Here is a 72,089-nt window from a genome sequence, read left to right as displayed (position 1 = left end):
GATCTACACACTATAACATTTTTCCTTTTTGACAACAACTGAAAAGTGTTGCTAAAATTGAGAAAAATATTGCTTAAAAGAATAGGGACGTTTTCTAGCCGTCCTCTAACTTCATCGTATTATTTTGTAAAACACAAATAATATAATGATGTGTGATTCCACTGGTCATGTGAATAGATATCATTTTAAATTAATAAAAGAAATTAGATATTTAAAATGGATCAATTATATTTTTAGTCTTGCATTTTTTTGTTTTGTTTTAATTTTATTAATTTTTTTTCCAATTTATCCTATTCAATTACAAACATATGTATTTTTCTGATTTGTCTTATATTTTTCATATTTTAAAAATTATACATGTAACTCTAAAATACTATCTTTAATTCTTTCGTAAATGTATTATGTAGACTTTATATTCATATAATTTTTTTCTAAGCTAGAAAACTACAACCAAATATAAAAGACAACATGCTAGATAGAAAAATATATCATCCAATTGACAAGAAAGAAAAAACACTCAAATGTTAAAGTTTGAATTTCAAAATTCTATAAATAATGTGAAAAAAGATTTTGCATCATTAGACATTCTTTATAACGTGACTTGTTAATTCGAGAAATAAAAATAAGATAATAGTCATTAATATAATAAAATTGATTATAAATAGTAAGTATTATATTAAGTTTATGAATTTAGCAGCAACAACAACTATCCCATAATTATTTTTCTTATAGATGGGAAAAATTACTATTTCACTATTTTTCTGACCAGGATCAAGAAAATGGTGCAGCGTTGTTGTCTAAATATTTTACGTGCATGAATTATTTTGTTTTGATTGTAAAGTCTTTTAATAACAAGTAAGAAAAATGTTATTACGTTGTTGTAAATGTTGTTACGAACCATAACAAGAAATTAAATAAAGATGTGAAGTTGACGAGGGAATTTCAATAGATCATCAAAACTCCTATATCTATAGTTGCAAAAGGGAAAAATGGGAAGAATCATTTACATGATTAGAATAAACATAGGAAACATAGGACAAATTCGATGTAGTCAAACTGAGCATCAACAAAAAGGAATAATATGTCTAATAGTTAAAATGAAATTAAAAAGAATATATTATTTTAACTTGATGGACCACGATGTATAATACTTCTAACTTAAGAGATGAAAATAGAATTAAAAAATATGAAGGGACTAAAGTGTCTAACATTTATATCTTAAGAGGTTATAATGCAAGAAAAATATATATAATTCATAATATTCTATAAGTGTATGTTAACTAACAACTCTCTTAAATATTTTTTAGCATGTACCCACACTTTATGTTAATGTTAATATTAGTGATTTTTTTTTTCATTTATGGGTTAGTATCATTAGATGTTTTTATTATTTTTGATATTATATTATATTATTTTAGTATTGAAAATTTAGCCGGTATTATTCTATTTCAAAAAATTTACGTTCTATAAGAATTTATTCCAAGCTTCTTCAAATATTGCACGTCCTCCTACAAAATCATATAAATTGAAACAAACAAAATGAATTTTAAAACTAATAAAATCCAAGGTGTATACTTTTCCTTATTACTCCTAAATTATCAAACTATTAGATCTAATATTCAATTAGTAATATGTAAGCTAAAAAATCCTTTCAGTAACAAGGTTTGGGTTGCTTCTAATCTATAATTTCTAGTAAATAGATTACAATAATGTTAATTTTATGGTTGGAGTCGAGTTAAAGGTGGAAGATGTATGAACCTTCATTCTCATTAAAATATTAACTATCTTAATTTGTGCAATAAAAAACTATATTATAAAATATGTATGTCACAAAAATAACCGCAAAATTAATAGTCGATAAATTCTTGTAATGATCAATTTTTAATGAAAATTTATAACATCTAAATATACATCTGCTTCTAAAGAAGAAGAAAAATGATTAGGATGAACACTAAAGTTTGGAAGTTATATTCAAAATAGATAGAAAAATCAAAGATACCATTATATATTCTAAGAAGAATTTAAAAAATTTGAATTAAAAACTAAAATTGAGATTATATAGCAAAATATTCATAAAATTTATTTATTTATTTATCACTACATGTATTAATATATAATTTTGAACCTTTATTTTGTATAACTATATCATCCCATATAGCAAGTCCTCTTCCTCCTTCATCACATCTTCCTTCGATCTAAATTTACCAAAATAAAATTAATAATAAATTAAGTCATACTTTTAAGCTATATATCTTTTTTTAGATAAAAGATATTATATATTGATGTTTACGACTTTTTGCCATGTAGATCCGCTACCAAACAAAAAAATCTTGTGAAAATGATGCACGATTAAGTTTGAAGATTTGAAAAGTTTGAAAAATATTTTAATATAGAGTCATATGGATTAGACTTCTACGATCTATATATATTATAAAATAATATGTTAATTAATTAATATTTAATTAAATGAATTAATTATAACTTAATTAATATTATTATGTACATGGATAAAATTAACTTCATAAGTACATGTGATGTAGATAAGTGATGTGAAATTGGCTTATGCTTAGAAAGAAGATCTGCAATATTAAAATAATACATTAAATTATAACATTGAAAAATATTGGTTAATTCATATTAGAAAATAAAGACAATCACAAGTTATATTAGTTACAATCATCAATTATTTTTTGAAATAGATCTGCATTGTTAACATAAATACTATTATTGAATAGTATTTTCTCTATCTTTAAATGATTATTTACAATTTTTTTTGCATATATTAAAAAAAGTTAATGTGTATGATTAGCATAATATTTTACTAATAAATTACCTTTTAGGTATGTATAATATTTATTTTTCATATTCCTAGAAAAAATAGTAGTATTAATAAGATATATATATTAGAAAAATTTATAACAAATTTATGTAGAAAATTGAAAAATATTTTATGTATTATGTACAATCTTTCAAATGATCAAAATATTATAAATAGAGAAAGAAGAAGTATACAATTATTTGGTTTGAAGAAGAAGAAACACATTTTAAATTTATAAAATAAAATTATTGTAAACAAAAAAAATAATACATACACTCTTGTGCTTGACTAGAAATGTTAGAAAATAAAACAAAGAAGATAATTAAACGAATAGTTTCAAAAAATTCTCAAAAATGATATATAGTCTCTATTTTCTGATTTGCGACAAAAAGAAAAATGAGAGAAAATGGCATGGTGGTTGCTAGTAAGAAGGCTCTTCATAGAAAAGATTAAGTTTCCCTCCAATTTGCACAAAATTCCAATTATGCCACCAATTCCAATTTACCATCATAATATCATACTTAACATTAATCTTTACCAATTAAGGACATTAAGCCTGGTAGAATAAAACGGGGAATTGCAATTTATGCGATCTATTTGTTTTCCATACCTAAAGTAATATCACTTTTGAAGATCACTTTGCAGCTATACGATTCAAACGAAAAGGTCTTGATTTAATGTTACTTTTTATGTCCATCTCAATTTATTCTATCATCCTAGTACTTCTCTCAAATTTATCAACTCATCTCTTCAATCTTCTATCATATTCCATTTGAAATAAACTCCAAGAGAGACACTTTGGTATAATGTTCATTTTCTCTAACCTCGGACATGCAATTGTTCAAGTTATCATTTGAATTTTCAACTTTTCTAATTCTTCTTCATTCAAGTCACTCAATAATATTGTTCACATGTTATTGCTATTGTTGATATATTTTTTTCAAGCTCAAGACCATTTAGAAATCAAATGATATCAAAGATGTATTTTCTCTTCAAAATATCTTTCACCATAACATTTATTATTTTTATTTCATATTTTTTGCTTTTCTTCAAAAGCATATTCTTCTTTTACATCACTTTATTACATCTTCCCTTCACTCCATTTTATTATACCTTTGGAAATTATGTTTACAATACCAAGACTTCTTCTTAAACCTCAATTAATACATCCAGATACATTAGATAATCAAGTATGAATTAGATTCAATTGAAAATTACACCAAGATTTCTTGTTCTTACATTACAATACAGTCACTTGCAAAAAGTAATCCTAATAACCTACTTAGGAAGTTACAACTCAAGTAAATAAGAACAGGGTCTTAAATCGTAAGCCTTCAAGTGTGTCTACCGTCGATCCATGCTTTTATGTAAATAAATAAACTACAAAAGATAAGATAATAATCTTTAGGAGTTTCTTAAGTAGGACCACATATTTTCTAACTATTAATTTATTGGGTATTACATCTTTAAAGAGTCTTATATTAGTCCTACAATAAGCAACATAAGTTATACATTTTTTTAACATCTTAAATAACTTGGTAATCATAACTCACTTAAAATGAATGTTAGAGTTTATTCAATTTTCCATGTAATGCCCAGGTATTTCGGACTCGTCTTTATACAAAATGTCATAAATTATGTTTACTTAAAATTCATATTTATTATTAATATAAATATATGACACACAACTTACCTCTTTCAAAAATCATTCTTATTCAATTCAACCACATCTTTCAAGAGTTCATTCATTTTTATTATATTGAAACTTTTTGTACAATTTTCAAATCATTCAAAAGTTTCATAGAAATTTCCAAACAGTTAAAATATATTAGTTTGGATTGTAATATACATAGAGAGAAAAACAATTTATATAATTTAGAATCTTATTCAAAATTATTTAAAGTGTGTGTTATGACTTAATCATCAAAATGTATGGTGATAAGTTGTTGTAAAAGTAAATAGGTATTATTTTTTTTGTGCATTAGAAGATTGTAAGGAGATCTTATTGAAGACTTGTACAAAGATCTAATCATAGTGGATAGATCTCTAAGAAGTATAAGAATTAGATGTACTATTTGTTGATAAGGGAAACTAGTTTAATTATTGTATGTCTTTTATTTTTATGCGTTTAATTTTTTATATTTTTCGAGATTTTTTTTAAATAATCTATTTTTTCAATTTAAATTTTTAAATAACTACCTTTCAAAATTTTCACCAAACTAACTATTTTTCAAACAAAAATAATTGCTGCAAAGAGGAAGCGTCACTGATAGTGGCACATACACTAAAAAAAAATACATAAAGTCATAGTCTCTAGAGCATACACTACCAATGCGCCAATAGAATTGACGCATACATTATTGACTTAAGGGGAGTCGCCACTCCCCCCTAGAGTCTACATACAACAAATCAATGCAATAAATCAAGTTGCATTAACTTTTTCCACTACCATATCCATCATTTATTTAACACTCACTTATAATGCACGATTTTTCTCACATACTACACTTAAATCAATTAATAAAATAAATATATATATTGTATATCATGATGACGATCAGTAAATTAAGTTCTAAGACTGTGCAAACTTAAACGCATAATATCAATGGAAAAAACATTGATTTATTGCAGCGTGCATATAAGTGGGTGTTAAATAGGTGGTGGATATGACTGTGAAAAAAGTTCATGCAACTTGATTTGTTGCATGTAGGCTAGGCGCCAGGGGGAGTGACGACTCCCCTTAAGTCAATAATGCATGCGCCAATCCTATTGGCGCATTGGTAGTGTATGTGTCAGAGATTATGACGCCTATATGTATTTTTTTAGTGCATGCGTCATTATTAGTTGCACCTTCTCTTTGTAGCAATTATTTTATTTGAAACATGATTATTTTGGTGAATAATTTGAAATGTTGGTTATTTAAGAATTTGAATTGAAAAAATTGGTTATTTGAAAAAAAAAATCACACTTTTCTTTAATATTAAAAGTGCAATCAGTTACTTGTTTTCTACAAAATTAAAAAATAAGAAACCTTGTATAAATAAATAAAAAATCCAATAAATATAATTCACCCTACTCGTATATTTCTTTTCATTCTTACACCAAAAAATGAACCATGAAGAGATAGAGATGTTAGGCTTGTATATCTTTCAGTAAATATTTTCATTCTCATAGCACATTTCTCCATCGTCCTCTTCCATTTTTGAGCATTCTGATGACCATCTAATGCTTGCATTGCAAGCTAAATAACTTCCTCCTGCAGTAATTACAAGAGAAAAGTTTTGGAGTATCGATGGTGAAGCATGACCTTCACCAGAAGCTCCCACGTCACTGCTAACATCATTTGAGCTGTTAAACTCATTGACACTTGAATTGACATTGAGTGTCAAATTAAAGGTGATAGAATCTAGACCATGTGGTGCTTCGGAACGATTTTCAGGTTTCAAGTTTAAAATTGGTGTCATTATTTATATGAATCTTCTAAGAACTATAACTTCTTCTACAAAAGAAAATTGAATAGATCGAATGACACTCTGACTATATTATCATGATGATAATGTCACCTATATTATAGTTGCTCAATGTTAACAACATATTCTACTAGTAGAATATTATTTAGGTAAAAAAGAACACAGATATGTAACACACACAAAAATAGAACTAAACTGTATAAGGAAGGCCTAAACTACATTAAGTTTGCCCAAAAAAGGACATGGCCATCAAACTATCTTGCCAAGGAAGGAATTATAAATCTTCTTAATTTGTAACAATTTAGATTCAGTCCTTAAAGAGATCCAAATATTAATATATTTAACTCTCAATTATATAAGGAGACAAAATACCTCGTACAATAAGGGTATGATTATTTCACATATATAAATATTATTATTTGGAATAAGTTTTTCAAAAATAAAATAATAAGAATTATGTTCCTGTTAGTTGGGATTTTCGACAAGAGAAAATACCTCAGCAAATAGGTCAAAGTTAGAGACATATTTATTTTTGATAACGTGTACGCAGTTTGGAGTCTTAGGCGAAAAGAAATTGGGACTTAGTATTTTTTGGGAATATTGTAGAAACTTTTCAATAGCAAAGTTCTCGACAACATCAAGTGCGTCGAAGAAGCGGTTATTTGGGCGCACATATATCAAGTTCAAATATGGATAACTACTTTTAAGTTACATTCTGAAAGACACGTGGAGAAAATACAAAGAGAATGGCATGTAGGCTTCTACGTGGTGAAAGCTGAAGATGTGAACGTTGAAAGCAGTTGTTTCTTACTAGTATATATAGGAATTTCATTTGTAGAATTCGGGATGTTCATTTTATTACAAAATCTCTCTTGCACTCAAAGTACCAGCGTTAAGAGAAAAGAGTTTTCATTGAGAGAATGTATGAACCATGAAACACCACATTTTTACTGTAATGCACAGGCTTTCAATTCAATTTACATTTCTTATCTAGTTACTTTCATCCATACATCACTAGCATTTTCTTTTTGCTTTTGATTTACTGCAATATTTTGCTTTATCTTTGTCGAGATTACATCTCTACGCTTTCTTTACAACTGTTTCAACCTAGTCGAAATCGTATCTCTTTCAAGGAAAACTACAAACAAAAACTATAGCACTGTGTCATAGGATTCACTAGTCGATCCTGCCTATAACCTTTAATTAAGAAACTAGCAGTTGTTTACGAAATTTCAGCATAAACAAATTGGCACGCCCAGTGGGACCATGTGCTAAATTTTTTAATTTGTGTTGATATTCACAGTTTTTCCTTTAAAACTTGTTTTGCATTCATGAATGTTTCTGGATTGTTTGCATTCGTTTAAGAAGTGGAAAGTCTTTACCGAAAATGACACGTCATTTTATAGACAATACTAATGCATTAAAAAATCCCTAGAATATGGTAGAACAACCATTCAGATCGACGGTTGAAGATGCGGTTGTGTCAACACCAGTTAGGACAACTACTCTGGTTGAGTCATCGACGCCAGTTGCATCGATACCATCATAAGGGGTAACTCCCCCACCACAGACAGGAAATACCTTGTTTAACCCTACGGTCCCCAGGCCTTTGTTTGGCTTTTCTATGCCAATGAACCATAGGGATTGCCCTTATGGTATGCCAACATCGATGATGGATGGCTTACATATTAACATGTCCACGTTTAGTGACAACACAGTGGCAACGAAACCATTTTATAACCCTCAAAATGCCTTTGCATCGACCATTAATAATATGGGTCGACCAGGAGGGATAAGTTATATCCCCCAGACAACGTTGTCGTTGAATAATAGTTCCATGATGGCTATGATGCAACAAATGGACAAGAGTAATCTGGAACTAGTAAACACTTTTACCCAACAAATAGGGATTATTTTCAACCCATTGATTACAAACACAAACCAAACATATACATTATTGGATAACCAAATTGGGTGAATAGATAATTTCTTTGGCACACCCCAGATCCTGCCTCGACCAACTCCTCAGATATCAAATGCGGTGTAGGTAGAAATGCTTGAAAATGGATTGGTCCAGGAGAATGTAGGCCAGAATCAAGGGCTTCAACATGACCCGGTCCCAAATAGGGAAGAAGTGGAATATGTGGCTCATGCGAATCCTAGACTCCTGATGGTTCAGAAGAACCACGATGCAGATCAAGTTCTTCGAAATGTTCAGCAAACCAATTTTGTTGGGCATAATAATATAGCAAGTGTGGTCGAACAGATCTTGACCCAGAATGGCCTCAACATGGGACTCCACCTGCCTAACTTTATTTCTCCTTTGTTAGAATATGTTCGATAAACAAAGTTACCCAAGGGTTGGAAAGTACCCAAGTTCACTGGTGACACGAGTGAGTCGACGATTGAACATGTCTCCAGGTGTCAGACTGAAGCAATCGACGTTGAAAACAATGAGAATTTGAAAATGAAGTATTTTCCAAATTCCTTTACGAAGAACGCCTTCAACTGGTTCACTACACTGCCTTCACACTCTGTCCAAACATGGAGTTAGTTGGAGAGGTTGTTCCATGAACAGTTTTACTTGGGTCAGTCAAAAATAAGTTTGAAAGAGTTGGCTAGTGTTAGGAGAAAAATCTCTAAGTACATCGATGATTATCTCAACAGGTTTATACTTATTATGGAAAGGTGCTTTACACCTGAGCACAAACTGCTTGAAATGGCTGCTGGGGTCCTAGACTATTCCATTAGGAAGAAGTTAGGCACTCAATACCTTAGGGACATGGTGCAATTGGCTAATAGGGTTCGCCAGGCCTAACGCTTAAAAACCGAAAAATCCTGAACAAATAAGTATCATAAATAGGATAAAGTCGCTTATGTTGAGGCAGACAATTATGTGTCTAACTTAGGCAACAATTGTGTCGAAGAGAGCGAGGTAAACATGGATGAACTTAAGCCAAGACCTCCCTATGTATTCAAGTTGTTGAAGCCGTCGAATGGGAAAAAATTTGTCAACCCCAACAAGAATGAAAAATTTGTCGCTAAAACTTATACTTTCGACAATAACAAAATACGATGAAATATGTGATTTGCTAGTTACGGATGGACAGATCATAGTTCCTCAAGCCTTAAAAACTCCTCCTATAGAACAAAGAAAAAAGACAGGTTTTTGTAAGTACCGTACATTTTTGAGTCATAAAACTTCTCAATGTGTTCTTTTCGGGGATTTAGTTGAGAAAGGTTTGAATGAAGACATATTCCAATTTGTCGAGAAGCCAAAGTCAATGATGAAGATGGACTCTGACCCTATGCATACCGAAAACACTTATTATGTTGAGCCCCTAAAGATACTGATGGTCGAAGCCATTGAGGGCTTCATTATGGAGGTTGACAAGGGTGAGCAGATCTCTGCTATTGATGATGCTGACATGCAGACGGTGTACCCCTAGGCTGAAGAGGGGTTGATCGACTTTCTAGAGCGCTACAAGTTCAACGACTCCAAGACAATGTTGTGCCCAAGGTGCAATGTTTTTTTCGATGAAGAAGCAACGAAGAAGCTGGAGGGTACTTGGAGGTACGGTCCTAGAAGAAGAAGAGAAGGAAGCCAAGCTTCATAGTTTTCCTGAAACAACAGAGGGGCCCCTCGTAAAAGCGAGAAATACAAGAGGCAGTTTAGACAGCCTCACCAGAGGATATTTTGCCCACCAACAAATGTGCCTACGAACAAGTAGGTGAAGCCCCTCAATCAGAAGGGGGCAAACCAGCCCAAATAGAAGGAGATCGACCCTAAGGTGCGGGTCCGAGATCAGAGTAACCAGAAAGTGAAAAAGGGAAAGTCTCACATTCCCCCAACTTATAAAGGTAACAACCCAATTATGCGTACTAAGTGAAGGCATCTTCAGAGGAAGAAGAAGACCAAAAGGGAGGCCTTTGCTAACAGAAAGCAAGCCCTTGAGGAAAAACACCCATCAGATATGTCGAAGGCTTAAGGGAAGCCTTACACAAAATAACCAGTCAAGAAGGATAGAAGGGCGAACAACCAAAGGTCGTCTATGAAGGTGGCACAACATGCCAAGGACGTCTACAAGGCTAGGGCGAATCTCCCGAGTACTCAACTTAATCAGAGGATGAAACCCCATATTACACTTCTCAGCCTAAGGAGGAAGCACCCTAGTATACACCTTAGCCGGGAGACTAAGAGCCGATGTACACACCACAGTCTGACGACGAAATAGTCGACGATAATTTCGACGATGAATCTGAAGATGATTTTCAAATCAATTGCAACATAGTCTCAATAATACCTATGGAATATGATAGGGTCTCAGAGGTGTTTGAGGCTGAGGAGAATTATATATAGGACGAGGTGGCTAATCAAAAGCCTATTTGCTATTACATCATGAACAATGGCACGTTAAAGAACAACATGCTATCTTCGAAAGGCCTAACCCTTGAATGATGTATCATTTAGAGCCATTATTCATCAGGGCCAAGGTAGATGACATGCCCGTAAATAAAGTGTGTATTGATGAGGCGCAACACTCAACCTGATGCCGCACTCGTTATTGAAAAAGATGGGGAAGACTGATGAAGATCTTCAACCACATCACATGGTATTGACAAACTATGAAGGTAAGACCAGACACATTCTAGGTGTGACTCAGGTGGACTTATCAGTTGGCCCTACTTCAAGTCCAACATTATTTATGGTGATAACATCCCACGCCTACTACAACTTACTCCTCAGACGTGAATGAATTCACAGTATATGTGCAATGCGTTTGACGCTGCACCAGGGGGCGGCCGTCTGGCGAGAAGATGGCATTGTTGAGAATATAGAAGTCGACCAAAGTTACTATAAAGCTTAAGTTTTTAAGGTCGGAAGGAAGTATTTTGATAGGAACCTAGAAAAGATTCTTCCATGCTACAAAGCGAATGAGGTTTATACCTCACAGAAAGACTCTAATTATTCCCTGGACCTACACCCCAAATATGGGTTCATTTGGTACAAAGAGAAGGCGGAGAGTCAGCCTGTCGAGGGAGAAAGTCTTCCCCCCATAGGGTGGACAAAGGTCAATGAAAATGACTGCTGAGTCAAGATCATTGGCTCCAATTTCAGCTTACATGACCAAAAACATATTAAAATTGGCCCTAGAGGCTGAGAATTTCCAGAATATGGCTTGTGAAGCTAATGTCGAAATCTTTGAGAATCTTAGAGGTGGCCTAGATGACCAGACAACAACTTCAGAAACTCAGAGGCTCGTTGCATGTATGACAACGAGCCTTTGGGGTTTGAAAAAGACCCACAAGAAACTAATAAGAAAATGCAGGACCAAGACCCTTTAGAAAAGGTAGATTTGGGCAACAAAGAAGTCAAGAGGCTAACGTACATCAACACCAAGATAGAACCGGGCCATTTTGGGTCCTCTTGTTCAATTCCAGGTTGAAGTTATTCCCTGGAAAGTTGAAATCAAAATGGTCCGGGCCATTTCGGGTCAAAGACGTGAAGGAGTACGGGGCTATTGTCATTGAGGACATGGACAAGAAGGATAGTTGGACAGTGAATGGCCAACGTTTGAAAGTTTATCTCGGCGGTCATGTGGATCGCGAGAGCTGTGCAATTCCTTTGGATGCTCCTCTGTGAGCATCACACCGTCGAGCTTAGCCGACGTTAAACAAGCGCTTGTTGGGAGGCACCCCAACATTGTAAGTATTTACTGTTTTCCTGTTCTGTTGTATTGGGTTACAGCTTGTTAAAACCATGCTGAGTGTACCTGGATTGCTGCCTTTGGAAAAGGCAATTGCTGTCATGCTCGCTTGTTGCTCGCTAGGCGAGGCAGTAGCGAGCTGATTCGCTAGCTGCTCGCTAGGCGAAGCAGCAGCGAGCGCTGCTTGACAGCACTTATTTAAAATCTCAGCAGGCCACTCATTTTGGCCCAAACGCAACTTTTCTGTTTTTGCAACTCTGCTGAGGCATTTTAACCGAGCACTCTCCACACTCTCTCATTTTCATCTCTCACATCTACACTCAAACCCTAATTGGAAGATTGCAAACCTTACTCCACTTCACATTTCAATCAATCTGTGTAACTAAGGTTTGCCCTAATACCATGTCTTTATGCTTAAGCTTTGTTTATTGCTGATTTGAATGTCATTTTGAACGAAGTTGTTGGTATGGGAAACTTTAGGTTTGCATGTGGGATTTTAGGTTTTGAAATTGGGAATTTTAGGTTTGCATGTGAATCTGTAATTACCAATAGCATAGAACATTTCTTTAATTGATAGATCATTAGGTTCTGAAATTGAAACCATTAGCATGTGGGTTTTGGGAAGATTTCTCTGAAAATACTGAAGAACCCAAAAACCCGTAAGGTTCGCTAGCAACTCGCTAGGCGAACCAGAGGCGAGCGTTCGCTGCCACTTCGCTAGGCGAAGCAGCAGCGAGCATGACAGTTCTTTGAATTCTGGTTTTGCTGTCTAATCTGTTTTGTGTGTGTTGCTTCCTCTTTATGATTTTGCAGATGGAATCTAGATCCGGCGCTTCAAAGAAGAGAAAGGGAGTGAGCACTTCCCGTCCAGTAACAATCCAATTTGATACCTCGGGGCGAAGCAAGCGGCAAGATACGTTGCTCTGGAGAAGCGGAAAATTCTACCGGAGAAGAGATTCATCATCAACCCTCAAGGCACAAACAGAACTTTTGCCGGGTTGATTGACACAAAGAAGTGGGATCGGTTAATTTCCCCACTCGAGCACTATGATATCGCAACGGTACGTGAGTTCTATGCGAACGCACTACCGGATGATGACGAGCCGTTTACTTGGACATCTCGAGTGGCCGGCCGTCCCGTTGCATTTGATCGGGATGCCATTAACCGAGTCCTAGGTGAACCGCTCCAGCTGGGAGCCGAAGAGAGGGACACATACCATACAGACTTACGGCTTCACCAGGATGTTGAAGCCATTTCTGCCGCCCTGCTATTAAGAGGGAAATCTGTTGAGCTGAACCCATCTGGGGTTCCCATGAGGTATCATAGGGAGGACATGATTCCCTTGGCTCAACTGATTCTGCTGATGGTGCTGACAAACATCCAACCAAAGTCCCACACTTCTACCGTGCCGATCCCAGTGGCACATTTGGTCCATTGTATCCTCACCAACGTCCAGATCGATGTGGCGAGGATTATTGCTAATGAGCTTAAGTCCGTGATTGAGAGCGGGCTAAAGTCGGGGGCTCGTGTGAATTGTCCCCTGGCCTTCCCGTGCTTAATCATGAGTTTGTGCATTCAGGCGAGGGTGAGACTACCCTCAAGGGGTCAGGTAAGGATCCCGTCACCCATTGATGACAGGTATGTGGCCAAATATTGCAGGGCGAAGAATGTTAGAGGCAGTACAGCTGCAGAGAGTACCCGGGCTTCTGAGGGTCCTGGTACTTCCACTCCTGGACCAGATCCTTACCTGCAAGCTGTGTGCGATTACAATTGGGAATGGATGGCGGCAACCCAGCGTGCCATGATAGATATGCACGATTCTATGCAGCGGTTACAGCTGCAGGGAAGTGGTGCTCATGCATTGATGACGCGTGAGCAGTTTCTGCTTAACGCTAACTGGCCTGTGGACATGCCTGTGTATGGTGAGGGGGCGGGCGCTGGTGCGTCTTCTGGTGGTGCTGCAGCTGATGATGATGATGATGATGAGGCTACCGGTTCTGAAGCCGGTAGCGAGGAGGATTCTGAGCCCTTGGAGGGTTAAGTTATTGTATTTTTCAGTTTTTATGTTTATTTCTATTGTATTTTCGGATTCTGTATTTTGACTTTGGTTTTGTACTTTTGGGGTGTTTTGTCCCCCACGAACAAATTTAAATTTTGAAGTTTATATTATTATTTCTGTTTTTAATTTTGTTGTTTTAATAAATTTTTGGTTGATTGAGTGGCAAACCTTCTAGATTGGTTGCTCCTCAAAGAAGTACCCAATGAAGGTGCATCCGAGCTTGGATGGCAATGATAAGAATAAACAAGTGAATGAGGCTAAGGTACATGGTTACCTCCGGCTAGAATTTTAGAATGCATTAAGAACTTTACTCTTTTTGGTAAATTGAATATTGTCTTTTTGCAACATAATTGAATGAATGTTTCATCTAGAACTTAAAACCACAAATTATGAGGAAACCTCCATTGTACACTTAAATGCTGGATTCTAATAAGTTTTGTTGATTCATTTGATTCATGCTTTGTCTTTTATTATTGTGAATATGTGGAAGCAATTAGAAATGATCGAGGCACTTGTTTTCTATCGAGCACAACTTCATCCAAAAACAACTTACATGTGAGCAGAGAGAGTATTCGTTAACCCCTTTGAGCTTAAACAGTTGAATCTCAGCTTGAAATAAAGCGAGATTTCAAAAAAAAACCTTTTTTTTACAACCCGGAAAATCTTGATTATTGTTCTTTTTCCGTAAAAAGTTAAGAGCATTCACTTAGGGTGAGTAAGAAATAAGTTGGGGAGAATCGGTAAGTACCACAACTCTTGAAAAAAGAAAAACCGAGCAAGCATTGAAAATAAAAATATAGAAAAGAAACATCTGTTTTGTAAATATGATGTGAAAGAAAAGAACAAAAATAGAAAGAATGAAAATGAATGCTTGCTTGGAAGAAAAATAGTGAAAAATAAAAATTGAGTTGTGAAATAAGAGTTGTGAAGGTTTCAAATAAGAAACAAATGGAACGAAGTCGAGATGTGTGAATAATGTACAGTGAATGTCTCTTTTGCATCGGCAATTTCGTTTTCAATGGCCTTAGAAATGACCCTTGTTTGTTAACCTGACCAAGCTTCAACCGAAAAGCCCTTAGTGATCTTCGTGCTTCCACATTACCATTTATAATTGTTAGACATTGTATGAATCGAATTGATTTCTCCATTATTTGTTGGAGAGTGAGATTATTCCCGCGGTTGCAAACGCGTAAATTCTTCATTCTTTATTCGAAGAGGAGAGATAGGGTGATTCATTCAGAATAATATTGCTGTAGATAGATAAATATTTTGCATTGCTATTAAGTTTTAGTTCTTGTGTATTATTTTATTCGAACCGTTGGAAACTTGTATATGCTGATTCGCTTGTGTTTGAGCCGTTTTATCCAACTTCGGAGAAACCATTTTCTTAAAGCAAATCCTCTTGTCCTTCAAGAGGCATACTTTGCTTGAGGACAAGCAAGAATCTAGTTGGGGAGAGTTGTTAGATACCTGTAGCACCTCAAATTTGCACCTATCATTGTACATACATTTTCATTATTAGGTCATTAACATTTAACATGGTCCACTGCATAACATTGCATTGTCCCTTCGCCTCAAGTGCAAGCCAGTCAGAAGAATTAGGTCAAACTGGTCAGGAGATCAGTCAGTCAAGCAAGCAAGTGCAATTTTCATTGAAACAAGGCCCTAGGATTGGTCCAACATGTTCACATGACCTAGGGATCCTTTGGAAGTGTTTTGGTCAAGGGTTGGATGTTCAGAAGTCATCAGTCAATGCACAGTCAGTCAGAAACCCTAAAAAGTCAAACTTGGTCAACTGTGACTGATTTTTATGGTTTTGATGATGGAATTTGGTTTGAAAGGGCTCATTCATGTCCATATAGGCCTCATATAACATGTCAAACATCATCATGGAAGAATTTGAAGCCAGACAAGAAATTTCCAAAAATAGAAAGTTGACCTGTAACTGAAACTTGCCAAAAATGGAAACTTCTTGATCCCAAACTTACATCATGTTACAAGCTTCAAATGAATTTTTGCCCAACATGAAAGTTGAAGATCTTGTTCTCCCATTTCCAAAAAGTCCAAGAACTCTCAATTCCCATGTATGGTTGGCAAGATATGATCAATTCATTTTCAAAAATTCTTGAACTTCAAAAGGCCATATCTCTCAAACCATTTGGCCAAATTTGGTGAGGTTTTTTCCAACAAGCCAAATTTGACCTCCTCTTTCCAAAAATGTAACCCTCATGCACCAAAACCTCATGGATCAAAATGGCCTTTTTGAACTTGCTTGAATTAATTTCAAGTGAGGTTGAAATTTGACTTTTCCAAATAAACATTTTTTAATCATTTTGGCCAATTGGGAATGTCTTGAAATGTCATTTGAAACATGTTGGAAGGCCCATTTTCGTGCTCTTGCCATTACACCTCATCATGTGGACAAAAGTGGCCAATTAGCAACTTTGATTTTAAAAACAAAACATGATTAGCACCTTGCTTATGCAACCTAAAACAGACATATATAAGCACATTTTCTGCCAAAAGAAACCCTAGCAGCCACTGAAAACCAACAGAACATCTCATTCTTCTCTCAAACACCATTTTTCTCATTCTTGCATTTTTGACCAAAACCTCAAAGGAACTCGAGCCTTGGTTAGTGTTGCATCCTTCATCATCATTATTGAACCATTTGCCAACCTCATTCCACAACTGTAAGGCTTTCTTCATGGACTGCATTAAAGGAGCTCATCAATGGCAGATGTCGAGTTAAGCCATGTCAAGGGTTACTGAGCTAAGCTTTCTTCACCATTCACCTTGTGGAAGCTAGTGGAGCATCTGTTTTGAGCCAATACATCCAAACAACACCTGTTTCATCATTTTCTTCAAGATCAAGTAAGTTTTCGAGTTTCTCTATTTACAAAGCTATGCTATGCTTATGATAGAGTGTGTTGTGCTGGTCATTTTGAAACTTGAATCATTGAAAACGGTTGGCTATTATGAAAGTTATGATGATTTAAAGTTTGTTGCTCCAATATGTTTTTGCTCGATTCATGATGCTGGGCTTGATTCATAGAAAATGGCTTTTGGAATGTTGATGTGTGTGGTTTGCTGGTCATGATGATGCCTTCATTTCGAATTTCTGGGAAATAATTTTTTTCGAATTTGATTGATGAAGATGAAGCTCACTGTAGCGTACGAGCCCTATTTCCTGCCCAGAACACGTTTCGCTTGCACATTGCATGTTCTTCCAAGTTCCTGGGCCATGTCACCAATCAGCTTGTGACACGCAGCCTGTCCAATGCACACCGTTTCATTTAAGTTCCCAGGAATTACCAATATGCCATTTCCGGTTTAAATAAATCATTAAATCATTTTAATTCTTAATTTTTATTTCATTTTGTGACCAATCTTTGAAAAATCATAAGTCAACCGATTTTGATCCAAAATTCATGGGAATTTTTGCATTGTATTCATCATGATCTCTAGTTAATTATCATATTTTTTTCCAGAATTTTTGGATGGTTGGATTTTAATTGGTGCTAGGGTTTTGTTCATGTGTTCCTTTTTGTACCTTTTGCCAAAACAATTGTGAAATGATGATGCTTTATCCAATGGCTCCCAAATTTTTTGTGCTTAAACTAGACACATTCATGGTGATTTTGGTGTAGAGTTTATGAATTTATCATTGCTGGTTTGTGAGATATGATTTTTTGAATTAGGGTGTGACAATTTGTGTCACACCATTGATGTCCAACTTCATGATTTTCATTACCATGCTTCTTGAACTCAAATTGGTTTGAATTTTTGCATGAATATACTCTTGGATGTCTAGTTTACATGTGAATTTTCTTGGAATTATTTGTGGCATTTCCTAATTGTTTGAGATTTTTCTTCCCTATTTGGTCATATGTTGACTTTTTGTGATACATGTTCCCATTTCATTTGTGAAATTCTCATACTTTATTAGATGGACATGAAATTTGACATGTGATTAGTAGACATCTTAAGGTTTATCATGGTGTTGATCCCATTCATTTCTCATATGCTATCACTGAGTTATGATTTTTTGAAGTTGATACATGTTTGGCTGACTTCTTTGAGCATGTTTGAACTTGCCTTTCCTTTCGGATTTTCATTGACCTACTTCCCATGATCCAATTTATTTGAAATTTGGTGTGCTTACCATGCTATGGATTATGTTTGATCATGATTTATTTGATGATTTTTGGGATTGTTTATGATTGGTTTTGAGTTGAGTCTTGCTGTTGACTTCTATGGGCTTCTAAATGCCATGCTTTGACCTAATCTGTTCATGAAATGATGATGATGATTGATATGAACATGAAACCAATTGAGTTTGCTTCTTGATTGCTTGAACTTGATTTTGATTGAAATTCATTTGCTTTTTTGACTTTCTTATCTCTTTTTGACCCTAGGCTTGTCCTAGTGGTCATGTTGCTCATGTTTAAGTTTGTTGTTTCAGGTTAAGCAACAAATACCCAAAGAGATCAATAAAAATTGATTGAGCTTGATTGAATATCATGACTAACTTGTTTTGTCTTGTAGGTTGCTTGGCTCACATGCCTTGAGCCTTGTGCATTGCACACTTAGCTTGTTTGTGTTGACTGGTTGATATCTGTTTCCTTTTGCTTTAATTTTGAAGTTGTGTACTAATGCTGTCTGACTGGTTTCAGGTACTTTTAGTTGCTCAGTTCCTTGTGAACTTTTGCTTTGCTTTGCTTGATAAGCAATTTGCATTGAGGTATACCTTTCTATCTTCATGTAGTCTGGAAGACCTGGCCTGTTACTTGGCCAGGCACCTGTCTGAAGTCCTCCTTAAGAGGCAATGTTTGTGATTGTTTACATTTGTCCTTGTACAGAGTCAAAGACCTCCTAAGTGAAGAGGAAATTGGCAGAACCCAAGGGATATGCAATCTATCCCCTGCTATTCTGTGTGTCATCTGCTTTGCTCACACCACTGTGTTGATGCATTGCAGATACAAACCCAAGATCTTGTACAATTGTACAGTTGAGTCAGTTTTAAATGTGTAGAAGGGTTCCTACTTTCTGAACCCACACATTCTTGTCTTAAGCTCTCCCAGGCCAGGGATAAGAGCTGTGAAGTCTCATCTTCACTCACCTTTCATCTGCTTCACCTTAGCCCCTCAATGGCAAGGTTAAGAGCTAACACTACCCAGTTCCAGTGGTTTGTTTGTTGAGGTTGATATGACCCCTCGACTAAAACCTAACCTTGTTTGAGCCCATTGCTTGCATATAGTGTGTGCTACTTGTGCTTGTGTGTTTGCTTTAGCTTGCTTCCTGTGCAAGTTAGGTTTAGTTTGACTTGCTTCCTGTGCAAGTTAGGTTTAGCTTGACTTGCTTCCTGTGCAAGTTAGGTGTGGCTTGCTTCCTGTGCAAGTCATGATTAGGATAGGCTTGTTTCCTGTGCAAGTTAGCTAGAAACCTTAACTTAGGGATGATTTGGATGATAACATCTAGGCTCGAGTCGTAGTCTCCCTAGTTGCGTCTCCCTCTGTTATCTGGTTAGGCTAGTCCTGTGTCCCTGCATAGGGGAACTACGTCGCCCTGATCCTCATACCAGATGAGGTACGTAGGCAGGAGATGAGCAGATCTCTCCGGGCGCCTGTGTCTTTGTTTTGTCTTGTTGTGTGCTTGGAAGCTGATGTAAGTCCATCGAGTGGCATTTGGGTTCCAGTGTGGGTTTGTTGGTTCGGATGCTGATGTAAGTCCAGTGATTGGCATTCAGGCTCCACGTTTGCCTTTGCCAGTGTTTGTTTGTGTGCGTGTCAGCCGAGCTACGAGTGCTCTGATTCTCCTCTCGTCCGAGAAGATACGTATGCATAGGATGCGATATCCTAGCGAGCATGTGTCGTTTCCCCAGTCCGAACTACTTTGACTCTGATGTCTATGCTTGATAGACTAAGTAGGCCCAGGATGCGATATCCTGCCGAGTCGGTTTCAGTCTGTTTTCTTGTGTCTCTTTCAGCCAGTTGTGTGTGTGTGAGCAGTGTTTTTAGCAACCATTTTTCCTTCCTATTGTGCGTGGATCCCGTCGAGTACGACGGATGCGTAGGGGTGCTAATACCTTCCCTTCGCATAACCGACTCCCGATCCCATTCTCTTTGGTCGCGAGACCTTTCCTTTCCCAGGTTTACTCTGAGCGTTTCCTTTCCCTCTTTTGGGATAAATAACGCACGGTGGCGGCTCTGTTGTTCTTGTTTTCCCGCCGGTTTTTCGCGTGATGCGACAATACCCAAAAGTGCTAATTTGAGCTATCAAATATGGGTATCTTTCACTCCATTTCCTTGCTATAATGTTCAAAACCACCCTTGTTTTAGATGAAATGCAATTCAATGATAAACGATCTTGGTACCTTTGATTTGTGTGTTATTGTGCAGGAAGTAGGCATGAAATAATAGAAAGTGAAGACACAAGAAATTTGGCAAAGGGATCAAATCAAACAAGCATTCATCAGCTTGCTCGCTAGGCGAGGGCTGTGGCGAAGCACTCGCTAGGCGAGCGTCCAGCGAAATGCTCCAGTAATTTACAGTGGCAAACATGACCAAACTCGCTAGGCGAGCTGCTAGCGAGGTGGGTAGCGAACACTTCCAGACTTGGTGAAAAGCGCAGCCAGCACTCACTCGCTAGGCGAGGCTCTAGCGAGTTCCCAGTGAGGATTCCAGTAGCAAAACCTCTCAACCTCGCTGGAGCGAAGGTTGAAGCGTGCCCTTCGCTAGGCGAAGGTTTTGTTCGCTAGGCGAACATGACAGTCTGGGAAAGGCTGTTTCTCTGGGCGCAGATGCCTCAGGTGCCTTATTTTGGGGCTCGCTAGGCGAAGCAGTCTGCTCGCCTAGCGAGCATGATAGCCCAGAAACAACACTATAAGTAGCAAGTGCCACTTTTGAGAGCCATACTTCATCTTTCCATACTTTTGTACTTTTTCTAGATATTTTCCAGCTTTGGCTCTAGAGATCTTTTTTTGACCTAGATTTCATTTCTCTTCATCTCTTAACCATCTTTTACAAAAAGAAGGTGGATTCCCATCCAATCTTGATTATTCGACTTGGATGTTGATCAACCTTCTTCCGAAACTTTCCGACCAAGCTACCATGAAAATGAGTAGCTAAGTCCTCCATTTGTCAAGGTTAGATGTAGATGATCATTAGCTTTGTGTGTAAATGTAAGGATCTTCATTTGTAAACTCTTTAATGGTGAATCTATGATGAAAACTTTGTTCTTATTCAAAACACTTTGTGTTGGTTTATGATCGAGAGATGTTTACCAACTCTTAACCTAGGTTTTCATCCAATCTTGTTTGTTAGCTAGAGATAGTAATGAATGATTTTGTTCACCATAAGGTTGAACCGAAAAGTTGTCATTTTGATAGATTGTGTTAGAGATAAATAATGGATCAAAATGGGAAAACTCACAATGTGTGTTCGAGAGAAACACATTGGGAGGACTTTGTGAAATAATTTATCATCTAAAGGAGTTTATAAGATTGTTGACTGAACAAATACATGCAAAGTGATCGTTGAACCCTAACTTTGACAATATTTCTCAAATATTCAAACCATAACTTTTATCGCATTTTATTACATTTTTATGCAAGATAACGTGACAACAACCAAAACCCTATTGTTACCTAAAGCTAGAATTAATACAACCATCGAACGGCGGTGATATCTTACAATCCCTATGGATACGATAACAAAAACCCGACACTTAAAATTACAATCTAACAGGTATAGTGTACCTAAAGATGAAAGGTTAGGTGCATCAGTGAATGTATTGCAAATATGATCTTTGAGGTATATAGGTGGCCTTTTTGTTCTAACAGGTTGATCAATGGGAAGGGATATCAGGTTTGCTTCATCATCATCATGGTGATGGTCATTAAATAATGATGGTAATGCAAGTTTATGTGCTTCAGGTGATTGATGTGGTATTGGTAATTATGGTAGTTATTTATCATTATCATAATGATGGTTAGTATAGGCATGAGATGGGATATGTGTATGTGGTGTAAGAGGTTAATGTGGGATAATAGGGTTTGTGTGAGTTTGGTGAGTTTGATAAATTTCCCAATTATTGGTTGGAGTAATGTCATGTGATGGAAATGGGATAAAGTGTTCATGGAAAGTTACATTTCTATAAATGAAAACTTCATTTGTATGTCAATCCAAAAGAACATATCCTTTGTAACATGCCTTGTATCCCAAGAAAACATATATTCTAGCTCTTGACACTACAACAAATAATGCTTTTCATGACGAAACTTTCACCTCGAGTAATAGAAAACTGAGGTATAAAAAAAAGGCGCGTTATTTTTTATTATTTAAAAAAATTAAAAAAATCATATTTTTCCTCAGTTTTTCATAACACCGAGGTGAAAAAACAACTCAGTACAAGATTTTCATCTAACGTAGTTTATGATTTTATTTGTTTATAAGTGTAAAAAAAATGTTCTAACCCTTTTGTTTTCTATTTAACCGGGGCATAAAATAATAAGATTTTACCATAATCCTTACTAATATGAAGTCGCCCCAAACTCGCAAGCATCATTCTTTGGGATGAATTACAAGACAAAAAATATATTCAATATTCTTCTATTTTGAATAAAACATTTTTTCTGCCCATACAATCTATCTCATATAATGGTGTTGATGTTGTCGTTGTTGTATTTTTGGAATAACCATCATTTAAAGAAGGGAATGCAACTAAATCTAGATATCAACAAAGATATTCAGTAATAAGAGCAAAGATTTGTTGTAAATAATTTATTTTAATATTCCGTGTAAATAATGTAATTTAAAAAAAAAGAATTATTCACCTCGGTTTTCGTCATCACCGAGGTGATAGTTAAAAGGAGAAGATAAAAAACCTTGGTTTTATAATAAATTCGATGTGATTAATCATCATATTTTACTATAGAAATACTTGTTAAACATATTTTACCCTATTATTTTATTATTTTGTGTAAACAGTGTAAATATTTAAAAAAAAAAGCTTTTTTCCTTCGTTTTTAACAGAAATCGAGAGGTGTGTGGTTGATTTGTTTGAACAATTTATTTTACTATTCTGTATACAAATGTAAATATTGAAAAAAAAAGGTTTTTCCCCTCTGTCTTTAACAAAAACTGAGAGGTATTTGGCGCTTGGGTTGGAACATATTTTATTGAGGTAAAATATAAGTGTGTTTCTTCACCGTCCTTAAACAAATATTTGTCGTTCATTTAATGAGTATCAACACTCGAGACACTGTCATTTGTGATCCTCGTGATACCTAAAAGCCTTATTATAAAAGCATTATAATATTAGTGAATCCACAAGAAACTCAAATATTGTGAAACTGTGTATGTTTAATCAGAACACTGTATCAATATGATAGATTGCAAGATCATAAAAAATTTAGGTTTTTAATATGTCGTTGGTGAGAGTACTGTATTTACTTTGGTGAGAGTATTGTTCTTATATAATTATATAACTGGATATTTATTTTATTTATCTAACCTTTTTTTGTTTTATATCAGACACAAATGAATGCAAAACCCATAAAGAATATATTGCATTCAATATTTGATCTTCCTCAAGATTAATGAAATGAGGATCCCCAACAGTTGCTCTTCTCCAAGAGATTCATCATTTGTTCTTCATCGACAGCGATGACGATGAAGAACAACATTTTTACTTTAATATTGTGTAAACAATGTAGTTTGTAAACAAATTAATTTATTAATATTCTGTATAAACAATGTAATGAGGATTTAAAATCTCTCTCTCTCTCTCTCTCTCTCTATATATATATATATATATATATATATATATATATATATATATATATATATATATATATATATATATATATATATATATATATATATATATATATATATATATATATATATCTTACCCCTTGGTTTTGTTATAAAACCGAGAGGTATATGATGCTAGTTTGGAAAATATAAAAATATTATTGTTGGGGTTCAAACCCATGACCATTTAAACTAAACCCTCAATTATTTTTAAACCGAGGGGTAAAGCTTCCACTTTTCACATTACCCTTTGTTACCTCGGAATTGTAACCGAGATAAAATTTATTTCGCGTCCGACATAACATATATTATTTTTAGTAGTGTGAATCAAGTTTGGATATCTGGGATTGTAAAGTTGATGCAAATGCAAGACATCCAAAGACTTTGAAATTTTGTAGGTCAGGGTCTTTGTCAAACAAAGTGTAATATGGTGATTTGTTGAATAGTATTAGAGTGTGACTTTATTGATCAGGAATATAGCTTGATTACTGCATATGACCAATATATTTTTGAAAGTTTAGATTGGTATAACAAGGCTCTTTCAACATTCAAAATATGTTGATGTTTTCTCTTCACTCTCCCATTTTGTTGGGGTTTTCGATATAAGACATTTGGTGTTGAATGCCTTTGTATTGTAAAAAGAATAAAAGGGCAGATTCTTTGTACTTATGATTTGAGGAGTGGTTTTATGTTGGTTTTCAACCATGTTAACAAAGTTTTGAACATGCATAACTACTTCATATTTGACTTCCATTAAGATAATCCATATAGATCTACTAAAGTCATCCACAATGGTTAAAAAATATCTATGTCCATGAATTAAAAGAGTGGATATTAGTACCCATACATAAAAATGTAAAAGAGAAAATTTAGAAGTAGCATGTGATGTACTTAACATACATATGGATTTTTCTTTTGTTTAGAAAAGTGGCAGTCACAAACAGTTTTATTGTCATTGTTAATAGAGGGATACAATTTTGTCATATCATACAATTTATGATTGGAGCGATGTCCTAGCCTAAAATTTCATATAGAAGTTTGAGGTAAGATGTGAAAAGATGAATGACTACCAGTGTGGTTTTCATGTTTATAAGGAAAAGGTAGGCTAGGTACTAGTGTAGATTTGGAATTCCTCATCAATTTTTACAATCCACTCACTTGACTAGTCAAACCAAGCATCCTCGTTGACTTCGTATCAAGTAAAAAATGGTGAGTTTATGTGAATTTGGTTGATAAGTTGAGGGATTGACATAACTTGGATACAAATATCATATTGATTTTGAAAGCATCTGAATATAAAACATTGGAAAGAGAAAGAAATTAGGAGATTTTGACATTACTTGCATAATGTACTTGCATTGAACTAACATTTGGTCAATGAATATCTAATGGTTCAATTCTATAATATGATTCATAGGAATGAAATGATGAACAAATATGGTCATTAGCTCTAGAATCAATGATCCAACAAGATGGATTATGACTGTTACTTGGATAATAAGGTAAATTTGACTTGGAATTGAAAATGTTACCTAATATGGAATGGATTGGTTTATGTGATAAATGACCAAGCTGAACCATTTCAAATGAGGTGATTTGATTGGAACTTGAACAAATATCATTTGCTTGATGAATCAAGTTTTCCTGTTGTAATAAACATATTAACTGATCATACTTTTCTTGAGTGATAATAAATGCAGGATCTGAAGGAGAATAACGATCCAAAACGCAGTGGAAATTTAAAAATTTCTCCTTTAGTGATCCTTACGAATGGGCATGATCAGTGATAGAATCGTTACCTCTTGTGGCGATTGAAACCCTCGATGTAAATCTAAGGAGTGATCACGAACGTTGAATGGTGACAACGCCTCTACTCAGTCCACACGAATGGATTCCTTCAATCTCAGTGCTAGCTACTACGAATGAAGGCTTTGAGTGAGAGAGAGAGAGAGAGAGAGAGAGAAATGAAATTTCAACTGCACAAATGCTTCTGCACAAGAGTTCTATTTATAGAACCACTGGTGTGGGTTGCAAGCTAAAAAGCCCACTTAAGTGTATGTAGCCCATATCTTATAATATGCCAAAATCACTTAAGCGCATGGTACCTTACCATATTTCGTATTCTACTTAAGTACACCGTACCTTACGATGTTCTACAATTCACTTAAGTGCACTGTACCTTACGGTGTTCCTTATTTACTCTATCTCTCATCAATCCGTCCTTTTGTGTGTGACACTGTAGGTTTTCGCGACCTTAGCAATTATGTTAAATCACGTATTTAACATAATAAATAGTGAGCGGTATCTAGCAACACATCACTGCTACCCAAGACACGAAAATGTCATGTGATCTGACAAATCCTTTTGTGATAATACTTATGTGTATAATTACTCTTTTGTCCCTATGTCTATATTGAACACAAGACATAGACCGTGTCATCCTTGTCCAGTTCAATATTGGCCCCGTAGACATTTATCCTGTTACGCAGGATAGGGAAATTCCATCTAGGTCACTCATGTCCCTCAGCATGCTTCGTGGAGTACCCATAAACTGTCTTTATGGTCATCCAGTTACGGACAACGTTTGATCAACAATAAAGCACTCGACTCTACATCTAGGGTCCATAGTGGTTTCAGGTCGAAGGGTGGTATACACCACTATCACCATGAGAATAACTTATGACACTTTGCATAACATTCTATATGGTATTCTCATAGCGGGTCAATCCAGTATAAATATTACTCCTAATATTCATACCTATGTTTAAGACTTGATAACTCCTTATCCATGGTCCATGAGATGTGATCATCAGTCTATATACATAACAATCTTAATGTTTTAATGTTATTCCACTTCACAACGAAGCTCGACTGCAGATATTTTAAGAATAATGTCTTTATGTTTAATGGGACCTCATGATTAAGTCACACTTGATACATTAAACGGGCTATCTATTCTAGGGACTTTATTAAACAAACATAATAAAGAAAAAGTCTTTTATTATTAATAAATAATTCGATACAAGTACCAAAAGTATTGACCTCTAGGGCTTACACCAACAGGATCCACCTGGATTTGTGAATCACTTATGTCAGAAGCAGTTTGGCCATTTGAATTAGAATGTGTCTGAGCATTAACAACTAATGTATTTTGTGAATTTGAGGGTGACCATGCTTTTGATAACAAAATTCAATGGTGTGTCCATGTTTGTTGCAATGTATGCAGAATCTAGAATTTGTTTTTTCAAAAGAACCTCTACCTCTACCATAGTTTCTTTTTACATCAAAAGCATTTGCCAACAGATTTTAAGTGTCAAGATTAGATGTAGGAATCATGCTTCTTTCTTCTTGAGTCTTCACGACTGAAAAACTGTCATTTAAACTAATTAAGAATAGGATGGATTGATCTTCAAATATGTATGTTCTTGTTGAACGCATAACTTCACATTTACATTTATGGTAGCTTGTACATGATGCAATTGGCATGTGTACACTCAATTCATCCCATAAAATTTTAATTTCTATGAAATATTCAAGAACAGATTTGGAATCTTGTTTTAGAGAATTGAGTTGAGATTGAAGTGTTGAAACTCAAACTCTAACAATCTTTGAAAATCTTTCTTTCAAGTCATCCCAAACTTCTATTACATTATCATGATATAAAATTGTCTGAACAATAGAATCATAAACATAATTTATCATCCAAGAGTGTAAGATATGGTTGCACCATTCACAAGATGATTTATTAATACCATCATTTGGCACAGGTGTTGAATGATCAATCATGGAAAGTTTGTTCTTTGCACGAAGAGCTCTTCTAAAAATTTTGCTCCAACCAACATAATTGGCGCCATCAAGTTTGGGTATAATTGTGACTGAATTCTTGTCTTCGCTTGGGTGAACATAGTAAAGTAAATCGAGTTGAGATTTAACTAGAATCATATTTGCATTGCGATGTGGCATTTGATTGCAGAAAAAGATGAACAATCAAAGGTGGAAGATGGTGAACAAAAGAACAAATAAGAGTAAGACCAAATTACAAAATATCAAACTAAATTCCACTTTGCGATTTCTTGCTTCCAACATGCAGGGGAATATTAAAAATATAGGTTAGTTATATATTAGATCAAGTGAGATAGTATAGATAGTTGTAACCACGAATGATACTTTTTATTCATTTATAATATTCTATTTTCATCAATTCTTTTCATGAATGCGAAGCTTTTCTCCCCCTCTTTTCATGAATGTCATATTTCATGAAGGGAATACATATTAACCATCATAGGTGTGACAATAGGTGATGATTTCTCCTTTTACTAACTTCTAATTATAACTCTCTCCAATTGGAAAGCTTCGCAGTGAAGAAACTAATTAACTATATTTATATTAGAAAAGGTGATGAAAGCGAGTTAGTTAGTGCCTAACTAACCTGTATCTTTTTGGTGATCATTGTTGTGTGATAGCCACATTGAAGATCCACTCTAACAGAGCATGTTTGGAATTCTTTTTCATGACTTACACTTGTGTTGATATTCCAACATTGTCACCACATCATTGCTTAAAATCAGCATCTCCTTGAGTCTATTTCTGTTGAATTTCTCTTAACATGGATCCATAAATTAAACCCTTTGTTGAGTTCTTTAAACCAACTTCATCCAATGATCCACCAACCTTGACATGGATCCATAACTGAGAAAAACTTAGGGACTTATAATTTATTTTAATAATTTATAGAACAGATTGATAAGAGAATGATAGTTTAAAAAATAAAGTGAAGGCTTATTCATGAAAAATACACTGTATAATAATGTTTTAATGTTCTAGTCTTCATATATAGTACACATACATTGTCATTCCTTCCATTTTAATTATTGCAATACTTTACATAGATTCATAGTCACATGTCCATCTTCCACCATATGGTCCACATCTCTGCATTTTTGTCATTTTAATGTCCTTAGGCCCCCACGCCTTTTTAACCTGGAAGAATCTTTACCAATTTTATTTGGAGTCCCCTTGAACATGGATGAGAATCCATAACCATCAATAGGATGAAAATAGCCATTGAAAAATACATATCTCAGTCTCACTACACATAAAATGCAAGCTACATTACTTAATAATTTCAGGTCTTAATAGAATGAGATCAAAGACAAAATAATCTAAAATAAAAAAGTTACATGACAGAACCTGCATAAAGTCATGATAAACCCCTCACCAAAAATAACAATAATAATGAATGAGTGATTGATAATTTTTGGCCTAATGTTAAACAATGAATCCACATGTTCTTACAATCACTAGCTCATTATTTTGTGAAGGGTTTATCTAATGACTATTTTACAATTGTTCCCGAGAAAAGCTGTACTTCTTCGATCCTTGACATTATACGGTCGAACTCTTACTACTACTGAACTAACACCTTACCAAAAGGCTTGTATCATCTCTTGAATCTTATAGCTTCAAAGTGAGATCAGGAGATGTAGATGCTTGTGGTGGAGGAGGTGCCATTGGAGCAAAACTAGAATTTCCAACAACGATACCACCTCCCTGATCCACCTGTCTGAAACTTCCCGGCCAAAAGAAACCTACATCGTCATCTTCCGCAAAAACAACTGATCCGAAATGGTTTCTATTGAATTTCGCAGCAGCTCTCATATCAGGAGCCCTTGCTGATGAAATCGGTTGCATATGTGCTCTTTGATGCATTGCACCATGAGCTTCAACGCCAAGGGACCGAAAAGGCGAACCATGAAGAGGTAGTGATGCTAGGCTTGTGTACCTGTCGGTGAACATTCCCATTCTCATTGCACGTTTAGCCATCGTCCTCTCCCGTTTGTGAGCATTCTGATGACCTCCTAACGCTTGCGAGCTAAAGAATTTCCTCCTGCAGTAATTACAAGAGAAAACCCTTGGAGTTACCGATGGCGGCGAAGCATGAGCTTCAGCAGTAGCTCCCACTTCACTGCTAGCATCACTTGAAGCCTTAAACTCGCCATCACTCGAACTGATATTGAGTGTCAAGTCAAGCGTCATGGAGCCAAGATCGCGAGGCGCTTCGGAAGGATTTTCGGGTTCCAAGTTTAAGTTTGGAGTCATCATTTATATGAATCTTCTAAGAGCTATAACTTCTTCTACACTTTGACTAGCTTATCATGATGATACTGTCACCTACATTATATGCTATGTTAGGATTGCTCAATGTCAACAACATCTTCCTCAAAAAAGAACAAAGATATGTAGCGCACACACAACAAAATTCAATTTTAAATTAAAACAAAAAATTAAAAGATGTATTTTACTAAACCTTCGGATTTTGATAGAACAATCATTAATGACCCGAATGTGTGAATTTGGAGACTGAATTCAGTTTCATAAAAAGGCCTAAGACTACATTTTGTTTGTCCAAAAAAGGACATAGATATTAAACTATCACATCAAAAGTAAACTATCTTCCCAAGGAAGGAATAATAAATTATAATTTGTAACAATTTAGATTTAATCCTTAAACATGCCCAATTAGTAACATATTTAACTCACAATTGATGCTAATCACTCAAAATAGTCCTAAACAATGAAATCAAACAGAAAATTGGAAGATTGGAAACACTAAAACTCAAGAAGGTAGCTTGAATTGGTTATTAGAGAAAGAAGTTGAATATATACCAAAGGGAATCATGAGTTATTTAAATCATTCAACTATTTAACAAGAGAAAAAATGCTAGTAACATCAAATTAGGCTCCATGTTGATACTCATAGCAACTTAGATCTAAATTTCAATACTGAAAACAAAGATGCAGTTACTTACATAAGCAATTAGCATAGTAGGAGGATTGTGGAGGGATATAATATAAAGGGAAGGCAAGTAGTAGTGTGATTGAGAAGAAGCAAAGACAAAAGGTGGAAAGGCTTTTGTATGAAAAAGAGGAGAATGAATGAATGAATGAGTAAGGCGATACTTAAAAAGGAGATGATAAGATTAGAGAAGAAAAAGAAAGAGAGTTATGGGAAAGGAGAGAAGAGAGATGGTATTGGTAGGGTTGTCAGATAACATAATTACATAGCACAAGACAACAAAACATATTGAGATGAATGAAACAACAACGATAGAGTTAATAGTACTACAGATCATATTTTTATATAAAACCTTAAATAAACTACTTTCATCAATAATAATAATAATAATAATAATAATAATAAATATTATTATTATTATTATTATTATTATTTATTATTATTATTATTAAATATAAAATATCCGTATTTTATTTTAGGTGGTAATTTAGAAGAGTAGTTAATTATGAGTTTAGTGAGTGTTTGTTTGGTTTATTTATAAGAAAACAAAAAAGGACGAACGAAATAGAGACAGCGAGACAAACTAAGTCCCCACTTCATCTCTCCCAACACCTACAATAAAGACGCAACATGCTCATACTAATTAGTAATAATATATATATATATATATATATATAATATATATATATATATATATATATAATATATATATATATATATATATATATATATATATATATATATATATATATATATATATATATATATATATTTATTATATATATATATATATATATATATATATATATATATATATAAATAAATATATATATATATATATATATATATATATATATATATATATATATATATATATATTATTGGTAGTCTAAATAAACATATGTCTTTAATAGAGTATCGAGTCATCCTTAAATATTGATTTATGATTTTTTTTCTTCTGTTGATGAGATTTATCTTATTTCCTGCAAAGCGTGCTTGAATTGTAAGCGGAAAAATTCATTGATCAATTATATGAAATTAGAACATCAACACTTACTTGTTGAAAATATGATTTGTGAGAATAAGAGTTGTCATTCTTACCACCTTGATTCAGAATCTTGAAAAGATGAGCGATCAGATCTTCCTTTGTATCTCACACTCTCGTTCACAACAACCCTCAATGGGGATGGGGGCAACTTGTGGAGACATCAATTGTCTTTCTAATTATGTGATTAGAGAAGGGGCTTAGCCATATAATATATACAACCTAACCCACATCCATTATGGGCCAAGGGTTAAAGCACACATTTTTGCCCACATCAATCTGGTTTCAGATACTCTACTTTAATTAAAAAAGATCACTTAACCAATAAAAAGGCTTATTTATGCACCCCATCAGAATCATGATTAACCTGATTTTCTTAAACTAAAATAACAATTGATTGTAGCCTATAAAATATCAGATAAATCTAACACACTCCCATTTGGGTAAAAACAATTGTGTGATTTTAAATTTTTAAAAAACATTTTGACAACGAATCTCGGGTTAATGACTAATTTCTTAAAATGTGACCACATTTTAAGAAAATACATGATTCCATGTGCAATATCTGAATATGACTTCATCCAACAAAAGCCAAATAGTATCAAATAATGATGATTACTATATCCTTCATTGACGTAAAACCTGTTACTAATACTACAGACTTCGTCAACTAGTCATTAGTGTGGAGTGTGGCAAGAAAACAACATGCCAATGTGATCCAACAACTAAACTGCTATTTTCTTTGTCATTCCTTAACAAATTCTCTCAAATTTCTTAAAGTCAAAGAAATAGCATGATTTTACAAACCATAACGCCTCAGCTCCAATATGACGTCGACCACCGGCACAGTGGTCCTGACAACTTCGATCTTAAAATCATACCTCAGCTCCAATATGGCATCAATCACCAGTATATTGGTCCCGAAGATGTCGAACTCAAAATTATAATCATGTCTCGAACTCCAAACTTGTGTCGACCATAGGCATGATGGTCTCAATGACAACTAGTCCCAATTTTAACAATTGACATATAAATAAATAATGAAAAATAATAATAACAATATTCATTGCAATATCAATTTCTCAAAATAGAAAGTACTTGACAATCCAACAATTAAAGTGTCCAAAACAAAATACAACATGCTAAGAAAATGGAACAAAGAATAAACTTCCACTAACCAATTACATCAAAATAACTCACAATGCATATGTTCTCAAAATTGTTTTTGAACATAATGGGCCTAACTCCCTTTGTTAGGGGATCAACTAGCATGAAATCAGTACCAATGTACTCAACAACAATGTCATTTTTCTTTAAAAGATCTCTAACTTTTAATACTTCAACTCCAAATGCTTAGAACCGCTAGAAATTTTATTATTCTTAGAGTAGAATGCAACTGCATTGTTATCACGGTAAATTTTTAGTAGCCTAGCAATAGAATCAACAATATGAAGTCCAGTTACTAAATTTCTCAACCAAACAACATGAGTAGCAGCAACATAACAAGCAATAAACTTTGTCTGCATAGTAGAAGAGGAGGATAGAGTTTGCTTTTTACTCTTCCAGGATATTGCACCTTCATCCAACATAAATATGTAACTAGAAGTAGATTTCATGTCATCAACACAACCAATAAAATCATAGTCAGTATACCAACTATTTCCAAGTTGTCAACTCTCCTAAAAACAAGTATATACTATTTAGTTCTCTGGAAATATCTCATCACTTTCTTAGCAACAATCCAATGATCATTCCCAGGATTAAACTGGTATCGTCCCAAGACACCACCTACAAAAGCAATGTAAACTTGGTGCATACTTGAGCATATATCAAGTTGCCCAATGCAATGTCAAAGGGTTTTCCCTTCATCTCTACCCGCTCAATCTCATTTTTAGGACATTGATCTTTACTGAATTTGTATCCTTTAGTAATTAGAACATCCCCTAGCTTACAATTCTACATATTGAACCTCTCCAATACTTTATAGATATAAGCCCTCTGTGAGAAACCAAGTACACCACGTGAACTGTCTCTGTGTATTTAAATTCCCAGCATAAAGGATGCTTGACTGAGATCTTTCATTTTAAATAACTTGGTTAGCATAAGTTTGGTCTCATTAAGTATACCAAGATCACCACTGGAAAAAAAATATCATCAACATACAACACAAGAAATATGAATTGATCCCGATGACCTTAAGATAGATGCACTAATCAACTTTATTTTCTTCAAAACCCAATGAAGTCACCACCTCATCAAATTTAAAGTACCATTGTCTGGAAGTTTGTTTCAAATCATAAATAGATTTTCTCAATTACAAACCAAATGCTCATTACCACTAGTCACAAAACCCTCAGGTTGTTGCATTTACACATTCTCATTCAGAAAACCAGTCTGAACATCCATCTGATGCAATTCCAAGTCAAGATGTGCTACAAGGGCCATAACGATTCCAAAAGAGTCTTTAGTGGAAACAGGAGAAAAAGTTTCATTAAAATCATTTCCTTCTTTTTGTGTGAATCCATTAACCACAAGACTTGTCTTAAACCTCTTGATTTTACCTTTTGAGTCCTTCTTTGTTTTGAATATCCACTTGCAGCCAATCGCCTTACAATTTATTAGTAACTCCATTAGTTCTGAAACATCATTATTTACCATAGATTTCATTTCATCATGCATTTCATCTATGCACATGCTAGATTGAGAACAAGTAATAGCTTCTAGATAACTTTTAAGATCAATAACAATACCAACATCATAAACATGCTCACGAAGATAAATTACAAAATCATCAGGGATAGCAGGTCGCTTTTGTGTTACTGTCCTTCTAACATGGATTTGCTCAACTACCTCAGCAGGTTGTGCATTCTCAACCACAACAGAAGGATCAACTATATTTTCACCAAGTGGTTCAACCACATTTTTATTTGGAGCAAAGCCTCCACGAGTAGTGGATGAGCTAGCGTTATAAAAAATTAGGCAGTGGCAAAGAAACAACGTCAGGCATAGCATAATCAATATTACCAGATATAATGACAGGCTCAGCAACATTAAGCTCAAGGAATTTTGCATGCATGGACTCCACAATTTTATTACCTCTATCAGGACAGAAGAATTTGCATCCTTTGGCTCGATCTAGATATCCAATGGAAAAAACAACAACTAGTTTTAGGGTCAAGCTTTGTCTCAAAGGGATTACATATTTTAACCTCTATGGGGCAACCCCCTACTCATAATGTTTCTCATCATATCCTTAAGAGTTCGGTTTTGCCTTTCGGCTACACTATTTTGTTCAAGAGTACCAGGCATGGTGTATTGTAGAACAATTTCATAATCCTACAAGTATTTTGTAAAAGGCCACATATGTTGCCCAATAGAATCATATCTACAATAATACTCTCTACCATGGCCAGAACTCACCTCCTTTATCACCTTTCCTAGTTGCTTTTCAATTTCAGTTTAAAGATTTTAAACTTTTCAAGTGTTTCTGATTTTTCCTTAATCAAATAAAGATAGATAAACTGGGAAAAACCATAAATAAAAATGATAAAATATTTATTACCACAAATAGAATCAGAAAGGGAGTCGCTAATGTCTGTATGAATAATTTCCAAAATGTCTGAACTTCTAGTTGAACCTTTCTTATTGGTCTTAGTAAACTTTCCTCTAATACAATCCACAAAAGTCCCCAAATCATTGAAACCTAAGGAAGGTAAAATATCATCTCTAATGAACCTTTCAACTATTTTTTTAGAGATATGGCATAAACGTGTGTGCCATAGCAAGGGGGATTTTTCTATAATTTTATACCTTTTAGAAATGGAGCTCTTACCATTCAAGGATAAGGAAATATTATCACAATCCAAAGACAACTTATATAAATCATCCAGCAAGATATCATTACCAACAAATTGAGAATTCAACATCAAGATCACAAGTTTGGTTTCACGTAGTTTCATGTCAAGATCAGTGATCTCTAATGAAAATTCTAAATCTTTCTTCTATTTCTTAAAAGTAGATCCATTCAGGATCTCAATAGAAGCAGAACAGTTGTTCATATAGAATATTATTGTTGAGACAAAATATGAATGCATTAGAACAAATAATAAAGGCAAGATATAGTTTTAATGAACATAAGCTATCACGAAGAGGCCAACATTATCACGCAATCCTCTTTGAGTAGAATCCGCAAATCCAGGTCACAACTAAGGTCAAACCTCATATGAGTTACCCAATGAACATACATTGGGTTCTAAAATCTATCTCCTTTGGATAGATAAATTCTCTAAATCAAAACACCTCCAACAACTTCATCCATAAATTTCAAGAATAAGTTACTCAGTGAGCATACATTGAATTTAGAAATTTATCTTCTTTAGACAAATAAATCTCTTAGACCAAAGCATCTCCAATATTTATATCCTTAATTAATTACAATCTTTACATACAATTGTCCTCCTTTGGGAATTCAATTATAGTAATGACTGAAAATCATTCATCAAACTACAAATAGACTTTTATAAATTAAAATGATTGATCTCACTTTGGTGATAATCACACAATTATTTATATAAGTTCTTGCCTATGAGTCAAATTTCTCTTGTACAAAAGTAAACAGTACATCACTCCCGATGAATATTTTTCCTCAAAAGTAACAATCTAAATATTACAGGGGATATTAGATTTTTTTTTTAAAATAACCAACTTTTTGAAAAATAATTCCAAAATAACAAATTTTTCAATTTTTTTTCCAAAATAACCATATTTAAAAGAGGATGCGGCAGATGAACTGGCGCATGCCATATGTATGAAGAGGAGGCTCACAAGGCATTGGTGCCTGCATTGGTAACCTCATGAGGAGGTGCCAATGCCTATGGCGCCTGCATTGGGCCTCATGAAGTGGCGCTAATGCCTCTGGCGCCTGCATGGTGCCTTAAGAGGAGGCACCGAAGCCTCTGGCGCCTGCATGTGTTGACATGTTAGGTGCCTAGCCTCTTAGCCATGCATTTTATACCTCCTATGTATAAATACCTCACCTTGGATGCAATATTTTTCACACAAAATCATCCCCTACTACCATATTTCCTCTCATTCGACTCAAGTCTCCTTCAAGTTTTTGTGTTTTAACCATGTCTGCATACATTCAGAAGCAAAATGCCGATGTAATATTTTCCGTCGTTCCGTCTTTGATAAAGATTCATCTCTAGAACACAAATACGTTTGAACGTCTTAATCGGACGTTGAACAGTTGGTTAGATTGAGATATTGGAGATGATGAAAGGATTAGAAGAATACAATGATTTTTTTACCAAAATAACTCTGGTTTCAAAACAAATTCCCAAAGTATCCCACTTTTAGGAGGAGGCGCCAATCCAATTGGCGACTCCTCTTAAAAATTGAATGGAGGCTCCAATTGGATTGGCTAGGGCACATGGTGCAGCCAATCCAAATGGCGCTCGTGTCTATTTTTACAAAGGAGGCGCCAATTGGATTGACACCTCAGTGTAAAATGCAATTTTGTTGTTATAAATAGATGTGTTGTGTGAATCATTGTTCCACATCTCATTTTATCATTTGGCAATCATGTTTGGTGTTTGTCGCCGATACGGAAAGGTGATTTATGCGAGAGACAAACCTCCGATGCTGATGCTATTCTGGAACATCACTACGTTCGATCAACTGAAGAGGGAGATGATTCGTTGGTTAGATGAGAAAATACCAGAAGGGGAAAAAATTAGAATTATTGAGAGACTCGACAGTATCTTTGGTTGGGTGCGAATGAAAATTGATAAGGATGCTAGGGAAATGATGTTCGGTCGAGATAACATCAATTTGTTTGTTGTAATCAGTTAGAAATATTTCTATTTTCAGTTAGCTTATTTTGTAATGATGTTTGTTGTGAACCTCGTTGTAACAAAAACTTTATGATATATAATGATTGAAGGTTATAAAAATACAATGTTACAAAAAGCTTATGACCCAGATGATGCTCCTCGATTGGGACAGTTGTTCTTGTTGTGTCCTGGTTGATGACAGATACTACATAATCTTATCATTTTATCTGTCAAATCCATTTCTGTCCTGATACGTGTTTTGTTTGGCCTTCCTTTTTTCTTTCTACGCATCTCGTCGTTGTGCCAAACTATATCACCTTCGTATGGAGGCCAGTATTCCTCCATTGGTAGTACCGAGAAGCTTTTATTATATACATTCATGACGGTGACGACCTTGTACACATCAGATAAATATTGCAATGACATGGGAGCAAGGAATGCGGAAGGCCTGGAATTTTTCACAGTCGCACCAACTTCTGTTTAGTCTAACAGCATAAGCTAAATTTGGTCTCCCCTCGTTGTGGTCCATTATTTCCTGGACGCTGAAATTTTGCCTATGACGGTCAATGACTATTACAGCGTGTGTGCTAGCTTTGATGCTCTCCTCTTTCATGACTTTCATGCAACACTCACTGAATACTTGCCCAAACATTAACAGCGTACTCCATCTTTCACCTCTGGTTGCGAACGTAGAAGCCAACCTATAATAGGTCAATCTTACCAAGGCGGTTATTGGCAGATTTCTAATTCCTTTTAATACCCCGTTCATGCATTCCACAAGGTTTATTGTCATGTGGCCCCATCGACAACCTCCGTCAAATGCCCTTGTCTACTGCTCTACTGGTATCTTATTCAGCCATCTTCCCGCGTCTTCATTAGACATTCTAATTTCATCACGATAATATTGAAATGACGGCTGAGTTAGAGCATACCCATCATTCACCACTTTCTTGCAAAGATTCTTATCTTTTATTGCACACATGAAGTTTTGTGCAATATGTCTAATTCAATAGACATGGGTAGAAGGAGGATCATGCCATCCGTTGTCATGGTTGTTATAGGCACTCTCAATGGCAGCATGTCTATCAGAAATCAAATAGAGATTGCCTTATGGAGCCACATGCGTTCTAAGATGTCGAAGAAAGAAACCTCATCCACCAGCCGTCTCACCTTCAACCAGAGCAAAGGCAATGGGAAAGACATTGTTGTTGTTGCCTTGTGAAACCTCCATAAACAAAGTACCCTTGTATTTTCCGTATAACCAAGTGCCATCAATTTGAATAATAAGTTTGCAGAATGCGAAACCTTTGATGCATGGGTCAAACGCCCAAAAGAGATGGTGAAAGATTCTATTACCTGTAACACAAGTTCCGTCTGGCATCATTGCTGACAATGTCTCCATAATTGCCACAGTTCCTGGGACATATGTTTTTAGTGCCCATAAAACCATGGCAATTCTTTCTATGAATCCTCCCAGTTGCCGAATACCTGTTCAACAGCCTTTGTCCTTGCAATCCAGGATTTCTTGTAAGATGGAGTATAATTATATGTTGTTCTGATATGGGATATAATTATACTTACCTTCACTGATGGGTCTTTATTAACCAACGGCAGAATGTCTTGACATATCAATACAACGCTTAATTTACGGTGATCTTGTTCAACGTTAGTTACAATGCAACTATGAGGTGGGTCTATTGAAGCTATCTCCCAAGAGTTGTTTTTCTTTTTGTAAGACGCAACCAACCGAAACTTACAAAGGATGTTACGACATTCGATGACATACCTTCTCGAATCAGTGTGTTTCACTGTAAAATCGGCAGAGTTGTTCATGTGGAATTTTTTGATAGCTCGCACACATTCTTCTTTGCTACGAAACATGTCTCCCACCTTTAATTCGCCTTCTGAGCGTGGATATGGGTTATAGAAAACATTGTTGGATGTTTCATCGTCATGCAGATCCATGTTTGTCATATGTTGAGGCGGATTGTAGACATTACTAGGAGGTATTGGCGGTGCTTGATCATCATCTTCAATGTCGTTGTTCAGCATGTGATCAACCTGTATCTCAGTCTCCTCTTATTCTTCATCAACGACGTTCACTTCTGCTTTTGCTTCTGGGTTGACGTCATCTGACCATTGTGGATCAAATTCACCAGATTCATCATGACTGGTTATTTGAGACTGCTGAGATGGTATACATGGTTGAAGAGTAATATACAACTTAATACAATTGCATCTTGAATGTTCATGACTAACAAAGATGTATTCAACATCTTCATCAGCACGTACCTTAAGTGGGAAAACCTTGCATTGACTGTTCTAAAAAAATATTAGATTTTGATACGTGATCTTTGACACAATACCCGATCCTATACAGGATTGTATTTTTTTTCTTTCAAATGCAAGCAGGTTGCATTTCTCTTGATCGTAAGTCGAATGGTATCGGTGTTTCGAAAACAAAAATCGTATAACTCAGACTCGTATGTTTCATCGTTGTAGTGAACGTTGACACTGTATTTTGGTGAAGATGACATTGTGCAGATGAAAACTATTTTCTTGCTGCAGATGGATGTGGGTTGAGTCTTGGATGTTGATAGTAAGACACTTAAATAGGTGAGTGATTTGTCTCACATGCAAGCTAGTTCGAAGTGATGTATCGCACATGCAAGCTAGTCCAAAATGATGTGTCAACCATGCAAGCTACTCAAAAGTGACATGTCCAACATGCAAGATAGAGGACAGCCACGTGTCACACATGCAAACACACACTCCAAATGAATTGGCGCCTCCTTTCATTCCTTGCACATGGGCGCTAATCTATTTGGCGACACCTTGTCTTGCATGCATGCAAACCTCGAAACCAAGCAATCAGACCTAGGTGTGTCATGCATGTCCCTACGGAGGCGCCAATTTGAATGGCGATACCATGTACAAAATGCACATGGGCGCCAATTCATTTGGAGACCACATGCAAATACAATTTTCCATGATCCAATTCATTTGCCTATTAATTCATTCACACCATCAACACTTCTTCCATACTATCACTCACTACTTCTTCTGCAATTTCATCTACAACAACTTCTTGTAGTTTCATCTGCACCAACCGCTTTCATCCTCGACAAAATGTTTATCCTCACAATGGGCGACTCGCATAGAGGAACGGTTACAAACATAGCAACTTATGTGTCATACCCCGATTTTGACCCTGAATTTTTTCCATTTTTCATTTTTGTTTGGCACTTGGCTTTAGGTTCATTTGCATACATTCATTCCCAAATCCATATTTTTGTTACACATTGGTCATTGTCTATGCCTTTTGATCATGGTGCTTTTGATTATAGAATGGATTTTAATCATTTGACTTTTTAATTTTTCAATTTGATTTTAATTTCAAATTAAGTTTAATTCCAAATTTCAATTTAATTTTAATTGTTATTGTTACTAATGATTGAAACTCTAATTGATTTTAATTTTCAAATAAATGTTAGAGTTGATATCAAAGTAATTTTAATGAATTATAGATTAATTTGATTTTAAGTTGGTTTTTTGCTGATCTGTTATTATTATTTAAATTGATATTTAGATTAGTCTTGGATCATTCCTAAAAATCCATATCCATTTTTTTATAATCAAACCAATAACTCAACTAGGTTACTGTGGTTAGTACATTGCGAGTTGGTGCTTACACCTCCAATTTGGAAGAAGGCATGAAGATTCATGAATTGGCACGCATTTGCAACAGGCTGGTGTGCATTCTTTTATGCTAAACCGCTAAAGACTGACCCATGTAAAGAAAAATGACTGAGAGTGGCATAAAGCATTTACATTTCTACATGCTAAGCACGTCATATTTTATTCTTAAGCCTCTGTGGGAAAAGAATATGTGGCAACAAAGACATTTAGCTGCATATCTTAAAAAAAATCCATCCATATGAACTTCATTGTATAACCGTGCACCTATTGGTCTAGTTTTTTTTTAATGGCAAAATAATATATTAAAAAATTTGGGAATAAAGATCTCAGTATTGTACAATAATAGTGATATCAGAAAGCACAAAGATGTACTAGATTGAGCTCACTAAAACGAAGATAACACATGATACAACAAAAACATCCTAAAAGCAAGTTGCAACAACGGCTCCAAAACCGAGCAGAAGCAAGGTCTGGCCGAAGACGCCGACATGAAATGCGAGCCTTCCAAATGCAAACGCAGAAAAAACTAAAATCTCTTCTGCAAAACTAATCCAGCCGGCAATACGAATACACTTCGGCTCCATTCCAGGATTCATGAATTCCATTGAGCAGATTGTATATTTTCTTATTTTGATTAAAGTGTCAATGAAGCTGCTAAATTCAGATATCGGAGTAAGAACCAACTTAACTACGGCAATTAACAATTAGAGCCCCTGGAGTTGTTAGCCATAACCAGCTTACCGGTTCATTGGTTGGTGGAGCTGAGCTATCGGTTTTCCAAAACTTGAAGGTGTTGGATCTCAGTTATAACCAATTGAATGGTGAATTACCTGGATTCTATTTTGTTTACGATCTCCAAATCCTTAAGCTTAGCAACAATAGATTTTCAGGATTTATTCCAAGTGGCTTACTTGAAGGAGATTCTTTGGTTTTAACTGAACTTGATTTGAGCACCATACAACCTGGTCCATAACCGATCACACCAGCCATAACCTGCAAAAATTAATTACATTGGTCATTATCAAAACCACTTCTCAACTTCTAACCGAATGAACAATTGAATTTCTAACTAATTCACAACTCAGCCTCCATTCAAGCTTACAAAGTTTAAAGACATTAACAGGGCATATACTGTCGCATTCAACCATGCGTTTGAGAGCTAAGGGTACCTGCCAAATGTTTGAGTATTCGAGCCTCCTTTGCAGGCACGTTTTAACTGTTTCCGCTGTGACAAATTTACTTACATTACCATCCCATTACATCTTAAAACGGTGGACAAAATGCCTCAAAGTTGTTGTTGCCTGCGACAAAGGTTGCAGCTATGCATAGTCTAACCTCGGTGTCTTGCTTCAACTATCCGAAGAACTACCACAAGCTTAAGAATCCAGAGGAGCATGAACGGTTATTGCGAGAAATTCCTGTAGTTATTGCAGAAAAACCAGAATCAACATCATTAAACAAGTGCAAAGTAACTAAATCCAACCTACCTTAATAAGCGACAAAACGGCGGCAAGAAGAAGCAACTTTCTCCGATCAATCTTGTGCCCTCCCACTGCGAATCATGTCAAAGCCACCCTGATTTCTATAAGGATGAATAAGTCTGAGATGAGCTCAAGGTATTTGCACTTCACGATGCCTGCAGGTCCACCTCTAAAACCATACAATATGCTTCCTTTTGCTCTATCTTGAAGGTAATCGAAAATTCCAGAAATCGCATTGTGACTTCCAGGAGCTTGACCACCGGACAAAACCACACCGAGTTCACTGCAGTAAAAAAAAACAACAAAATAATTAGCAAAACAAGGAATCTATGTGGAGGCGCATTTGTTTAATCCACCGCCTGTTTCACTAGCCATGAGTCTCAAAAAAATCTTGGAGAAAAGGCCGGATATGCGTGGAGTAGAGTTAAATCTATAATTCCTTATGGATGGGAAGCTCAAGTTAGCAGTGATGTGAAAAGACCTTGGTTGTCGAATCGAAGAGTTGGATGCCTCGGTTATATGGTTATGGTTTGAAGGATTCTAGCGCTGTTGTTGGCGTGGCAAAATGGATTCCTCATTTGTATGATAACAATAGTGACTACATATGTTGCTATTACAATGATCCTACCGGCACAGCAGAGAAAGTTGTTGACAAAGAGAATGTTGGCGGACAAATTACGGCAAAACTGTTAGTTGTGTCGAAGGAAAGACAGAAATTTCTCGAGGCTCATGGTTTGGAACAATGGATAGCCTTCTGTGCTCAATTATTTCAGGAAATATATCTATGAAAACCTTCAGTAATTTCTCTACATCATTTGTCTTATACAGCCAACAAGGAACAACATTAAGTACCGATTCTCACCCAAACCATAACAGTCACTTTTACTCTGAATATTCACTGCAGTAAAAACATAGTCATCTGCAAAGCGTTAAAAATCCTGAAAATTCCCAAATTGGAATTAAGACAAAAGTGGAGAAGAAAGCGTGGTTCAGATTACCTTTCCAAGGCCAAGCATCAAAGGAGGTAGTCCAATTCTGAGCATCAAAAAGACTTCTGGAAATTTTCTTCTTTGAGCTTTTGAGTACCAAATCCAAGAACCCTAATCTGTGAGCATAAAAGGAGACGAGTTGGTGAGAGAGAAAAAAGGCAATTAGGGGAGGCAGAGAGAATTTGAAAACAAAACCCTAATACTCGGAGGCGGCCGCGATTTCAAGGATATAAAACCTAATTCCAAAATCAAAGAAAATCAGAAATAGAGGCGAGGGAGGAAGATTCGAGAATTTACCTGAGTCGTTGTCGTCACCGAAGGTGAACTTTCGTTTGAGGATTTTTTTCTTTTTTATCTTTGTTTGTAGCTCGCCTTTGGGTTGTGAGGCATGATGGTAACGATTGAGTGAGATTGTGAATTGAGAGGACGAGGGAGAGTTTGAGAGTTTGAGTTCATGAGCGATGTGTGGTACAGAGAGGGCGATGGAGAGTTTGAGAGATGAGTTCGTGAGGGTGTTTGGAGTTGTGAGAAGCGCAGAGCGAGAGAGACGGAAGCACTTTTTGCATTTTTGTTTTTCCTTATTTTCTTTTCTTTAATTTATTTTTAAATAGAATAAGTTTTTGAAAACATTAAATATTTTGTTTAAAATTCCTAGGTTATTAGTTAATAATTATTTTTTTTATGTTTTCAATTTATACCCCATTGTAAACCCAACAGCCAAGCGGCTGGGTTTAATCACTAGTAGACCAACAGATTTCTTTTTTTATTTAGTTTTTTTTATTTTAATTCTATTTTTAATTTATCTTGGTTTATACATCTAAAATAGCATTAAAATAATAACTAATGATAAATAGCCTAGTGGAGAGAGGGTAGTTTCATAGTCTCAAGTGGAGAGGGTTAAATACTCATGCGTAGCATTTTTTTAGTATTTCATTTTCTTTTAGCATTTTATTTTCTCTTAACATTTTATTTTCTTTTAGCATTTTGTTTCTTTTAATATTTTTTATGTCTATGTGGTTTTATTAAGTTCATCATGCATGCAAACCATTTTAAAACTATAAAAATCATTTCTTTTCTCGATTCAATATCGAGCCCATTTTCATACCCTTGTAAGTCGATTGCTTTTAAGCATCGCCATCAACCTCACATAGCTTACTCTTGGGCTTTCTTACAATGAGCCGGTTCTCTTGCACTTACACTCATATTTCGCATCATTTTATTGTTTGGGCCCGATTTAATTATTTCATGATTTTTTAATCCCCATTTGACAAAATGTACCCCACTCCCCCGATGTGTAATAATCTTGTACTGTTTTATTTCTTCATTGCTTGACTGTGTAGTTAGCTACTAACACAAGAATAAAATCAACAATTTCAAAAATGCAAAAAATATGACTCGATCCAACGTCGAGTATTTTCTCAATAAACAAATTAATTCATTTCTCTCTCCATTCTATCCCATTTCTTTCAAACTTTCACCAAACGCTTGATTCAACGTCAAGCCATTTTTTCTAATAAAAAACTCAAAAAATATTAATTCATATTCAAGACTTTTTCAATAAAGATGGAAATGGAACGTGGTGTATACCACGCACTCCTGAGATTAGGATTCGAGATGTATATCTCGCCAATCCTAGTTCTCGCCATCATCCAATTTATCCACTTTGTTTTCTCTCAAACACTTATCCAAATTTCTCTTAAACGTCCATCAATACTTGATCTAGGTCAAGTCATTTTCACAACAAAACCAAAATACTTAATTCTTACTTAACACTTTTCCAGTAAAGGTGGAAATGGAACATGGTGTATACCATGCACTCCTGAGGTTAAGATATGAGACGTATGCCTCGCCAATCTTAACTCTCGCCATCGTCTAAAATTGTCAATGTGGTTTCGTCAAACCCTTTCTCAATCAAATCTAAGATACCTAAATCTTATTTAACACTTTTTCAATAAAGGTGGAAATGGAACATGGTGTATACCATGCACTCCTGAGGTTAAGATTCGAGACGTATGCCCCGCCAATCTTAACTCTCGCCATCGCCTAAAATTGTCAATGCGGTTTCTTCAAACCCTTTCTCAATCAAATTCCAAAATACTTAATTCATATCTTAACCTTTTTAATAAAGATGGAAATGGAACATGGTGTATACCATGCACTCCTGAGGCTAGGATTCGAGATGTATATCTCGCTCATCCAAGTTCTCGCTATCACTCAAAATACATCCAACCAATCAAACTCTTTCTCGCCGCCGTGCGATTAATCAAAAACCTTTTTCATAAATGAAAGATATATTGTCTTAAGAGATACAAAACAATGTTTCGGCCACGATTGTTGAGTAGAGATAAATGACGCTTTTCCGAATGTAGATTTATAAATCCGTTTGATATGTGGTATGCGTCCACTCCTCATCTGTTTTGGGTAAAACAATGTTTTCGTCGATTAATACAGTATAGCTTTCGCTAAAATCGACCAACAAACAAACATTTTTCTACCCAGAACTACGTAAGCCTTGATTTCTCTTTTGAGATACGTAGGAGCAGGATTTTTAAATCTTGTCAGGCCCACTAATAAAAAACTTAGGTTTAGTCTTTCGTTAAAAAAATCCAAAAACTTTATCCCCTCTTCTATTCTTTCTTTCCCACCTAATAAACTGAAAAGCCTAACATTCCAAACTAACATTAACGCACACAACTGACCTAATGGTTCCCGTTGAGTACAACGGACGTGAGGGGTGCTAATACCTTCCCCTTGCGTAATCGACTCCCGAACCCGGATATTGGTTGCGATGACCATATCTTATCCTTTCCTTTTGTCTTGGGTTTTATCGATATTTCCCCTTTCCTTTTTAGGAATAAATAAAGTTCGGTGGCGACTCTGTTCAGTCCATCATTGCGAGCGTGCGATCGCGCTTCGCTTTGAAGTCGTATCCCCATTTTTTCGCATGTGCATAAAAAGCAAAACTCTTAGTTGTTTCGCATTATTTCAGGAATCCAAGACTTGTTAGCAAGATGAATCCTGAGAGAAGAGGCACTTTTCAGTTCAAATACAAGAACGTGGACCTTACTAGCCTACAGAAGTTGAGTGCCAAAGTAACACCCATCAAACTCAACAGCTTCGTACAAAACTATGGAAGAATTCTGGACATCCTAAATGAGAAGATGGACATGATGACCACAGTGACTATTGCTCAATTCTATGATCCACCTCTACGTTGTTTCATGTTTTCTGACTTCCAGTTGGCTCCTACCTTGGAGGAGGTTGAGAGGATCGTAGGCCGGAACTTGAAGGACCATAACCCATTTCCTAAGCTCGATGAAGATATCCCTCCCAAGAGAATAGCTTCAGCTTTGGGTCTGAAAGTTGCCGAAGTCGTGGACAATTGGGATGTGAAAGGACCTTTCAGTGGTTTTTCTAGGAAGTTCTTGGAAGATCAGGCCAAGAAGATGGAAAAAGAAGGGGATTGGGAATCCTTCTATGCTGTGTTAGCCGTGTTGATACATGGGATAGTCCTCTTCCCAAATATTGACCATTTCGTGGACCACCTGGCGGTGAGAATTTTCCTCTCTGGTAACCCTATACCGTTCCTCTTGGCAGATCTCTACTACACTCTCCATGATCGTCATGAGAGGAAGGGAGGAATTGTCTTATGTTGCGCGCAGTTGTTGCACGCCTGGTTTAGATCCCACATGCCCGAAGAAGGTCCTTTTGTCTCAAAGGAACTCAAGCCCTTCCAGAAGTTAGCTTCCCTCACTTCCAGTCATGTTAAGTGGTATATCAGGGATTGGGAAACCGAGAATGTGATTGTCAGCATTGGAGACTTCCCCAATGTGCCTTTGATAGGAACCAAGGGTTGCATCAACTATAACCCCGTGCTATCTCTACGGCAGCATGGGTACCCTATGAATGGCCCTCCAGAAGCTAAAGCTCTAGAGCCTTTCATCTTACATGGTGTTGAAGCGGATCATCCAATGGTGAAAAAGATCAAGAGGTCTTGGCAAGCAGTTATCAGGAAAGGTAAGGAGTTGGGTAAGAGAAATGTCATTGCCCGAGAGCCTTACACTTGTTGGGTTAGAGAAAGGGTTCAGATGATTAAACTCCCTTATCCATTTGATCCTTCTATCTATCCATTGGTTCCTGAGCCAAAGGCCATATTACCTGAAGATATAGAAAAGCTCAATGCCCGTATCAAGGAGTTGGAGTTGGAAAATGCTGATTTGAGAATCAAGCTTGGCCGAGTCTCGATAGAGAATGGGAACTTGAAGGACGATCAACAAAAGAAGGACAAAGAGATTGAAGTCTCCAACAAGAGAGCCAGAGAGTCTGAAGCAAGGAGAGAAAAGTTTGGGCAAGCACTCTATAGCACTAAATCTGTGTTCAAATCAAAGGAAGAGGAGTTGGATAGAGCTTTACTCCGGATTCAGAAACTCAACAAGACTCTAGAGCTGACCCTTGAGATGAAAAGAGAAGCACGGCTAATTTCCGAGATTCGTACTCGTGAGCTGGAGAATACCATTCAGAAATACAAGGATGCTCTGGAACGTGAGAAGCTGAAGATCGAAGAGTCAGAAAGAGTGTGCACACGGTTGAAACATCATTTGGATCGAGCCGATGCTAGAATCCAGGCACTTGAAGGTGGGGATCAAGATGCTGCCTATATGGTGTTGCTAAATGAATGCAGATATTGGAGAAACCTCTATAGGGACATAGAGGTGACAAAGGCTGAAGACGTGCGCATTATTCAAGATCTCCAAGGGCTCTACACTGAGTGGAAGGGCAAATTTCTGAAGCTGTCCAGATTTGCGAGTTCCATCATGCAAGAACTACCTGAGAAGCTGCAAGAAGCTGATTGGTGCATGTGTCCAGAAAACACCCCGCATCAAGTCTATAATTTCATTAAGTTTTGTAAGGCAATGTTAGAAGGGTTAACTACCGACCTTGTTACGGTTCGGAAAGCCCATAAACCATGAGCACGTTGTTTGTATTTGAACTTGAATATGACATTAATGAAAAATCGCTTTTGAGATTCGTTTTATTGTGTTTCATCGCCTTATTATTTTAAATATTTGCAAACAAGTGTTGTGACATTTTGAAATGAATGATTGAAACTAACCAAGAGTTTTGCAAACAAAATGCATCCATACATGCATTCATGCATTTTCAAAACTAGAGTCTCATTCTGTCCTTTCTTCCTCCAGTTTCACGCTGAATTTTCAACACCAATATAATACTCGTGCCCGAGCTCGTCAAAGGATGGCAGATCAGGAGCATGAATTGGAGCGAGTGAGCTCAGAGCTCGAAGACCTGCGTGGAAACATGGGGCAGGTCATGGAAATACTACAGGTCATCAGGGCAAAGTTAGATACCCAAACAACGGTTGTTTCTGAAATCGCAGGTCCATCGATTGAACCCCAACCTGCGAGGGCGGTACCAACAACCTGGCCAACCTATGGTTTACCTCCCGGTTTCACGCCTACAGTGGAAGGTGCACCTGGCTTTGTACCATCCGCTCAGCAGACGGCTCCTCTACCGACCATCAATGAAAATCATCCAGTGGTTCACACGTTCGCACCTCCTCTCGTTCGTGCACACGTGCAACCCTACTTTGAGGATCAACAACACGCTCCAGACTTTTCAGATGAAGATGAGGAAAGGCAGGAGGACCTAAGAGGGATGAAGGAGAACTACCAGCTGCTTGAGAAGAGATTGAGGGCTATGGAAGGTGACCAAGTTTTTGGTGCTACAGCTAAGGAGATGTACCTGGTGTCCGGTCTCGTGATCCCTGCAAAATTCAGGACCCCAGATTTCGATAAGTATGAGGGTCACTCGTGTCCTAAGAGTCACCTCATTATGTACTATCGAAAAATGGCTGCGCATGTGGAGGATGATAAACTGATGATACATTGCTTCCAGGACAGCTTGAGGGGTGCTCCCTCCAAGTGGTACTTAAGCCTTGATCAGAGTAGGATTCGTTGCTTCCAGGACTTATCTGATGCCTTCATCCAACACTACAAGTATAACATGGATATGGCCCCAGATAGGAGACAACTACTCAGTATGTCCCAGAAAGACAAGGAGTCTTTTAAGGAATACGCACAAAGATGGAGGGAAGTGGCCTCGCAAGTCGAACCACCTCTGGCTAAGAAGGAATTAGCGGATTGGTTCATGGATACAGTTAAACCTGTGTTTTATGAAAGAATGGTGAGTAGTGTATCTGCAAGTTTCTCTGACCTGGTCGCTGTAGGCATAAAGGTCGAACTTGGATTGAAGAATGGAAAGATGGTGACTACCTCTGAAACATCTGGTAGTAATGCCAAAAAGTTTCCTGGAGGGTTTCAAAGAAAGAAGGAGGGTGATACGAATGCAGTGTCAACCAGTCAAAGGAGGAGTCATTCATGGAAGAAACAACACCAATTTGCTCAACAACAACCGATTTATCCAGTACAATATGTCCAACAACCGTATGTGGCAGCTGTCACGCCAAATTTTAACCAACCACAAGCTCATGTTTATCCACCCGCTCAACAAGCGCCAATATACCAGCAGGCACCAGCGCCACCTGCTTATCAACAGCCGAGAGCACGGGCTCCTCGTCCATAAAATCCTCAAAATCAAAATAGGGTACAGAGAAGTAGACTTCCGTTTGCTTCAATCCCTATGACATACACTGAATTGTACCCATCATTGCTACAGAAAGGTTTAGTGACGCCCAGATCTTTGGGTCCTCCACCAAATCCTTTACCTCCATGGTACAATCCAGATGCTCATTGTCCTTTCCATGGGGGTGCCCCTGGACATGATTTAGAAGGATGTTATGCTTTAAAGCATATTGTGCGAGACCTGGTTGAGAAGAAGATTTTGTCGTTTCGAGACGTCGGACCTAATGTCAAGAACAACCCTTTGCCAGCACATGGCGATGTTAATTCCGTCGAAGATGCTTCTGATGTGTATGTAATCAAAAACATGGAAGATGTTAAAACTCCGTTGCTAGCGCTTCATGCAGGATTGGTGAAGGCTAGATTGATTGACGCATGTCACGATAGTTGTGAGGAATGTGCCATTCAGCCAAAAGGATGTAAAGTGGTACGAAATGACATTCAGAATTTGATGAATCAAGGTGTTTTACAAATTTCTGGTCCAGCAATAAATGAGGAAGTTTCGGTCATTGAACCTGTTTTTAACATACCAGAACCGTTTGAGGTGACTTATCACAGGAGAGACGTTGTTCATCCGTCACCCGTGGTAGTTTGCATGCCTACCCCATTTCCTTTTGAGAGCACCAAGGCGGTACCCTGGAAGTACGACATAATAGTGGTGGATGGAGTGGTAGATGGAAAGCCCAAAATTGCTGAAAGTAAGGAAGTTTTGGAGAATGTTGACACCGATATCACCAATATCGCAGGGACAAGCAGGATGACCCGCAGTGGTCGAATTTATACTTCCAATTTTAATGTGAACCCTCAAGAGCCAACAAGGGGAGCTGCAAATGTAAATCCTACCCCAGAACAGGGAGAGGCACAGTCGGTTGCGCAAACAGATGAAGCAAGTGAGTTCCTAAGGATAATAAAGAAATCTGACTACAAGATAGTTGATCAGTTACATCAAACACCATCAAAAATATATATCTTGTCGTTGCTTCTGAATTCCGAAGCTCATAGGGAGGCTCTACTAAAAGTGCTTGCTCAGGCTCATGTTACCCAAGATATAACGGTCGGCCAATTCGATGGAGTGGTCGCCAATATCACAGCCTGCAACACTCTAAGTTTCAGTAATGAAGAGCTGTCCAAAGAGGGGAAGAATCACAACCGCGCTCTGCATGTATCCATAAAGTGCCAAGAAGATGCCCTGGCTAGAGTTTTAGTTGACACTGGATCGTCCCTCAATGTTCTACCAAAGAGGGCACTTTCTAAATTATCTTATCAAGGTTCAGAGTTGAAACCTAGTGCGCTTGTGGTGAAACCATTTGATGGTTCACGAAGGACAGTAGTTGGGGAGGTAGAGTTACCGATACAGATTGGACCGCATGTATTCCCCATCAATTTCCAAGTCATGGACATAAATCCAGCTTATAGCTGCCTTTTGGGACGCCCATGGATACATGCCGCTGGGGCAGTAACTTCTACTCTACATCAAAAGATGAAGTTCGTTGTCGATAACAAGCTCGTTATTGTCTCAGGTGAAGAGGATTTTATCATCAGTCAACTCTCCTCTTTCCGTTATATTGAGGCTGATGAGGATGCCTTAGAAACCTCCTTTCAAGCCCTAGAAATATCCAATGCCACACTTGAAGAGGTTAAGGATCCTGTTGAGAAAGCTAGTTTGTCATTCGCTTCTTTGAAGAGTGCAAAATCAGCAGTTGAAAGTGGAGGCCCTGCAGGTTGGGGGCAAGTCATCAACGTCAATGAGAAAAATGACCGTTTTGGTTTGGGGTACAAGCCTTCTGCTAACGGAGGAGCCCTGGTCCCTGCAAAGGACCGTGTGCGGAGCATACAAGAAGTTTTCCTGAGCAAAGGATTTATCCATGGAGAACAAGTTGGTGCAGTGGAAGATGACATTGAAGATGGAGAGACATCAAATCTGATATACCGATGTGAAGCAGCCCTGACAAACTGGGAAACGATTGAGATTCCAGAAGTTTTTCCTGTGTCAAAGTAATTGTTGTTTTCCTTTGTGTTTTTTGAAAATCCTTAGCTCTGCCCAAGGCTAATGGATCATTTGTAGGGCCCCTTTTGAATTTCAAAAAATCATTATGACAAATAAATAGCGTTTTGTTCAAATTCTTGTCATTCATTTATCTGTTGTTTTTCTTAAAATGGCAATCCTTTCAGAAAATTACAAAAATATTTTTTTACTTCTTTTGCATTTTTTATTTCCATTTTTCTAAAAAAACCCATCATTAAAAAACATGCAGAATAATCAATAAACCAGTTGAATTCGATGACCCCGCTACTTCCTATAATTTTGAACTCCCCATCTACCAAGCGGAAGAGGAGAGTGAGGAAGATTGTGATTTCCCAGAAGAACTGGAAAGGATGCTCGATCACGAGTCAAAGGCCCTTCAGCCGCATCAAGAACCAGTGGAAACAATCAACCTTGGCACCGAGGAAGACAAGAAAGAGGTCAAAGTTGGGACTACACTTGAGGCAAGCACCAAAGAAAGATTGATCAAGTTGCTACATGAATATGTAGATGTATTTGCTTGGTCGTATCAGGATATGCTAGGTTTAGATACTGATATTGTGGTCCATAAGTTACCACTACAGCCAGATTGTCCACCAGTAAAGTAGAAGCTCCGAAGGGCAAGACCTGACATGGCTCTAAAGATTTGTGACGAGGTGAAACGTCAATTTGATGCCGGTTTTCTAGCAGTTGCAAAGTACCCTCAATGGGTAGCCAACATTGTGCCAGTACCCAAAAAGGATGGAAAGGTCAGGATGTGTGTTGATTACAGGGATTTAAACAAAGCTAGTCCAAAGGACGATTTCCCCCTGCCACATATTGACACTCTGGTAGACAACACTGCTAAGTTCGCAGTCTTCTCCTTTATGGACGGATTCTCAGGTTACAATCAAATCAAGATGGATCCAGAAGACATGGAAAAGACCACATTCATCACCCCTTGGGGAACATTTTGCTACAAGGTAATGCCATTCGGTCTCAAAAATGCTGGGGCAACTTACCAAAGAGCAATGGTCACTCTTTTCCATGACATGATGCATAAGGAAATTGAGGTTTATGTGGATGATATGATTGCAAAATCTCAAAGTGAAGAGGATCACATAGACCACTTGAAAAAGCTATTTGAGCGTCTTCGGAAATTTCGACTACAACTGAATCCTGCTAAATGCACCTTCGGTGTCCGATCCGGAAAGTTGCTTGGTTTCATTGTTAGTCAACGAGGAATTGAGGTAGATCCTGACAAAGTCCGAGCTATACAAGAGATGCCTGCTCCACGCACCGAGCGAGAGGTTAGAGGCTTCCTGGGGCGTTTGAATTATATCTCAAGGTTTATCTCACATATGACGGCCACATGTGAGCCTATCTTCAAATTGCTTCGAAAAGATCAAGCAGTCGAATGGAACCCTGACTGTCAAATGGCTTTTGAGAAAATCGGACAATACCTGCAAGAGCCCCCTATTCTAATTCCACCTGTCCAGGGGAAACCACTCTTTATGTACTTAACTGTGCTTGAAAAATCAATGGGATGTGTGTTGGGACAACACGACGAAACCGGTCGAAAGGAACATGCTATCTATTATCTGAGTAAGAGGTTTACCGATTGTGAATCCCGATATTCACTCTTAGAGAAAACTTGTTGCGCCTTAGCATGGGCCGCTCGTCGTCTAAGACAATACATGATTTGCCACACTACTTTGTTGATCTCAAAAATGGATCCAATAAAGTATATCTTTGAAAAGCCTGCTTTGACTGGAAGACTCGCCCGTTGGTAGATGTTACTATCTGAGTACGACATCCAATATGTGTCTCAGAAAGCCATAAAAGGGAGTGTGTTGTCTGATTACCTGGCAAACCAGCCCGTTGAAGATTACCAGTCGTTGAAGTTTGACTTCCCGGATGAAGACATTATGGTAGTGAAAGACTGTGAAATCCCAGGACTTGATGAAGGACCTGAGCCCGGATCTCGGTGGAAGCTCATGTTTGATGGTTCCTCCAATTACATGGGGCATGGCGTAGGAGCTGTCCTGTTGAATCCAAATGGTGGATACACTCCTTTCACAGCAAGGTTGTGTTTTGATTGCACGAACAATATAGCAGAATATGAGGCGTGCATCCTAGGCATCGAAGCAGCTATTGATCTCCGAATCAAAATCCTCGAAGTATGTGGAGACTCAACTTTGGTGATATACCAAGTCAAGGGCGAATGGGAAACCCGTAATACCAAGTTGATCCCGTATCGTGCCTATGTCATGGAATTGATAAAATACTTTGACGAAATCACTTTCCGTCATATCCCGAGAACTGAGAATCAAATTGTTGATGCTTTGGCTATGTTGGCTTCAATGTACCAAGTTAGATTCCATAATGAAGCACCTCTCATTCAGATCGAGCGGAAAGTTGAGCCTGCTTACTGCCAGTCAGTTGAAGAGGAAGCCGATGGTAAACCCTGGTTTCACGACATCAAATGCTTTTTGCAAAATCAAGAATATCCAACAGATGCAACAAACCTTGACAAGAAAACATTGAGGAAGTTAGCATCCAAATTCTTCTTGAGCAATGGTGTGTTGTACAAGAGAAATCACGACATGATTCTGCTCAGATGCGTGGATGGACGTGAAGCGGACATGTTGATCAAGGAGATTCATGAAGGATCCTTTGGAACTCATGCCAATGGGCATGCCATGGCCAAGAAGATTTTGAGGGCTGGTTATTACTGGTTGACCATGGAATCCGACTGCTTCAATTATGCTAGAAAATGTCATAAATGCCAAATCTATGCCGACAAGGTACACGTGCCTCCGACCCTGCTAAATGTTTTGACGTCACCTTGGCCTTTCTCAATGTGGGGCATCGACATGATTGGCGCCATCGAGCCTAAAGCTTCCAATGGTCACCGCTTCATCCTGGTCGCCATTGATTACTTTACCAAATGGGTAGAAGCCGCCTCTTATGCTAATGTGACAAAGCAAGTGGTGGCACGGTTTCTCAAGAAAGAGATCATTTGCTGTTATGGAATCCCAAGTCGGATCATCACAGATAATGGGACGAATCTGAACAATAAGACCATGAAAGAGTTATGCGAGAGCTTCAAGATTGAGCACCATAACTCTTCACCATATCGTCCAAAGATGAATGGCGCTGTTGAAGCCGCTAATAAAAACATCAAGAAGATCCTGCAGAAAATGGTAAAAACCTATAAGGATTGACACGAAATGCTACCCTTTGCACTGCATGGATACCGGACTTTCGTCCGCACTTCAACAGGGGCAACCCCGTTCTCTTTGGTATATGGGATGGAAGCAGTTCTCCCAATTGAAGTAGAGATACCTTCAATGAGAATCTTGATGGAGACCAAGCTAGAAGAGGCTGAGTGGATTCAAAATAGATTTGATCAGTTGAACCTCATAGATGAGAAACGATTGACTTCTTTGTGCCATGGACAATTATACCAAAAACGGCTTAAAAGGGCTTTTGACAAGAAAGTACATGTTCGGGAATTCAGAGAAGGAGACCTAGTGCTTAAGAAGATCTTGCTAATACACAAGGACTCACGTGGGAAGTGGACTCCCAATTATGAAGGCCCATATGTTGTAAAGAAAGCTTTCTCCGGAGGTGCCTTGATTCTCACAACTATGGATGATGAAGAACTCTCACACCCTGTGAACTCTGATGCAGTCAAAAGATACTATGCCTGACAAATCCCGGTGGACTGAAAACCCGAAAGGACGGTCCAGGCAAAAGTTAGGGATGAATAAAAATGGTAGCTCGCTAAGTTGAAAACCTGAAAAGGCGACTTAGGCAAAAAAAAAAGAGCGTCCCGGTGGATTGAAAACCCGAAAGGGCGATCCAGGCAAAAGTTAGGGGCATAAAGGCATAAACCGCATCAGTTGTTACCGATTAACACCGAAGAATTTGAGGAGGAGGATTAATCCAGTCACTCCCCTTAGGAGCAAGGTTTTGGGGGAATCATACCTATTAGGGATGTTAGTGGTCATGGAATTCAATGTAAACCTTTCCTTATTGCCATTTTCAAAAAAAAATTGTAACACTCTATGGAGCTACGCCATTAGTGTGCTACCATTCTTGAATAAAATACAAGTTTTTCCCAATCATGGTTAATTTGTGTTCATCCACGTTTTTCTTTGTTATGCAAAATGTCATTTATTTGTTAATAATGAAGTTTTGAAATTTGGAAAAAGAATTTGAAACTTAGAACAAATTTACTTTGATACATGTGAAAATCGAGGGAAAATCATTTGTTTCCCCAAAAGCCTCGAGGTTGCATAAATATTCCTAGAGCACCAACAAAAGTCCCCACGGAGTACAACTTCTGAATCCTTTAGAAGGATGGACCTCTGGCCATTTATAACTGTCAATCATGATAGTTTCTCCTCTGGATGCGCCTGTTAATTGTACGGGTATGAGTTATTGGTGTTGAAGAATCAGAATCTTTGTCCCTACAAACACCCAGTCTGCTAAGTGTCAGCATTCTCATAATCATGATCATTCATATATCATGCATTCAAATCATGCATAGCCGAAAGGTATTTCGTGCTCAGTGTGCATTGACCCAGGTCTTGTTGTTGACCTCATGTCCTTGGAACTCTAATTCCAGTTTGTCTTTGGTATCCTTAAACCAACATCCGGTTTTCGCAGTCATTTTCAAGTCCAATTGTTGTTGGCAAAATCCGTTAAAAGCTGGTTGTAGTCCATTGCTTACGGTCAAAGTCCAATTGTTGCTATTCCGGGGTCAGGTTGTACTTGAACCTGCTCTGAAGAGTTTTTCCAATTTTTGTTCAATACTATTCAGGTCATATATGAACCTGTTGTTGAGCTTTTATTCCGGGGTCAGGTCATACTTGAACCTGCTCTGAAGAGTTTTTCCAATTTTTGTTCAATACTATTCAGGTCATATATGAACCTGTTGTTGAGCTTTTATTCCGGGGTCAGGTCATACTTGAACCTGCTCTGAAGAGTTTTTCCAATTTTTGTTCAATACTATTCAGGTCATATATGAACCTGTTGTTGTTGAGCTTTTATTCCGGGGTCAGGTTGTACTTGAACCTGCTCTGAAGAGTTTTTCCAATTTTTGTTCAATACTATTCAGGTCATATATGAACCTGTTGTTGAGCTTTATTCCGGTGTCAGGTCATACTTGAACCTGTTCTGAAGATTTTTTCCCTATGTTTGTTCAATACTATTCAGGTCATGTATGAACCTGTTAATGAGTTTTATTCCGGTGTCAGGTCATACTTGAACCTGCTCTGAAGATTTTTTCCCTATGTTTGTTCAATCCTATTCAGGTCATATATGAACCTGTTATTGAACTTTTATCCATTGTCAGGTCATATATGAACCTGTCGTTCAATCCTATTCAGGTCATATATGAACCTGTTATTGAACTTTAATCCATTTGTCAGGTCATATCTGAACCTGTTGTTGAACCCTTATTCCGGTGTCAGGTCATACTTGAACCTGCTCTGAAGATTTGTTTCTCTCTGTTTGTTCAATCCTATTCAGGTCATATATGAACCTGTTATTGAACTGTTATCCATTACCAGGTCATATATGAACCTGTTGATACACTCTTCTTGAACTTTTTCTGAGTCTGTTAGGTCATATCTGAACTTGCTGTCAGAACTTCTTGATATTCCCCAGCATTGTCAGTTCATACATGAACCTGTTGTGGAAATTCTCGTATTCGGGCTTAGTAAGTCAAATTGTGAACTTACTCTCTTGTACTCTAAGTACTGTTTATCAAATTTCACTTCGATTACTCCCCAGTGTGTGTCTGTTTCTCCAGCAGGATTTGTTTTCCCCAGCGAGTTTATTTCTTACCACTTGTCTGTATTCATGCGGACCATCAGCATTCCCCACACCTTGGTCTGTCTAGTAGCATCTCCTGTCAAGGGTCCACCATATCCCTAGTAAATAAAAATTACAAAAAAAAAAAGAATCATGCATCCATGCATATCATGGCATATCATATCATATCATATCATATCATATCACATCACATCATGTCATGGGGATTCAGGATCAAAATCCGGGTCTTCTTAGTATTTAATCATCTCCCACTATGATCGTATGAAGAGTGTCCTGCTTCATATTCTCTAGTTGAAGACGCTTAAATGGGGGCAGCTGTCATACCCCGATTTTGACCCTGAATTTTTTCCATTTTTCATTTTTGTTTGGCACTTGGCTTTAGGTTCATTTGCATACATTCATTCCCAAATCCATATTTTTTTTACACATTGGTCATTGTCTATGCCTTTTGATCATGGTGCTTTTGATTATAGAATGGATTTTAATCATTTGACTTTTTAATTTTTCAATTTGATTTTAATTTCAAATTAAGTTTATTTCCAAATTTCAATTTAATTTTAATTGTTATTGTTACTAATGATTCAAACTCTAATTGATTTTAATTTTCAAATAAATGTTAGAGTTGATATCAAAGTAATTTTAATGAATTATAGATTAATTTGATTTTAAGTTGGTTTTTTGCTGATCTGTTATTATTATTTAAATTGATATTTAGATTAGTCTTGGATCATTCCTAAAAATCCATATCCATTTTTTTATAATCAAACCAATAACTCAACTGGGTTACTGTGGTTAGTACATTGCGAGTTGGTGCTTACACCTCCAATTTGGAAGAAGGCATGAAGATTCATGAATTGGCACGCATTTGCAACAGGCTGGTGTGCATTCTTTTATGCTAAACCGCTAAAGACTGACCCATGTAAAGAAAAATGACTGAGAGTGGCATAAAGCATTTACATTTCTACATGCTAAGCACGTCATATTTTATTCTTAAGCCTCTGTGGGAAAAGAATATGTGGCAACAAAGACATTTAGCTGCATATCTTAAAAAAAATCCATCCATATGAACTTCATTGTATAACCGTGCACCTTTTGGTCTAGTTTTTTTTTAATGGCAAAATAATATATTAAAAAATTTGGGAATAAAGATCTCAGTATTGTACAATAATAGTGATATCAGAAAGCACAAAGATGTACTAGATTGAGCTCACTAAAACGAAGATAACACATGATACAACAAACACATCCTAAAAGCAAGTTGCAACAACGGCTCCAAAACCGAGCAGAAGCAAGGTCTGGCCGAAGACGCCGACATGAAATGCGAGCCTTCCAAATGCAAACGCAGAAAAAACTAAAATCTCTTCTGCAAAACTAATCCAGCCGCCAATACGAATACACTTCGGCTCCATTCCAGGATTCATGAATTCCATTGAGCAGATTGTATATTTCCTGATTTTGATTAAAGTGTCAATGAAGCTGCTAAATTCAGATATCGGAGTAAGAACCAACTTAACTACGGCAATTAACAATTAGAGCCCCTGGAGTTGTTAGCCATAACCAGCTTACCGGTTCATTGGTTGGTGGAGCTGAGCTACCGGTTTTCCAAAACTTGAAGGTGTTGGATCTCAGTTATAACCAATTGAATGGTGAATTACCTGGATTCTATTTTGTTTACGATCTCCAAATCCTTAAGCTTAGCAACAATAGATTTTCAGGATTTATTCCAAGTGGCTTACTTGAAGGAGATTCTTTGGTTTTAACTGAACTTGATTTGAGCACCATACAACCTGGTCCATAACCGATCACACCAGCCATAACCCGCAAAAATTAATTACATTGGTCATTATCAAAACCACTTCTCAACTTCTAACCGAATGAACAATTGAATTTCTAACTAATTCACAACTCAGCCTCCATTCAAGCTTACAAACTTTAAAGACATTAACAGGGCATATACTGTCGCATTCAACCATGCGTTTGAGAGCTAAGGGTACCTGCCAAATGTTTGAGTATTCGAGCCTCCTTTGCAGGCGCGTTTTAACTGTTTCCGCTGTGACAAATGTACTTACATTACCATCCCATTACATCTTAAAACGGTGGACAAAAAATGCCTCAAAGCTGCTGTTGCCTGCGACAAAGGTTGCAGCTATGCATAGTCTAACCTCGGTGTCTTGCTTCAACTATCCGAAGAACTACCACAAGCTTAAGAATCCAGAGGAGCATGAACGGTTATTGCGAGAAATTCCTGTAGTTATTGTAGAAAAACCAGAATCAGCATCATTAAACAAGTGCAAAGTAACTAAATCCAACCTACCTTAATAAGCGACAAAACGGCGGCAAGAAGAAGCAACTTTCTCCGATCAATCTTGTGCCCTCCCACTGCGAATCATGTCAAAGCCACCCTGATTTCTATAAGGATGAATAAGTCTGAGATGAGCTCAAGGTATTTGCACTTCACGATGCCTGCAGGTCCACCTCTAAAACCATACAATATGCTTCCTTTTGCTCTATCTTGAAGGTAATCGAAAATTCCAGAAATCGCATTGTGACTTCCAGGAGCTTGACCACCGGACAAAACCACACCGAGTTCACTGCAGTAAAAAAAAACAACAAAACAATTAGCAAAACAAGGAATCTATGTGGAGGCGCATTTGTTTAATCCACCGCCTGTTTCACTAGCCATGAGTCTCAAAAAAATCTTGGAGAAAAGGCCGGATATGCGTGGAGTAGAGTTAAATCTAAAATTCCTTATGGACGGGAAGCTCAAGCTAGCAGTGATGTGAAAAGACCTTGGTTGTCGAATCGAAGAGTTGGATGCCTCGGTTATATGGTTATGGTTTGAAGGATTCTAGCGCTGTTGTTGGCGTGGCAAAATGGATTCCTCATTTGTATGATAACAATAGTGACTACATATGTTGCTATTATAATGATCCTACCGGCACAGCAGAGAAAGTTGTTGACAAAGAGAATGTTGGCGGACAAATTACGGCAAAACTGTTAGTTGTGTCGAAGGAAAGACAGAAATTTCTCGAGGCTCATGGTTTGGAACAATGGATAGCCTTCTGTGCTCAATTATTTCAGGAAATATATCTATGAAAACCTTCAGTAATTTCTCCACATCATCTGTCTTATACAGCCAACAAGGAACAACATTAAGTACCGATTCTCACCCAAACCATAACAGTCACTTTTACTCTGAATATTCACTGCAGTAAAAACATAGCCATCTGCAAAGCGTTAAAAATCCTGAAAATTCCCAAATTGGAATTAAGACAAAAGTGGAGAAGAAAGCGTGGTTCAGATTACCTTTCTAAGGCCAAGCATCAAAGGAGGTAGTCCAATTCTGAGCATCAAAAAGACTTCTGGAAATTTTCTTCTTTGAGCTTTTGAGTACCAAATCCAAGAACCCTAATCTGTGAGCATAAAAGGAGACGAGTTGGTGAGAGAGAAAAAAGGCAATTAGGGGAGGCAGAGAGAATTTGAAAACAAAACCCTAATACTCGGAGGCGGCCGCGATTTCAAGGATATAAAACCTAATTCCAAAATCAAAGAAAATCAGAAACAGAGGCGAGGGAAGAAGATTCGAGAATTTACCTGAGTCGTTGTCGTCACCGAAGGTGAACTTTCGTTTGAGGATTTTTTTCTTTTTTATCTTTGTTTGTAGCTCGCCTTTGGGTTGTGAGGCATGATGGTAACGATTGAGTGAGATTGTGAATTGAGAGGACGAGGGAGAGTTTGAGAGTTTGAGTTCATGAGCGATGTGTGGTACAGAGAGGGCGATGGAGAGTTTGAGAGATGAGTTCGTGAGGGTGTTTGGAGTTGTGAGAAGCGCAGAGCGAGAGAGACGGAAGCACTTTTTGCATTTTTGTTTTTCCTTATTTTCTTTTCTTTAATTTATTTTTAAATAGAATAAGTTTTTGAAAACATTAAAGATTTTGTTTAAAATTCCTAGGTTATTAGTTAATAATTATTTTTTTTATGTTTTCAATTTATACCCCATTGTAAACCCAACAGCCAAGCGGCTGGGTTTAATCACTAGTAGACCAACAGATTTCTTTTTTTATTTAGTTTTTTTTATTTTAATTCTATTTTTAATTTATCTTGGTTTATACATCTAAAATAGCATTAAAATAATAACTAATGATAAATAGCCTAGTGGAAAGAGGGTAGTTTCATAGTCTCAAGTGGAGAGGGTTCAATACTCATGCGTAGCATTTTTTTAGTATTTCATTTTCTTTTAGGATTTTATTTTCTCTTAACATTTTATTTTCTTTTAGCATTTTGTTTCTTTTAATATTTTTTATGTCTATGTGGTTTTATTAAGTTCATCATGCATGCAAACCATTTTAAAACTATAAAAATCATTTCTTTTCTCGATTCAATATCGAGCCCATTTTCATACCCTTGTAAGTCGATTGCTTTTAAGCATCACCATCAACCTCACATAGCTTACTCTTGGGCTTTCTTACAATGAGCCGATTCTCTTGCACTTACACTCATATTTCGCATCATTTTATTGTTTTGGCCCGATTTAATTATTTCATGATTTTTTAATCCCCATTTGACAAAATGTACCCCACTCCCCCGATGTGTAATAATCTTGTACTGTTTTATTTCTTCATTGCTTGACTGTGTAGTTAGCTACTAACACAAGAATAAAATCAACAATTTCAAAAATGCAAAAAATATGACTCGATCCAACGTCGAGTATTTTCTCAATAAACAAATCAATTCATTTCTCTCTCCATTTTATCCCATTTCTTTCAAACTTTCACCAAACGCTTGATTCAACGTCAAACCATTTTTTCTAATAAAAAACTCAAAAAATATTAATTCATATTCAAGACTTTTTCAATAAAGATGGAAATGGAACGTGGTGTATACCACGCACTCCTGAGATTAGGATTCGAGATGTATATCTCGCCAATCCTAGTTCTCGCCATCATCCAATTTATCCACTTTGTTTTCTCTCAAACACTTATCCAAATTTCTCTTAAACGTCCATCAATACTTGATCTAGGTCAAGTCATTTTCACAACAAAACCAAAATACTTAATTCTTACTTAACACTTTTCCAGTAAAGGTGGAAATGGAATATGGTGTATACCATGCACTCCTGAGGTTAAGATTCGAGACGTATGCCTCGCCAATCTTAACTCTCGCCATCGTCTAAAATTGTCAATGTGGTTTCGTCAAACCCTTTCTCAATCAAATCTAAGATACCTAAATCTTATTTAACACTTTTTCAATAAAGGTGGAAATGGAACATGGTGTATACCATGCACTCCTGAGGTTAAGATTCGAGACGTATGCCTCGCCAATCTTAACTCTCGCCATCGCCTAAAATTGTCAATACGGTTTCTTCAAACCCTTTCTCAATCAAATTCCAAAATACTTAATTCATATCTTAACCTTTTTAATAAAGATGGAAATGGAACATGGTGTATACCATGCACTCCTGAGGCTAGGATTCGAGATGTATATCTCGCTCATCCAAGTTCTCGCCATCACTCAAAATACATCCAACCAATCAAACTCTTTCTCGCCGCCGTGCGATTAATCAAAAACCTTTTTCATAAATGAAAGATATATTGTCTTAAGAGATACAAAACAATGTTTCGGCCACGATTGTTGAGTAGAGATAAATGACGCTTTTCCGAATATAGATTTATAAATCCGTTCGATATGTGGTATGCGTCCACTCCTCATCTGTTTTGGGTAAAACAATGTTTTCGTCGATTAATACAGTATAGCTTTCGCTAAAATCGACCAACAAACAAACATTTTTCTACCCAGAACTACGTAAGCCTTGATTTCTCTTTTGAGATACGTAGGAGCAGGATTTTTAAATCTTGTCAGGCCCACTAATAAACAACTTAGGTTTAGTCTTTCGTTAAAAAAAATCCAAAAACTTTATCCCCTCTTCTATTCTTTCTTTCCCACCTAATAAACTGAAAAGCCTAACATTAACGCACACAACTGACCTAATGGTTCCCGTTGAGTACAACGGACGTGAGGGGTGCTAATACCTTCCCCTTGCGTAATCGACTCCCGAACCCGGATATTGGTTGCGATGACCATATCTTATCCTTTCCTTTTGTCTTGGGTTTTATAGATATTTCCCCTTTCCTTTTTAGGAATAAATAAAGTTCGGTGGCGACTCTGTTCAGTCCATCATTGCGAGCGTGCGATCGCGCTTCGCTTTGAAGTCGTATCCCCATTTTTTTTCGAGGTGCGACATTATGTAAGCGTTTTATTGTTTTGTTATTTATTTTAATAGATTCCCTTTTAATAACATATCAACTTAGTAAAGCTTTTTGTTCTTTCTTTTATAGGATGTTTCAAGGTTCCGGACTCGGGTCCATGAATATGTCCACATGGACCCGATGATTCAACCTTATGTTGAACTCGTCGGTTTTGGTCATATAAGTAAGATCTTGTTTTGGTCGGTAGATAACAAATTCATTCTTGATTTATGCGAAAGATGGCATCCTGAGACACACACATTCTAGTTCCCAGCCGGTGAGTGTACCATGATGTTAGAAGACATCTACATGCTTTTGGGACTGCCCATTGAAGGTAAGGTTGTAAATGGTAAACCAACTATGCAAATTCAATTTGCATGAACCTCTTGGAGACTGATTTGTTAGATGATAACTCAAGAGGTCAAGGTATACTCCTTTCACGCCTTAAGTCATACTATAACAGTTTATACTTAGATGAGCATTCTACCGAAGATGCTCGAATAATAAAAACTAGGTGTTACATTATGCTTTTAATTGGTTCTTTTTTATTTCCCGAAGGTAGTGGTTCTAGTATGCATATTATGTATTTACCTTGACTTAGACATGTAGATAGAATAGGAAGTTACAATTGGGGATCTGCTTGTCTGGCCTATCTCTATAGCTCTTTGTGCAAAAACTCACACAAAGACACATCTACCTTTTCTAGATGTGTTGTTTTGCTCCAAGCATGGGGTTGGTCAAGACTACCGTCCCTAGCACCCGTCAACAACAACCCTTTCACATTCCCGTTTGCACAAAAGTAAGTTGTTTAAATTGCTATATATTTACTTACTTCTTTAATGATTATCATCTCTAACTAATATTTGTACCTTTTAGGTGCAGATGGTCTGCACGTGGTATGAGTTATAACAGATGTCCTAGACATTGTATTACTCAGTATCGCAATTTGTTGGATCACCTTCGACCGACAAACATAAGGATAATAATCTCATTATTTCGTTATAATTTGTTAACTTCTTCTACCAAGATTATAATCCAAGTTACTTTCACATTTCAGTTCATTTGGCGCCCATACCAAAATTTGGATCATGACCATGAAGTCAACGCTGAAAACGCGGCCATATGGACTGCATGCACACCGATAATACGATTCATAACTGTGGAGATGCACAATAGTGATCGTGTGAAGTTGCAGTTCGATATGCCCCAAAACATCTCAGATCCCCCCAGCAAGCCTAAGAGAATGGCATCTGTGCAAAGTTAACGACCAATGGAACTTCAATCCATGGCAAAGCTTCACAAGATCGGAGTGTCGCAAATGGAAGCACCACCATGACCATGTCTTAACTGACGTAGTCATGCCAAATGAAGAAAAACCAAGTCGTACTTATATGGCTTGGTACATATCGGTTGGTTTTCAGTTCATCGCCGAGGATATGTACATGTATGACCCATGCCAACAAACTTACACACCAGACACCTTAACATCTAACCCCCAACAACATTGTCAGACCAGATACACACAACCCCCTGTCCGTCAAACTTTCCGTTCCACCAACACACAAACATACAACCAAAACATGCCATACACCCAACCCCAATACCAAGAGCATACCCCATACCACCACCAACAAATTGATCATCAACCTGAGACCCAACATCGCTTCGCACCCAACACATCACCCTACCAAAATTGCCTTAGCCAGAACACTCAACGATCATTCAACACCAATCGCCCCTCTTCCTACCATAGCCAAGAAGCCCAAACCTCACAAAACCAAAACCTCCAACAACCCTATCTCTACCAAACACCCCAACAATCTTTCCATCATTTCCTCAACGCGTCATTCACACCCATGTCTCCCTTCAACCGTCTCGGTCGACCACCAATGAGTCAAACACAACCCAACTACTCTGGCATAGGTCATGAACTCAGCTACAATGGTACACCCTCGATCCATACTAAAGACTACGCCGATTTGTCTGACTATCTCAACAGGCCATCTCCTGTAGTTGGTAGTGACGCTCCTGGCCCCTCAGATGCTCAAACACCAATAGTGAATCATCAATGTGGGTTAAGGCCACGGGTTAGGGTAGCTAGGGGATGTGGGACCGGATGTCGGTTAGGTGATCCCGGTAACCACCATTAGGCTTTTTTGTGTAAACGGAAAATTTTATTAATATCAATTGGTCCTATTTCAAAATTATGTATCACGTAGACCATTTAGCAACAAAAAAATGCATTTTACACTGAGGTGCCAATCCAATTGGCGCCTACTCTCAAGTGATACACATGGGAGCCAATTGGATTGGCTGCACCATGTGCCCTAGTCAATCCAATTGTCGCCTCCATTCAATTTTTAAGAGGAGTCGCCAATTGGATTGGCTGCACCATCTTTCGATTCTCAAGAACAACAATTATGAGAATTGGTGCAAGCAGATAAAGGTTGTGTTTTGTTATCAAGATCTTTAAGATCTTATGAAGGAAGGAGTAACAACACTTGCAGAAACCGCGACAAATCAATAAAAGACTGCACATAAAGAATTGAAGAAGAAATATTATAAAGCTCTCTTTATAATCCATCAATGTGTTGATGCAGATAACTTTGAAAAGGTTAGTGATGCAGAGTCAGCGGAAGCATGGGAAATTCTAGAGAAATCGTTTGGAGGCGCAGAGAAGGTGAAAGAGGTGAGGTTACAAACTCACAAAAGGACGTATGAATTGCTTCAGATGGAAGACAATGGAAGCATAACTGATTTCTTCACCAAGGTTATGAAACTAGCGAATCAAATCAAGGTATGTGGAGAAGTGTTGACATCAAGATCTGTTGTTGGAAAGATCTTGAGGCCGTTGACCCCAAAGTTCGACCACGTGGTAGTATCCATAGAAGAGTCAAATGATTTGTCAAAACTAACAAAGGAAGAGCTTTAAGGGACGCTTGAATCTCATGAACAAAGAATGGCTGAAAGAGTTGCAGGAAAGTCGAAGAGTGATATGGCTTTGCAGGCTCAATCATCAAAAGAAAGAAAAGGAAAAGGAAGCTGGAATGTCAACAAAGACAGAGGAGGCTACAACAATTCGACTGGTCAAAATCATCAAGAAGGAAACTGGTCGAATCAGAGAAAACCCTGGAACCAAGGCAATCAAAGAGGTGGTGTTGAAGGTAGAGGAGGAGGTGGTGGTCAAAAGTCAGACAAGAGTCACATTCAGTGTTCCAATTGTCAGAAGTATGGTCACTATTCTAGTGATTGTCCAAAAAATTAGAAGAATCAAGAAACTTATGCAAAGTTGGCGAAACATGAAGAAGAAGAGACGTTGCTGATGGTTACAACAAGAGATGAAGAGAGATTCAAGGACCAGTGGTGCTTGGACTCAGGATGCTAATCACACATATTTGGAAGGAAAGATTGGTTTGTCAACATAAAGCCCTCAATGAAGAAGATGGTGAAATTTGCAAATGACAACACTCTAGCAGTTGCAGGTGTTGGTGATGTTCTGATTATGAGGAAAGATGGCAAGAGGTTAGTGATTTCAAATATGTTGTACATACCAAGCATGAAGAGTAATTTTCTCAGCATAGGGTAGTTAGCCGAAAAGAACTACAAGGTGTCGATCAAAGACAAGATGAATAGAGTTCTCGACTCAAATGGAAGGTTGGTCTTGAAGGCTCCAATGTCTCAGAATAGAACCTTCAAGATTGAGCTTGATGTGATTGAGCATAAATGCCTTGCAACAGCCACCAACAGAGATGAATGGATATGGAATTATAGACTTGACCATCTCAATTTCAAAGACCATCAGAGATTTGAAGAGAAGAAATATGGTTTCAGGATTACTAGAAATCGATATTCCAAAGAAAGTGTGTGAAGAATGCGTGCAGGTGAAGCAGCATAAGAACAACTTCAATAAGGATGCAGGAAGCAGGCCGAAGGCAATTCTTAAAGTCATATACTCTGATGTATGTGGTCCTCTCCAGGTGGATTCTATTGGAGATAACAAATACTTTGTTACATTCATAGATGATTTCAGTCGAAAAATATGGTCTTACCTGATCAAGAAGAAAAGTGAAGTGATGGACGTATTTGCCAAGTTTAAATCTATGATCGAAAGATAGAACAGTCGAAAGATCAAGATTTTGAGAACTGATGATGGTGGAGAATATGTTTCTAAAGACTTCGACGCATTATATATGAAAAAAGGGATTATGCATGAGGTGGTGTCACCCTACACTCCACAGCAGAATGGAGTCGCAGAAAGGAAGAATAGAACCATCATGAATATGGTTAGAGTATGTTGAAAGGCAAACTGTTGGTGTAAGCCCTAGGGGCCAATACTTTTGGTACTTGTATCGAATTATTTATTAATAATAAAATGCTTTTTCTTTATTACGTTTGTTTAATAAAGTCCCTAGAATAGCTAGTCTGTTTAATGTATCAAGTATGACTTAATCATGAGATCACATTAAACATAAGGACACTATTCTTAAAGTATCCGTAGTCGAGCTTTAGTGTGAAGTGGGATAACATTAAAGCATTAAGACTATTATGTTTGTAGACTGATGATCACATCTCATGGATCATGGATAAAGAGTTATCAAGTCTTAAACATAGGTATGAATATTAGGAGTAATATTTATACCGGATTGACCCGCTATGAGAATACTATATAGAAAGTTATGCAAAGTGTCATAAGTTATTCTCATGGTGATAATGGTGTATACCACTCTTCGACCTGAAACCACTATGGACCCTAGATGTAGAGTCAAGTGCTTTATTGTTGATCAAACGTTGTCCATAACTGGATAACCATAAAGATAGTTGATGGGTACTCCACGAAGCATGTTGAGGGACATGAGTGACCTAGATGGAATTTGCCCATCCTGCATAAAAGGATAAATGTCTATGGGCCCAATATTGAACTGGACAAGGATGACACGGTTTATGCCTTGTGTTCAATATAGACATAAGGGCAAAAGGGTAATTATACACATAAGTATTATCACATAAGGAATTGTCAGATCACATGACATTTTCGTGTCTTGGGTAGCAGTGATGTGTTGCTAGATACCGCTCACTGTTTATTATGTTAAATACATGATTTAATATAATTGCCAATGCCGCGAAAACCTACAGGGTCACACACAAAGGACGGATTGATGAGAGATAAAGTAACTAAGGAATACCGTAAGGTACGGTGACCTTAAGTGAATTATAGAACATCGTAAGGTACAATGTACTTGAGTAGAATACGAAATATGGTAAGGTACCATGGGCTTAAGTGATTTTGGGCATATTATAAGATATGGGTCAAAATACACTTAAGTGGGCCTTTTAGCTTGAAGCCCACACAAGTGGTTCTATAAATAGAACCCTTGTGCAGAAGCATTAATTGCGGTTGCATTATTTTCGTTTTCTCTCTCTATCTCTCTCTCTCTCTCTCTCACTCAAAGCCTTCATTCGTACCAGCTAGCACTGAGATTGAAGGAATCCGTTCGTGTGGACTGAGTAGAGACGTTGTCATCGCTCAATGTTCGTGGTCGCTCTGCGGATCTGCATCAAAGGTTTTGATCGTCACAGGAGATCTGCACCAAAGGTTTCAATCGTCACAAGAGCTAAATATTCTATCACTGATCATGACCATTCGTAAGGATCTCTAAAGGAGAAAATTGTTTTTATTTCCACTGCGTTTTGGACCGCAATTTTCCTTCACAAACATCTACCCAAAGAATTATGGGGAGAAGTTGTGTCGACTGCGACATATATCCTGAACTGATGTCTGATGAAGAAGCTAGAATGAATCACGCCAGAAGAATGTTGGTCTGGTCTCAAGCCTAGCTTGAGTCATCTAAGGGTGTTTGGATCTATAGCACATAGACATGTGCCAAATCAGTTGAGAAGAAAACTTGATGACAAGTCGAGTCAGATGATCCTGATAGGATATCATTCTACTGGAGGATATAAGTTGTTCGACCCAGTGAATACACATGTGGTGATCAACAAGGACGTGATTATATATGAGCTTAAGGAGTGGGATTGGACTAAGAATGTCAAGAAAGATTCAGTAAAAATATTTTGTGATGAACCAGCTAGTGAAGTCGAAAGAGAAGTTCGACAGGAAGAAGTCAGAGGTGAAGCAAGCACAAGAAGACCTCAAAGGACAAGACACATGCCTGCAAGGTTGCAAGAATGTGTGATTACATTAGATAATATGGTCAACGAAGAAGGTGAGCTGGTACATTATGCTTTCTATGCATATGTCGAACTTGTCAATGCAGGTGAGGCATTGAAAGATTCGAAGTGGATGAAAGCAATGGACGAAGAGCTGAAGTCAATCGAAGTCAACAACACCTGGTCACTTGTCGAATTTCCCCAAGACAAGAAGGCAATCAATGTGAAGTGGGTATACAATGTGAATTTGAATCCCATAAGAGAAGTGACTCGACACAAGGTGAGACTTGTGGTGAAAGGATTTCTTCAGAAAGAAGGAATCGACTTCGATGAGGTTTTCGCACCTGTTGCTAGGATCGAAACAATCAGATTGGTTGTTGGTCTAACAAACATGAATAACTGGAAGATGTGTCAGATGGATGTGAAATGTGCATTCCTTAATAGCCCATTAGAAGAAGAAGTTTATGTTGCACAACCAGCTGGGTTCGTGAAATATGGCGAAGAAAGAAAAGTGTACAGGCTGCATAAAGCTCTGTACGGACTTAAACAAGCTCCAAGAGCTTGAAACAAGAAGATAAATGGCTTTTTAAGGGAGAAGAAATTTGTAAAGTGCAAATCTAAATATGGAGTATATGTAAGAAGAAGCAAGAGTGAATTTCTTATACTATGCCTTTATGTCGATGACCTGTTGATAACAGGTAGCTGCAAGAAGGAGATCCAAGACTTCAAAAGTGATCTCAACAAGGAATTTGAAATGTCATATTTGGGTGACATTTCATATTTCCTTGGCATCGAATTATACAAGAGTGGTAGAGGTTTGATGATGCATCAAAGAAGGTATGCAGGTGAAATACTCAATAGGTTTGAGATGCAAGATTGCAACCCAACTTTGACTCCAGTTGAGCCCAAACTACAATTGTCAAAAGATTCAGATGAAGATGATGTCGACCCAACCCAATACAGAAGACTTATTGGGTCACTTCGATACCTTTGTCATACAAGGCCTGACTTAGCATACAGTGTAGGTATGGTGAGTAGATTCATGCAGAAGCCAAATGTATCACATCTAGCAACGGGGAAAAGGATACTAAGGTATCTGAAAGGAACTCTCGACTATGGCATTTTGTTCCCTGCAGCTGATGAAGGAAAAGAATACAAATTAGTGGGATACACCAACTCAAGTTGGTGTAGTGATGCTAAGGATCGAAAATCCACAGTTGGCTATGTGTTTATGCTAGATGGTGCACCAGTTGCTTGAAGTTCGAGAAAGGAGCCAGTAGTGGCATTATCGTCATGCGAAGCAGAATACATAGTTGCTTCTCTTTGTGCATGTTAAGCAAGGTGGATGGTGAATCTGGTCGAAGATATAACAGCGAAGAGTCATGGAGCAATTACCATGAAGATCGACAGCATGTCAACTATCAATCTGGCGAAGAATCTGATAGCACATGGT

At 37.1% G+C, this 72,089-nt stretch overlaps 1 protein-coding gene and 4 long non-coding RNA genes across 8 annotated transcripts; all 5 read right to left on the bottom strand.

Moving 5' to 3' along the window:
* Positions 1-28,659: 28,659 nt before the first annotated feature.
* LOC127101151 (zinc finger protein 4) lies at positions 28,660-30,985 on the bottom strand. 3 transcript variants are annotated; one of them, XM_051038478.1, is made up of 3 exons: positions 30,684-30,983; positions 29,302-30,045; positions 28,660-28,963 (listed from the first exon to the last, which is right to left on the bottom strand). In XM_051038478.1, the coding sequence occupies exon 2, from the start codon at positions 29,974-29,976 to the stop codon at positions 29,329-29,331; it is 648 nt and encodes a 215-aa protein (XP_050894435.1). In that variant the 5' UTR covers positions 29,977-30,045; positions 30,684-30,983; the 3' UTR covers positions 28,660-28,963; positions 29,302-29,328. The 3 variants fall into 3 exon arrangements, with proteins under 3 accessions (XP_050894435.1, XP_050894436.1, XP_050894434.1); XM_051038479.1 differs by lacking the exon at positions 28,660-28,963 and having other exon boundaries at positions 28,965-30,038; positions 30,684-30,985; XM_051038477.1 differs by lacking the exon at positions 28,660-28,963 and having other exon boundaries at positions 28,965-30,045; positions 30,684-30,981.
* A 10,609-nt stretch (positions 30,986-41,594) lies between these two features.
* LOC127101147 (uncharacterized) lies at positions 41,595-60,686 on the bottom strand. 2 transcript variants are annotated; one of them, XR_007794579.1, is made up of 3 exons: positions 60,218-60,563; positions 42,079-42,241; positions 41,595-41,872 (listed from the first exon to the last, which is right to left on the bottom strand). It is a non-coding gene; the product is annotated as an uncharacterized LOC127101147 (long non-coding RNA). The 2 variants fall into 2 exon arrangements; XR_007794578.1 differs by lacking the exon at positions 41,595-41,872 and having other exon boundaries at positions 41,881-42,241; positions 60,218-60,468; positions 60,538-60,686.
* On the bottom strand, positions 42,972-43,803 carry LOC127101149 (uncharacterized). The gene is made up of 3 exons (XR_007794581.1): positions 43,728-43,803; positions 43,211-43,627; positions 42,972-43,012 (listed from the first exon to the last, which is right to left on the bottom strand). It is a non-coding gene; the product is annotated as an uncharacterized LOC127101149 (long non-coding RNA).
* Positions 59,395-60,211, bottom strand: LOC127101150 (uncharacterized). Its single transcript, XR_007794582.1, has 2 exons — positions 59,879-60,211; positions 59,395-59,672 (listed from the first exon to the last, which is right to left on the bottom strand). It is a non-coding gene; the product is annotated as an uncharacterized LOC127101150 (long non-coding RNA).
* Positions 60,687-60,773: 87 nt separating the features above from the next.
* LOC127101148 (uncharacterized) lies at positions 60,774-61,580 on the bottom strand. Its single transcript, XR_007794580.1, has 3 exons — positions 61,530-61,580; positions 61,013-61,429; positions 60,774-60,814 (listed from the first exon to the last, which is right to left on the bottom strand). It is a non-coding gene; the product is annotated as an uncharacterized LOC127101148 (long non-coding RNA).
* Positions 61,581-72,089: the final 10,509 nt, after the last annotated feature.

The sequence above is a fragment of the Lathyrus oleraceus genome, chromosome 7 (genome assembly GCF_024323335.1).
Source record: "Lathyrus oleraceus cultivar Zhongwan6 chromosome 7, CAAS_Psat_ZW6_1.0, whole genome shotgun sequence".
NCBI lineage: Eukaryota > Viridiplantae > Streptophyta > Magnoliopsida > Fabales > Fabaceae > Lathyrus > Lathyrus oleraceus.
Note: the sequence above shows the minus strand (reverse complement) of the source record. Positions and strands in the feature narration are given on the sequence as shown.

Coding starts and splice junctions, on each gene's coding strand:
- LOC127101151 (XM_051038479.1), bottom strand. CDS start 29,976: ATGATGACTCCAAACTTAAACTTGGAACCCGAAAATCCTTCCGAAGCG.